Below are 72089 nucleotides of genomic sequence, written 5' to 3' on the forward strand. Positions count from 1 at the left end.
TCAGTGAAGTGAAGTGGAAGGAAGACAAGGATTTCTGGTCAGATGAGTATCGGGTAATATCAACAGCAGCAGAAAATGGTATAACAGGTGTAGGATTCGTTATGAATAGGGAGGTAGGGCAGAGGGTGTGTTACTGTGAACAGTTCAGTGACCGGGTTGTTCTAATCAGAATCGACAGCAGACCAACACCGACAACGATAGTTCAGGTATACATGCCGACGTCGCAATCTGTTTTTATGTCCCCCTTTTTATCGCCTTTATATCTATAATTTCCCCCTTTATTCGTTGTCATGTCACTCGGCTGAAGGGGGGTGGATTGCGCTACTGCCAGCCCTCTCGTGCCCCATTTGTCGCAGGTGAATGAAATCACAATAAGGGGAAAAAAAATCACTGCGGACAGTTCCCATCGACGAGAGCTAGCCGCCTCTTCCTCTGACTGCTGGCAGTCATCGTGAACGACAGAGGATCGCCGATAATTAACTTTCTGCATTCGTCACTTCCCTGTCTAGTTTCATCTCCAGGGTGTTAGGTGGAGCCAAATCCATAGTAATGTGTTTTTTTCAGAACCGCAAAAGACGCGGCTTTATAGTTATAAATTGTGACGAACAGATTTTTGATTTTTGGAAGGGAAATATTTTATTCCCACTGGCACTCTATTTCAGTTAGGAAAGACAGGCAGCGATTGCACGCTTACACCTTCAAGTCCTCCTCCGCCTTCCCCGAACTCTAAACCAGGACTGTAGCAGGAAACTCGATGAACCAAAATGAAATGGGGCTGTCCATTAATAAAACGGAAGATCGTGCGGTGATTCGTTTCCTGCATATGAAACAGAAGAACGCTTCAACAATTCACGCTGATTTTTATGAAGTGTACCGATGCAACACCATGTGAGACATTGGTTTATGTAACCAGATGCAGTGTGGTGAAACAAGTTTGAATGATGAAACGCCTATTAAATGCAATCTTAGCAGAGAAAAAAAAATGAAAATTCTTCCTGAGTAAACAATGTATGAAAGAATCGTAGTTTGAGATCACATAAAACGCGCATCATACAGGTGTCTTACTGCAAAACACGTTTGATTCGCACTTTAATTAATAATCTCAATACGAAGTATTTCTTTCTGAATCAACAGGTTTGCCGGCCGGAGTGGCCGAGCGGTTCTAGGCGCTACAGTCTGGAACCGCGCGACGGCTACGGTCGCAGGTTCGCATCCTGCCTCGGGCATGGATGTGAGTGATGTCCTTAGGTTTAAGTAGCTGTAAGTTCTAGGGGACTGATGACCTAAGAAGTGAAGTCCGATAGTGCTCAGAGCCATTTGAACCAGCCAACAGGTTTGCTTGAACATACCTGAATGACGAACGTGAAAATTAAAATTGTATGTGCGCCAATCTCTGTTCGCACAAGCAAATCAGCCTTCGTCAATGAAGATTCTGTGTAATGTATGTACGTAATAATTACCCCCGTGAGATAGCCACAGTGGCTGCTGAACAGATCGCTACGAAGCCGACTAATTCTGGTGAAAACAGCCCATCGCTTATTCCATGAGACGAGCTACTAAAACACAATGTTGCGATTAAAACGAATGAGCGCAATGCAGCAGATTCCTTTACATCAGAATATATTATTCAATAAATACACTTACATGAACTATATGTCCGTACAGATACAGCCAAGAGGAAAACATATGAACAAGTAACAAGAGAAGAATGAAAACAATTGACACATATGGCAAAGATTCTCCTTTGGTACTCATAGAGCTAAAAATTTTACCAACTTCATTACGATTCAGGTCTAAATTGCAAGCGAATCGGTTTCTCGTGATAGCAGTGCTATTTCCCATTTCATAAAATATAATTGTCTTTTCAAATTACGTTATGCAGGCTAAGGAAGGACAGAAAACTCTAACCGGCAGACCAAAGCTATGTGAATAGGAGACCGCAAGAGAGGAGCACGCCGTCATTCTCGGTGATTGGACCATCACAGGCGAAAGGAGAGCAGGCGAAAGTCAGACAAGGAGCAGTTCTCAACGTATTGAACATTTTAAGAACGATAAAGGTCCGGGACTGCTGATACCCATTTATAATATACTTTGGAACGTGGCAACAGCGGAAAAGTTCCACTTGCGACAGGCGAATCCAGATGAGCAAATTTAACCACCAAAAACTGTGGACGAGCACTGAGTGTATCGTTGTGCCCCAGAGACAAATGGCAGTGCAAGGGACAAAAACATAGTTATTCACCAGAAACGCTAAAAGCGGAGTCACAACCATCACGGACAAGGTGTGTCTCCTCGGACTGCCATGTACAGTGATAAGGAATTTGGTGCTAAGAGGCAAATCATCACAGGCGCGTACTGTCGAAATCTCGTGACATAGTTAAGGGAAGCAGTCACGGCACTGCATCGCGACAAGGTGTCCGCAGGGAACGCTGTTGCTCCGTGATAATGGCACAGGCTGCTCTGTACAGCACGCGGTCACGCCTGCTACTTCTTCGGGCCATGAAATTTCTCCTCAACTCGTAATGTCCTGACGAGCAACCAGTCGCTCCTTTCTCTTTCCTCAGATGAAGTGGCGTCAACCAGTACGCACGTCACGTATCGCACTGAGAGAGGGTATCTAGAGAGGGCTGGGCACTCTCACCAAGTACCATGACGCCGACCGATTCTTTCGACGTGACAATTAGAACTGCGGGACCACCCGGCCACAGTCCTTTCTCGCTGACCGTTGAAATTATCAACCAACTGGTAGAATTAGTCATCAAACTCGACGAGTGTATAAAATTAGAGTTAATTCTTGTTGGTAAAGGAAAGCTAGGATTTAATAGTAGCTAACACAATATCTTTTGCAGCACAGAGAAAATTACAGGGACTATATGAAATCACTATCGGAAGTGTCACAATTGTGGGCATGTCGTGTTTCAGCATCTTTTGCTCTTCTGACTGCGCCACAGTATCTCAGCCTGTACTATACGAACCATTCAGAGCGTCAGCAGCCACCCAAAAGCTCCACAACTTGAGATGACCGGTAAGAGCTGCCTGTGTGGTCAATCCCTGACTGCGAGGGGATCCGCTCCGCTGAATGCAGGACGAACCACCCCACAGGCTGCGACAAATCGTCATAGCTGATGATGAGGCCAATTGGGGCACAGGTAGTGGGGTCTCTCAGACCTGAATGAAAGGCCATCCATTCCACAGTCTGTGAGAACTAGTCACAGCTGGCTAAGGAGCCAGTCGTCCCTTAGGTTGTGAGGTGTAGCAAGAGCTGACTAGACAGCGAAGTGAACCATGGATTGTATGAGGCCAACATTCCCTATGGTTGTGAAGACTGCTAGGAGATGACTGCCAGTCCAGCCACTGCACAAGTTTCGGTGAATGGAGAAAGACGACTGTCGCGTCATCTTCACTAAGCAGTTTGAGGGAATAGTCAGGGTTGATTGCAAGAGCAAAACCCAAAGCTTTATGATGACCATTCAGAGCTTATTTTGAGCAGTTACATGTGCATTTGTTAATTAGTATCTAAGCCCATAGTCTGGGTGGCCGCGCCAACACCTTCACCTCGTTGGAGGATTATACAATCATTCTAATCTGTCTGGAGGCGATCACATGCGTCATTAGTTTGCTGTAGTTATATGCAGCATTCCCGGTTGCTGTACGCAAAGAAAGTGATCTTTGTGGATAGGAGGTAGTTCACTGTGTCTTTCGATAGCAAGAGTCAGTGGCAGACATATTAAAGACTGCACTGCAACACAGGCAAACATCTCCTTATAAGGAAACCTACAACACCGGCCTAAAGAGTGCCCTGTTGACATAGAGAAGCACTGAATAGCTGGCCACGCCCGACACATTCGTGTTGAGGGTCCGAACCGCGGGTCAGCTACACGGATACTTTTAACGAGTCTGGTCGACCGATCTCAGGCCTGTCGTTTTCCACTAACGGACGGGCTCCGCACGTCGGATCCAGGGTCTGAGATGTTCGCGAAGAGCGGTTCCCTTCTTACGTGCCGTAAATCGGCGGATTTGCGTGCTTTGTCCTCAGATACATTACTGCGATGCATGATCGACAGGCCGCGGATTTAGATAGTTGCTACAGTGTCCCGCCGAAATTGTGTTATATAACGAGACGTTTATAGGCGTTTTGCGTTACCAAACTCGTTTATATCGTCGAGAGGAAGGTCGTATCTACTATGCTAAGAAGAAAATAATGGTAAATCGACAGCAATTTGTATGTATCTACTCATATATTGCTCGAAAGAAAAATCGCACAAAGCGCGGCAAAAAATTCTTCGCCGAAGGCAACGTTCGAAACATATGGATCTGATTCAGAATCGTGGATATTCCCCTGAGAATCGTGAAGATTCAGTATGCTTGGAAGAGAGCGTTCTTAGCCAATAATAAAGAACAATCATTCTTAATATCGGTGAAATAATGAGCATAACAAAGTTACTGGTAATACAGTAATGAAAATAGTACAATTAACTTTCTAATGGCACTCAGCTCCTTTCCACTTCTTTCAAGAAGCCTACTGATTTCTAAGCGCTCTTTTCAAATTATTGAAGGTATTTGAACCTAATATCGAGTAGGGCCCCCACGAGAAAGCATAGAGGCACAGACCGGGAGAGCGGGTTCTGGAAGATCTGTCACAAATCTCAGTGGCCCGTCTCTAAAATCAACTGGCGTGCCAGCTAATGTCAGCGTGTTCCAACCCCTCGATCGGCGTGTGCTTACATTTATCACGACTCACCAACAAACGCGACTTTTTTCTACCTGAATATGCGTTAAATCTTGTACTGGAGAAAGAAAAATCTTTCATTATATACCTGCTGTTCCACAAAAATTTCCACGTACACGCATCTTAGGCTTTCTGCACCCCAGCACTGTCAGAAGGCTATCCCTGCCATCGTCTCTAGTTGTTACATAACTCGGCAGCAAGCCTAAGTCTTTGTACCATTTATGACGTCAGTCATTGCTGTAAAATTCTAGCATCCCCATTTATACACACAACGGGTAGAAAGTCAAAGAACTAGAAATTTTAACTGGATAGCAGTTGCACTGAAATTACTTACACCATCCAGAGCAGTTATCAGAGAGAAAGCATAAAAACAAGTCACGGGAAGAAGATCCACCAAATCACAAGTGGATGGTGACGTGGGTAGGATTATAGTCCAGTACTAGCAACTGGGCTCTCTTGCTGACAAAAAATTAGGAAAACGTCAAAACAACTAGTGACTGAAAGTGTCAGATACACACGCCTAATAACGCGATATTTGAGTGCTCCGAAGGCCTCAACAATTTCGACGTGCATAATTTACCAGCTGTAGTGTAGATAGGGAATATCTGTACTTCTTTTCCTGGACTCCTTGCCTTTGTAAACGTGTCTTTTAACAGGCTACCTTTAAGGTCACAATATCTTCCACTACCCATATTTTTGTCAGCGAGTTGTTTAGAAACGGGTTAATTGTTTTGCTGTGACCTCCAACGGTGTCGTATGACGTTTCCAACTTCAGTGCCATCGGTGAGGTAGGCGAAAGGAGTTCGGAACGATACGACTTATCAGGAGCAACTGCGTGCGCTTGCCTTCAGTTACGTTTCCTCCTCTTTAACTACAGTGTTTATCACGCGAAAAGTCTAGTTCCTCTTGTCGGAATGTTCTTGACCCGAATATGTGTCGCCGCCTTCCGCTCTTTTTTCACCTTACACGGGAATGTTACGTCGTAAATTTGATTCGATCCAATATCAAGCGTGTAGTTCGGTGTCTGATGGGTAGAAATTGAAGGGGAAGGTAACCTTCACTTATACACGGAGCAAGACAGTAATGGCGGCAATATTAAATGTAACCAGATTTATATATGATACGCAGAATACACCTTGAACAAAGTTTTTTCCCCTTTCTAATTTTCTTTTAATTAAATAAAAAGATACCTTTTGACGTAGTTCGCAGAGCTTGCTTCAAAGTTATTACTTCTTCTTGAAAAGTAAAGAAGATATTTTACTTGTTTTATTTACATTTCAAAATGCAATAAAAAATACGTCTTCTTTCATAAGTTAATGGAAATTCTTTGTTGTGCCAAACCAAAGAGGAGAAGAGGTTCTTTATGTTTGTGTAAGCTGAAAATATAACATAAAAAAGGTCTTTTGTGTCTTTGAATACGAAGATCAATAGCGTTTCCCAACACATCGAAGTTAAAAGGGGAGACAGTCTGCCTTACATGGCTGATGAATCCTACGTAGATGTAAGCCAATTTTCTGAGCGAAAGCAAGGGTTGTAGGGCAGGAAACGGAATCAATCATTAATAGGTAAACTGGCAGCAGACTGCATACGGATACAAAACGTTGGGAGCAATGCCCATTGAGATCAAGCGCTTCAGTCTGACACTTGTTATATCTTTGGCCTCTCCTGTGGTTTGCTGACGTGAGAAACGCCGAACTGCAACAGCGGTTCCGAATTCAACAGTGGGTCTCACTGTATGTAACTGGGTAAGTCAGTCCACAGGGCCCTGCCTAGTAACGCTCTGTGCTGATCAGACAAGCATTGAGATTGATGTCAGCTTTTCCTTGTTATTTGTGAATAAAAATTCCCTACTGGCTACTTTTATTAAGATCTCTCTACCACTTTCGTATTAGTAGAGATTCATCTTCAGGCGGTCTGTTCAATAAATCAGTTAAAATGGTTTTATAATAGATGTTTCTTGCCATAAAGCGCCATTATGTCAATGAGAGCTGAATAATCACAGGTTTTTAAATAATTATGTTGCCGCAAAGTGTGTCTCATGGATGGAAATTGAAGAAGCCAAGTACCACCGTTCACCGTCAAGATAAAAACACTGGTGGCACGTTAAAAGTGGTTGTCTATGAATGAACTGGTTGGGACCGCGCGGCACCTATAAGTGATACGAAGCCTGGTAGTAGTATTTAAATTTCTGACTCCCGTATAATTATGGGAACTAACTAAAAATACCACATTAACATGTCTTAACGTCGGCAGGTAAGTATAACAGAGCCTTGAATGTCTTACCATCTCGTAGACAGCATGGAAGTGCGTACGGCGCCAGCGTAAACTGTACTGGTGGGTCGCTATTACGAACCACGTGTGTGGTGTGGTGCTAGCGAGAGTTTCGGATCGAACTGATGCCGTTCACGACACTGCGTCTCATTTACGTACGATTACGTGCTTTATTATCATTAGGAAATTCTTTTTGAAAACACAGTTGACAACGGTTAAAAACTTTGAAATACATATTAAAACAACTCTGATAAAACGTATCTGATAACATTAATTTGTTTGAGTGACATATTGGACTGTATTTTAGAACCAGCATGCGTACAGCGTATCCATAGTGTTGCAAGTCACGTAAAAGAGTCTTTTAAAAATGACCAGGTTAGGCTAAATATTATCTACCTAGGCTCACACTAATACGTGCATACACGGTCGGTATGCTACACTAGCAGTAAGTGCGCCTCGTGAACTGTGCATAAGTGAAGCTGGCATACTATAAACAAACCGCAGCAGCCAATTGAATTCAGGATGCGTCGGTGATCTACAGCTGCTCAAGACTAAAGGAAAAGTAAAAAATTGCAGCAGTAAATTGTAATTTGCTTAGAACTATTGAGAAAGCGAGAGAAAGAGAGAGAGAGAGAGAGAGAGAGAGGGAGGGAGGGAGAGGGAGGGGGGCAAGGGAGGGAGGAGAGAGAGGATGAGACAGAGAAAGTTGCATTGGATTTATGTAGGAAAGCGAGACGTGGTGAGATGTCAGGCAAGACCGGTCATGCCAAGTTATTCATAAGTCCGAAGTCCGGACAACAGAGCGAGAGCGTGACCGAGCAGTGTCCTGTGGGGCCTTGTACTACTGGCTCAGTCGCCTCTTCAGCTGGCGAGTCGTAGCCAGCCAAACATACAGTGTTACTACGGTCCCCATTCTACAACTAACTATCAAATGCAATAAGCCCCAGATTATAACAGAGAATGTTTCTCAATTACTATGATAGGAGCCCTCCCCCCATGAACCATGGACCTTGCCGTTGGTGGGGAGGCTTGCGTGCCTTAACGATAGGTGCAACCACAACGGTGGGGTATCTGTTGAGAGGCCAGACAAAAGTGTGGTTCCTGAAGAGGGGCAGCAGCCTTTTCAGTAGTTGCAGGGGCAACACTCTGGATGATTGACTGATCTGGCCTTGTAACATTAAATCAAATAGGAGTGATGCAGGAGTAGGTTTAATAACGAATAAAAAAAATAGAAGTACGGGTAAGCTACTACAAACAGCATAGTGAACGCATTATTGTGGCCAAGATGGACACGAATCCCACGCCTACTACAGTAGTACAAGTTTATATGCCAACTAGCTCTGCAGATGACGAAGAAATTGATGAAATGTATGATGAGATAAAATAAATTATTCAGGTAGTGAAGGGAGACGAAAATTTAATAGTCATGGGTGATTGGAATTCAGAGTAGGAAAAGGGAGAGAATGAAACATAGTAGGTGAATATGGATTGGGGCTAAGAAATGAAAGAGGAAGCTGCCTGGTAGAATTTTGCTCAGAGCATAACTTAATCATAGCTAACACTTAGTTCAAGAATCATGAAAGAAGGTTGTATACATGGAAGAACCCTGGACATACTAAAAGGTATCAGATAGGTTATATAACGGTAAGACAGAGATTTAGGAACCAGGTTTTAAATTGTAAGACATTTCCAGGGGCAGATGTGGACTCAGACCACAATCCATTTGTTATGAACTATAGATTAAAACTGAAGAAACTTCAAAAAGGTGGGAATTTAAGGAGTTGGGACCTGGATAAACTGAAAGAACCAGAGGTTGTACAGAGTTTCAGGGAGAGCATAAGGGAACAATTGACAGGAATGGGGGAAAGAAATACAGTAGAAGAAGAATGGGTAGCTTTGAGGGATGAAATAGTGAAGGCAGCAGAGGATCAAGTAGGTAAAAAGACGAGGGCTAGTAGAAACCTTTGGGTAACAGAAGAAATATTGAATTTAATTGATGAAAGGAGAAAATATAAAAATGCAGTAAATGAAGCAGGCAAAAAGGAATACAAACGTCTCAAAAATGATATCGACAGGTAGTGCAAAATGGCTAAGCAAGGATGGCTAGAGGATAAATGTAAGGATGTAGAGGCTTATCTCAGTAGGGGTAAGATAGATACTGCCTACAGGAAAATTAAAGAGACCTTTGGAGAAAGGAGAACCACTTGCATGAATATCAAGAGTTCAAATGGAAACCCAGTTCTAAGCAAAGACGGGAAAGCACAAAGATGGAAGGAGTATATAGAGGGTCTATATATGGGCGATGTACTTGAGGACAATATTATGGAAATGGGAGAGGATATAGATGAAGATGAAATGGGAGATATGATACTGCGTGAAGAGTTTGACACAGCACTGAAGGACCTGAGTCGAAACAAGGCCGCGGGAGTAGACAACATTCCATTAGAACTACTGACAGCCTTGGGAGAGCCAGTCCTGACAAAACTCTACCATCTGGTGAGGAAGATGTATGAGACAGGCAAAATACCCTCAGACTTCAAGAAGAATATAATAATTCCAATCCCAAAGAAAGCAGGTGTTGACAGATGTGAAAATTACCGAACTATCACTTTAATAAGTCACAGCAGCAAAATACTAACGCGAATTCTTTACAAACGAATGGAAAAACTGGTAGAAGCGGACCTCGGGGAAGATCAGTTTGGATTCCGTAGAAATGTTGGAACACATGGGGCAATACTGACCCTACGACGTATCTTAGAAGAAAGATTAAGGAAAGGCAAACCTACGTTTCTAGCATTTGTAGACTTAGAGAAAGCTTTTGACAATGTTGATTGGAATACTCTCTTTCAAATTCTGAAGGTGGCAGGGGTAAAATACAGGGAGCGAAAGGCTATTTACAATTTGTACAGAAAGCAGTTGGCAGTTATAAGAGTCGAGGGACATGAAAGGGAAGCAGTGGTTGGGAAGGGAGTGAGACAGGGTTGTAGCCTATCCCCGATGTTATTCAAAAATGGTTCAAATGGCTCTGAGCACTATGGGACTTAACATCTACGGTCGTCAGTCCCCTAGAACTTAGAACTACTTAAACCTAACTAACCTAAGGACATCACACAACACCCAGTCCCGATGTTATTCAATCTGTATATTGAGCAAGCAATAAAGGAAACAAAAGAATAGTTTGGAGTAGGTATTAAAATCCATGGAGAAGAAATAAAACCTTTGAGGTTCGCTGATGACATTGTAATTCTGTCAGAGACAGCAAAGGACTTGGAAGAGCAGTTGAACGGAATGGACAGTATCTTGAAAGGAGGGTATAAGATGAACATCAACAAAAGCTAATCGAGGATAATGGAATGTAGTCGAATTAAGTCGGGTGATGCTGAGGGAATTAGATTAGGAAATGAGACACTTAAAGTAGTAAAGGAGTTTTGCTATTTCGGGAGCAAAATAACTGATGATGGTCGAAGTAGAGAGGATATAAAATGTAGAATGGCAATGCTAAGGAAAGTGTTTCTGAAGAAGAGAAATTTGTTAACATCGAGTATAGATTTGAGTGTCAGGAAGTGAAAGTATTTGTATGGAGTGTAGCCATATATGTATGTGAAACGTGGACGATAAATAGTTTAGACAAGAAGAGAATAGAAGCTTTCGAAATGTGGCGCTACAGAAGAATTCTGAAGATTAGATGGGTAGATCACATAACTAATGAGGAGGTATTGAATAGGATTGGGGAGAAGAGGAGCTTGTGGCACAACTTGACTAGAAGAAGGGATCGGTTGGTGGGACATGTTCTGAGACATCGAGGGATCACCAATTTAGTATTGGAGGGCAGTGTGGAGGGTAAAAATTGTAGAGTGAGACCAAGAGATGAATACACTAAGCAGATTCAGAAGGATGTAGGCTGCACTAGGTACTGGGAGATGAAGAAGCTTGCACAGGATAGAGTAGCATGGAGAGCTGCATCAAACCAGTCTCACGACTGAAGACCACAACGACAACAACATAATATGAGCTGTAGTGGGAGCCTACTAGATAAAGTTTTGACAAGAAACCAACTTCCATAAATGTAACGTTTGGATTTAAAATAAGTCTGAAAATCAGATCACCTTAAAATCTCCTACTGCACAGTAGGCACACAAACTGAGGAGAGGGTACCGCCGTCAAACCCTCTTGGTATAGCGACATCATGTACCATTTTCGTCGTCGGACATCAACAACGGCTGCGAGGAACTGGTAAGTTCGCAGTTAGAAGGATCGTTGTGGTGCCCTGCACAACCCTGTGTTCTGGACTTTGAAGAGAATGCGCTTCGTCACACAGAGAGATCATTGTCTCGTTTGTCTTGGCTGCGTGCGGGAGATTAGAAAGTGGTCCGATTTTCCAACCCTGTTAGATATCCAAGGCGTAAATTTACGGATTGGCTTTCCTTAACAAGACTTTATATCTGTGGGGTCCCATTTATAGCCCCAGTAAGCCTATATTGATATTGATGCAGGAAAAACCGAGAGTGGGGGAAGATGGGCCAGGAAATTGAGAGCTGCGATCGCTGTGTGGCGTTGGACCGCGTGAATCTCGGAGCGATGCCATGTTATGCGGTGCGGCGTAGCCATACCTTGTCCTTTTCTACGCGTGCAGCGCAGACGCGTTATTCAGTCGTCCCATTCATTGTGGACGGACTAAAGACGTTTTCAACGGAATACTCGTATCTTATGTATCAGACACTGAAGAAACGACGTCTGTGACAAAGGAGTGAAAACCTATTCTATATTTGAAAAGGCGCATTCATGAAGAAATTCACCATTTTTATTAAGAACTTAAATGTCAACCCTTGATACACAAGGAGTATGTTCCAAAATTAACTAATCCGTTTGAGTATATGGGGATGGTATGAAACATGTTCTGCAGTTGAATTTTGCTTATTTCCAATGACTTATATCTGTTGAACAATGGTTGATGGTGATATCAAAGTAAGAAAACAAATAAAAAACTGAAATTTCCTGCCAGATTAAAACTGTGTGCTGGACCGAGACTCGAACTCGGGACCTCTGCCTTTCGCGGGCAAGTGCTCTACCAACTTTATTTTTTTATTTTGTATCTGCTCGGGGCGGACGTCGCAAGACATCCGTTTCAGTTCGTCGTTGATCCATTAACACAGTTTTTTATTACAGAGGCAGCTAACCCTCTGACCGAACACGCTGAGTTACTGTGCAGGCAAAGCTACCGAATCACCATCACTCACGCCCCGTCCTCACAGCATTACTTCTGCCAGTACCTCGTCTCCTACTTTCCAAACTTGACAGAAGCTCTCCTGCGAACCTTGCAGAACTAGCACTCCTGAAAGAAAGGATCTTGCGGCGACATAGCTTAACATGGCATCCTTTCTTTCAGCTGCAGAGTGAAAAACTCATTCTGGAAATAAAAAACTGTTCGTATATTTCTCTGTCGACATAACGATACAATATTTGCTTTTATATTCTGTAAAGGTTAGTAAGATTTGAAAGATCATGTTGTGGCACTTGTGGTGTATTTAGTTTAGACAACACTTTTAACCACTTTTCCACTATCTCCATTCTAAAAAGATGGCACCAGTTTCATAACTGTTATTAACAATTTCAACCGAAGCCTGTCTTCGTCATCGCCATTTTCTTGGTCCTGGAGCAGAATTTTAATCTTCTCTCTCTCTCTCTCCCTGTCTGTCTACCTATCTATCTATTTCTCCCTCCCTCTCTCTCTCTCCCTCTCTAATTTGAGACGCATGGTTTCCGCCTTTTTGTTTATGTTCGTATCTCGTTAGAAACTGTTGAATTTATCGAACCTGTAAACCTCGTTGTTTCTGTTGCTTGCGAATTCAGCAGCATTACCGGTTCTGGCTGTCCAACTTCAGAAAGCCGAAGTTCTGGCTCATCGTTGACATCAATGGCACTCTCATGACTGGCATTGACAGGAGCGTTTTCGAGGGTATTTTCAAGGTCCTCACATTCAATTTGTCTTCTGGAGCAGCACCTGTAGAGTCTAAAGCCTCCGAAAACTTTGTCTCTGCTGCGTGCTCTAACTGAATGTGCTCATATATGTTTCAGCATGTAATCAAAATATGGCCAACATACATCGGTTAACTATCAGTTTCAGCTGCAGAACTTGCCTTGACTATCTTCCTCAGAATTTTTGGGAACATGTCCGTTATATTTTTTCGTATTTTCTTTTACGTTGCACCTGAAATAGAATTAAAATAACTTTCAAGAAGATACTTCAAAACATAATAGTACTAAAACGTCGTTACGTTTTTGTTGTTTTCTTGTTTCTTTCTTTTTTATAAGAATTTCCATTTCAGTGTAAAGCGCTTTGAAATAAAACATTATCCATGAGTTGTACGAACTTCCTCGGCGGGAGATAAAAAATAAATAAAACTACGCATGCTGTTGCTGCATCGTTGTACATAGGAGCTGAGGACAATAAAACGATTGTTAACTAGTATAATATCTGATGAGATACTGAATGAACACCTTTCATCCATCGCTCATTGTTAATTGAACAATTGGTTTACTATCGTTCCAACTGATAGCTCTCTACCACAACGGACGTGTTTTCGTTGACTCTCAATTTCAAACATTAAAATCACATAATACCAGCAACTCACTAGAGTACTACTGTGGCTACAATACCAAGCTAGTTCTCTGTCCTCAGCAGTTGTGAAACAGACGGGCTACACAAATAATAATTTTATTCTTACTACTGTTCAGCGCAGAGCATAACATCCATAAAGAAAAGAAAAAGCTGTAATTTAGAACCTACTCCTTTCCTTGAAGCTAATTAAAAATGTAAGACATTTATTAACGCTTTTCACTCTAATTAATTATCCACGGGCGTATACCTCTGTCAATTCGTTTGTGAAACCATATGGACAACATTGTTAACGAAGCACGTGTCCGAGCCATCAGAAGGTAAGATTCAACAAATAGCACATTTTTCTTGGGACAGATGGTAAGTATTGATGGAAAACACATTCGCCTAAATAAATAGTAAATCTGGTTCCATGTATTATTGCTACATATTCTTCTTTTCGACTAGACTACTACCGGCCGGTGTGGCCGTGCGGTTAAAGGCGCTTCAGTCTGGAACCGCGTGACCGCTACGGTCGCAGGTTCGAATCCTGCCTCGGGCATGGATGTGTGTGATGTCCTTAGGTTAATTAGGTTTAATTAGTTCTAAGTTCTAGGCGACTGATGACCTCAGAAGTTAAGTCGCATAGTGCTCAGAGCCATTTGACTAGACTACTAGTTTTAACTGATGCAAATTATAGGGTTGTTACGGTGAACGTGGGCTCCTTCAGCAAAGAAAACGACACAGTTGTTTTTGATGAATGTCCTTTCTGAGATGCAACGTAAAGAAGAATTTTTGCTAGACTCGAGTATCACGTGCCCATTTCTCCTAGGGAATGCAGGATTTCCTCAAAAGGAAAGTTTAAAGAGGCCTTTTCCAGAATAAACAGCAACTGTGGATGACGCTGAACATAGGTACAAGTGTCAGATATCTCGGCCAGAATGGCCGTACAACATCTAAATTTATACATCTGCTGATCCATCGTGGACGCGGCACAGCTACAGGTCCAATATTTAACAGGGAAAATTGCCAAACGGCAGTGTGATTTGAGAAATAGTTTTATTTTATTTTGACAACCAGTTTCGGCAATTCAGTACGCCATCTTCAGGTCCCATATACACTTCATGCATAAGACATTCAAATGTATTGATGTTGGCGTATTGAAGCCACCAATATCTGCATTCCGTGAATTCGTATTTCAAGTGCTTCCTTCGACGACTTCTGAGCACGTTGTTGTCATCTTCGAAATCAGCCCATGAAATACGAGTTCACGGGATCCACATATTGATGGCTCCAGTATCCAATATCGATACGTTTCAATGTCTATACATGAAGTGCATATGGGACCTGAAGACGGCATATTGAATGGTTATCAAGATAAAATAAAACAATTTCTCAGATCTCACGGCTGTTTGGTGATTTTCCTTGTTAAATCTAAATTTACAATTTATCATAAACCTATTGAGACCAATGTGGAAATTTTTTTACAATCACGAAAACTTGAAAGACGTGTGTGTGTGTGTGATAAAAAGCAAAGGCTACTCCCATGGATAGTGATAATCAAGCTTAAAAATATACAAGCTAAGCAAAATGTATAATTGTCATGCCCCACAAAAAACAATTTCGAAACGCTGCCTGACTCGTCAAGTCGAATGGTCCTAGTTACACACTTACTTTCGTAAATTCAGCAAGAGGGAAAATACATAGCACCTGCGTAGCTGACGTTTGAATAGCGCACAGTGAATATTGATTTGTAAAGGACAGTGAATTAAAATGAACTTGTCTTACTTTCCTCTTTTAGCATCCAGCGGTGTGATGGAGACGTTTCCTCCGTTTCGTAGTTGTAGTCTGAGTATATGAAGAATCAAAAGTAATTCATGAAAGTCACTTTATCAGAAGAGATAAATCTATCAGCACGATATATAAGCTACAGCAATCGCTGAAACAGTTCCCTTTCATCTACGTTTCGGACAAGGAAATGGAAACTAATAACACGGAAAGGAAAATCGTTTGTTATCAATGTCTCGTGAGATCATGATCATCTGACAGATTTCCTAGACATTCTGAATCGCTTTGAATCGTAAGGCGATTCCTCAAGATTCAACAAGACGGCGTCCAATCATCGTGGAATGCTCCAATACAGAGAATGATAATATATCATTATCATAAGCAGTTGTACTCGCGAAGGGAAACTCCCCATGGCAGCTCAGATTTAGTGATAAAATGGTCCAGTAGACGGCCCGTCAAAAGCTGAATACAGATCAAGCATGAAAACAGTGTGAAAGTTTACTGAACTGTGAAAAAAGAAGCAAAATCGAAACGGTGAACGGTCCAAGCTTAAGATGAGCAACATCGACGAATCCAAGTAGCCAAGGCGTCATGGTGTTGGACTACAGAGCGGAAGATCAGTGTCCAAAACTCCCTTGCGCCCCTTTCGCAATGGTGTGAACTTTCCGTCTAGTCACTGACGTGTCTGATCTCCTTCTGAAGCCTTGGGAGCTGTCTTACTATGTATTGGTTATAGAATATGAGTCATTTGGTAGGAGAATATCACTTTCGAAAGCAAATGTGATGAGTAGTGAGAGCAGACCGGTTGCCGCGTATATCTCTCACATAAATGAAAACGACTAATATACAGGTGTGAACTACGTCACAAGAAAGGATTTCTAATATACCGGCGTGAACTATGTTACAACAAAGGAATTCCAATATGGAACGCAAAATTCATAACATGTAGTATTTGTGTAGAACAAATAGGAGGTACGTACTTCTGGAGGTCCCCTCCTCACAACAGGCTGTTATAAACGTACGTTACGCAAATCAGAATACAGAGAACAGACACGTCAATGACGGGACGGACAGTTCACAATTTTGTGAAGAAAGATTTGAACAAGGATCTGTCGCTGCACAGTGCAACACCCTGACCACTCTACCAAGAGGCCTTGGCTATTCATATTCGCTCGATGTCACACATCTTGAGCTTGGATCGTTCACTGTTTCAATTTTCCTTCTTTTTTCACAGTTCCGTAGATCTTCTTTCTGTTTTCATGATTTATCTGTGTTCAGTTTTTGACGGGCTATCTACTGGGCCATTTGACCAATAAATGTAAAGGAGTTGGGATTGGGAGTTTCCCTTGTCAGTGCTGAGCGTGGTGACCCCACAGAACCATGCGTCTCCATCCCGTTAGGTTGCCAGCTTGTCTTAGAGTTTACTGAAGGGGTGGACAGGAGAACTTGTTTTGATCGATCCACCTGCTTGCTTGCCACTCGGGCTCTTGTCCTCGATTTTCCCTTCCATGATTATTTTGTGTAGATTTTTCTCAATCTCTCCTAGTAATATCGCCAAAGACCTGACTAATTCTTTGGTTAACAGGAGAAGAAAGCCCCCTAAAGATAGTGAGCTTCTCGATGTTGAACACATTTGTTTTTCCTTCGGTCGATTTTGCGCTCACGAGGTCCATGTTTCGCGGCCATAAAGGAAGACGAAAAACTCTAGTGTTTCAACCTTTGTGCTGTTTGTTATCGTTATCGCTCTGGCCTGCCACGTCCTTGTGAGCTTCTTGATAGACACTCGCCCTAGCCTCTTCCGTCTTCTTAGCCCATCTTCAGAGCTTCCGGTGTCGCAGATGGTTTTCTGATGATAGCTGAAAGAATGCACAACTTCAAGCCCCATTAAACTACCTGTAAATTGGATCTGTTCTTCTCGATCAGTCATCATGAGTTTGGTCTTGCTGAGATTGATGTTCCATATAACAGACTAATGTTCCTTGCTCTTATTGGTATCTCAACAAGCTCATCTTTGCTGCTGGTTCGGTGTCTTCATCAAACTGGAGGTTGTTAATAGTTCTGCAACCAGTTGCGATGCTCTTAAACCATCCACCAAGAGCATTCCTAATGACATATTCTGCATAGATGTTGTACATTTAGGGGACAGGACACAATCCTGTATGACTCCTTTTGATACATTGCAGTAATCTGACACGCCAGCAGTAGTTTTCACGGCTGTTAGGTGACTATTGTATGGGTCTCTGATCATTGCTGTCTAATATGCCAGAACTTTTTCCAGAGAACACTAACAGAAGTTTTCCCACAAAAACGAAACAGATGAAAACCGGAACACAGAACTCTCGAGATCTCTCACTTGTTTCTCGTATGTAGAGGATCTGTTTGTGGGTTCTTTTTCTTTCAGAAACAACTACCTGTTATGTGGATATGTGAGGCTGAATGTACAGCTTCAACTTGTAGAGCAAATTTTAGTTTACATGGGATGATCATATATCCAGATATACCGTCTAACCCAGCGGATTTATTATTCTTCAGATATTAAACTGCGTTCACTATTTCGCTGCGTAGGACAATAGGTTTCACATAAGTTGCTCATCTGTTTGACTGCCTGTGCTGTTGTTGATTCTAGACTGCAATTTTTCACAGTACTGTGTCCACCTCGTAACAGCGTCTTCCTTGTCTCTGATAGAGTTGCCATTCTCACCGTTTACTAGCCACGCTCGAGGATCATATTCACCTGTGATGCTGCTGAGTTTGTTAATGGTTCACGTATTTAACTCCGGTTATGATGTTGTTCTTATATAAGGTATATTTTGCAACAGATTCTAGGCAAATGGATTAAAATTCAAGAGAAACAACAGGAATATCATATTTCATCGCATGTTTCTTGTAGTAAAAACAATTTCTTACTTCAGACGGGGAAACAACTTTGGATATACAACACGGCGAAGTGATAAAATTATGTACGCCGCTATTATTCAGCTTCTAGTCAACTAATTGTGAACAAGATATAAGCGTCTATTTTACTACGAAGAAGCAGACGGCTCAGTTCCTATTTACGGAGTGATCCCAACCAAGCGGTGCCCATATAACCTCGCCACAATAACTGAGATTCACACCAAGGCACTTAAACTGAAATGGTCTCACGCAATTCTCCATTAAATGAAGAATCTGCACAACAACATGAACATCCAGTGGATGAAGACAGCCTTCTCTCCAAATGCAGCTCAACCAAAAAGCATCCAACAGAAATCGGAACAGCACGTGGATTCGAAAATGGTTAAAATGGCTCTAAGTACTATGGGACTTAACATGCGATGTCATTAGTCCCCTAGACTTAGAACTACTTAAACCCAACTAACCTGAGGACATCACACACATCCATGCCCAGGGCAGGATTCGAAACTGCGACCGTAGCAGCAGCGCGATTCCGGACTGAAGCGCCTAGAACCGCTCGGTCGCAGCGGCCGGCTACGTAAATGTAAAGTAATGGCGAATGCTGTTTCAAACAGGAAGCGCCTCATAGTGTGTCATACGTGAACAATTCACATTGGTGAAACTCGAATTAACTCACTAAAGAAGTGAAACTCCTTCACTGACCAGGAAAAAGAGGATTCTACAGTGCTTACGGCGATCAATCGAAACTGATCACAGCAAACTCGAGTGAAGTACTCCAACGATACATATCGTGGTCCACAAAATGTAACGAGAAAAAATGAACGTGGCAAATAAACGGGGAACTTTCATCTCCCATTCACTGCACGTAATTAAATTGTCTCACAATGCACAACGCTGTTGAACAGGATTGGTCAAAATTTCAGATATTCTAACTTGAAACACAAACCGTTCCCCCTTCAAGCGAAAACATCAAACCAACTGACCACATCCGCTTCGTTGTATCGCTCCTTACAAGATGCCCCAGAAGCGAGCTCTCACATAAGACAGCCTATTCAATCTCTGTGATCTGTTTGATACACTGAGGTGACGAAAGTCATGGGCACCTCAAAATATAGTGTCAGACCTACATTTTCCCTGTGTAGTGCAGCAAGGAGACGTGGCATGGGCTCAACAAGTCGCTGGAAGTCCCCTGCTGAAATACTTAGCTATGCCGCCTTTATAGAGTCCATAGTTCCAAAAGTGTTCTCTGTGTAAGAACTGCCTCTAGATTATGCCCGATAAATGTTCGATGCGGTTCACGTCGGGTGATCTGAATGGCGATAACATTCTCTTGAACTGTCGAGAATGATCTTGAACCATTCGAGAACAATTGTGGCCCGGTGTCATGGAACTTGGTAATCCTTAAAAATTCCTTCGCTATTTGGGAACATGAAGTCCATGAATGGCTACAAATGGTTCAAATGCCTCTGAGCACTATGGGACTTAACATCTGAGGTCATCAGTCCCCTAGAACTTAGAACTACTTAAACCTAACTAACCTAAGGACATCACACACGTCCATGCCCGAGACAGGATTCGAACCTTCGACCGTAGCGGTCGCGCGGTTCCATACGGAAGCGCCTAGAACCGCTAGGCAACAACGGCCGGCGAGTGGCTACAAATGACCTCCAACTAGCCGAACATAAACATTTCCAGTCAATGATCGTTTCAGTTGGACCTGACCACCCAATCCATTCAATATAAACACTGCCCACACCATTATGGAGCCACCACCATCTTGCACAGTTGCTTGTTGTCAACTTGAGTCCGTGGCCTCGTGTGGTCTGCGTCACACCCGAATAGTATCATGAGCTCATACCAACTGAAATCGGGTCACGTCTGACCGGGTCACGTTCTTCTAGTCGTCGAGGGTCCAATCTATATTGTGAAGAGTCCAGGAGAGGACCTGTAGGCGACGTCGTGGTGCTAGCAAAGGCACTCGCGTCGGTCGTTTGCTGCAGTAGCCCATTAACGCCGAATTTCACAGCACATTTCTGACGGATACGTTCGCCGTACGTCCCATATTGATTTCTGCTGTTATTTCACACAGTGCTGCTTGTCTTTTAGCACTGACAACTCTACGCAAAAGCCGCTGCTCTCGGTCATCAGGTGAAGACCATCGGCCACTGCCTTGTCCGTGGTTAGAGGTAATGGCTGACGTATGGTATTCTCAGCACATTTTTGACAGTGTGGATCTCAGAATAGTGAATTCCATAACGATTTCCGAAATGGAAATCCAGTGTGTCTAGCCCCTTTCTGCATTCAAAGCCTTTTAATTCTCTTCGGCCATAATCAAGTCGGAAACCTTTTCACATGAAACACCTGAGTACAAATGACACCTCCGTCATCGCGCTGCCCTTTTATACTTTGTGTACGCGATACTACCACCATATGTATATTTGCATTTCGCTGCAACATGGCTTTTTCCCGTCTCGGTGTATTTTCGTGCTGTCGCAGCGCCTCGCCACATTCGCAGCAGTTTGCTCAGATATGACGGCGCCTGTGTGTTTCCATAGGAACGATCCCAACATTTGCCTGTAGGGAAATCAAGGAAATCCTTAATCTCAGTGGCCCGATGGGACTTTGAACCATCGTCCTCACTAATACAAGGCCAGTGTTTAACTATTGTCACATCTCGCTCGCCAATAATCACAACAAGGAAAGCAGTACTGAGACTCTTTTGAAGCCATAGACAATGACGGCATTAGTATAACCATGATGTGGAGTGTCGAGGACAACTTATTACTGGTGTTGACAGATACGTTTACTTTTTGTCTCATTAAACGAGTACATCCAATGAAAAAGAAACGTAGTCTCGTGTATTTCGAAGAAAGGAACCATACAATCTTGTGTTTGATAGGCTGTGTGAAAAGTGCTGAAATACATATATTGTTCACAATGAACTGAATCAATACACAAATTTTATTTCACGTCTCAGATACACGTCCGGTTTTTGTAAAAAAATATAGCACAAATTCTTAACTAATTAATGTAACCAATAAGGTGAAATATGTCATATAGTACAGTGAGACGACAATATTGGCACTAATTAACTTCTGCAAAGCATTTGATACTATTCACATTGGCGTACTGCCCAAAAAATGCAACAATGAATATTTCAGATAAGGGACTGCATTGGTTTGAAAGCTATTGTCAGAATGAGAATGGTCTCTCAGGAGTTCCACAGCGGTCAGTCCTAAGGTGCTATTGTTTTCATTGAATATCAGTGACATGTCGTCGGTTGCGTCCTCCTGTACCGACGATGTCCAGTTGTATTTATGTGCCAGACCTGACGTTTAATACTGTATCGTCAAGATGAATGATGATCTGCTTTTAGTGCTCAGAAGGGCGCCAAATTTTTGATATTAAGCTGAATGTAAGTTTCAAGGAATTTTCGTATCCCATCAGAACGTAGGTAGTCAATAATTCTGTCAGGTCCTCATACACTGAAGAGCCAAAGGAACTGGTACACCTGGCCAATATCGTGTAGGGCCCCCGCGAGCACGCAGAAGTGCCGCAACACGACGCGGTACGGGCTCGACTATTGTCTGAAGTACTGCTGGAGGGAACTGACACCATGAATCCTTTAGGCGTAAGAGTACGAGGGTGTGGAGATCTCTTCTGAACAGAAAGCTTCAAGACATTCCAGATATGGTCAATAACGCTTGGTGGCCAGCGAAAGTGTTTAAACTCAGAAGAGTTTTCCTTCAGCCACGTTTTAGCAATTCTAGACGTGTGGGGTGTCGCACTGTCCTGCTGGAATTGCCCAAGTCAGTCAGAATGAACGATGGACATGAATGGATGCAGATGATCAGACAGGATGCTTATGACCGTGTCACCTGTCAGAATCGTATCCAGACGTATAAGGGCGCCATATAACTCCAACCGGACCCGCCCCGCACCATTACAGAGCCTCCACCAGCTTGAACAGACCCTTGCTAACATGCAGGGTCCATCGATTCATGAGGCTGTCTCCTTACCCGTACGTGTCCATCCGCTCGATACAATTTGAAACGAGACTCTCCGACCAGGAAACATATTTCCAGTCATCACAATCCTTTGAAGGGCCCAGGCGAGGCGTAAAGCTCTGTGTCGTGCAGTAATCAAGGGTAGACGAGTGGGCCTTCTGTTCCGGAAGCTCATATCGATGATGTTTCGTTGAATGGTTCGCACAGTGTCACTTGCTGATGGCCCAGCATTGAAATTTGCAGCAATTTTGGAAAGCTTGCACTTCTGTCAAGCTGAACCATTCTCTTCTGTCGTCGTTAGTCCCGTTCTTGGAGGATCTTTTTCCAGCCGCAGTGATGTCGAAGATTTGATTTTTTACAGTATTCCTGATATTCAGGGTACACGCGTGAAATGGTCGTACGGAAATTCATCGCTACCTCGGAGATGCAGTGTCCCATCGCTCGTGCGCCGACTATAACATCACGTTCAAACTCACTTAACTCTTGATAACCTGCCATTGTAACAGCAGTACCCGAGTTAACAATTGCGCCATACAGTTGTCTTGTACAGGCGTAGCCAACCGCAGCGCGGTATTCTTCCTGTTTACATATCTCTGTATTTGAATACGCATGTCTATACCAGTTTCTTTAGCGCTTCTGCGTACTGTTATCTATGGTATTTACTTATCCTATGCTACAGCTACGAAAGAACTTCCATCTAACTTCGAATGATTACTTAAATGAGCATAAAGTACGATCGCTATGAGCAGAAAGACTTGCGCTTACCCTCATAACCACAAAAAGCCAAAGAGTATATTTCCATGAAATGTGATATTGGAAACGTGTGCAATGAATTGTTCCCTCAAACTCGACTACTTCGGTGTATGAGAACACAGCAACTCTAGACTATTTGGAAAAGCCGCGAATGCTCGTGTGTTTTACATCTGCAATATCCATTTAGTTGTCCGTATCAGTGCTTCACACACTTAGTTAGGATATTTGCAGCCATACATGTTACAAATCCATTACATTACTCCTTCATCGGTTCCTCAGGGCATATACATCACCAGTACATTGTTAAGAGATTAAGTACCTGTTACTTCATTATAATTCCCACATAAGGTCTCCTTTATGTGTTACCTGTGTTCACACATCAAAAAGCGAATCACAAAGTCCATCTATGTTACTGCTGCCTGCCTTAGGACCAGACGGTTCTGCACTCTTCACACAATTCATTGCCTCGTTGTACTGAAGGGAAAGCTTTATAGACTTCCATTTGGGAGTCTCACCCCTTTGTGCTATGTAAACTGCACACAGGACCACTTAGTCTTCAGTAGTGAGGCAATCGCTCTCAACTTCTTCCAGTCACACTTCCTCACCTCTTCATTTCCTTATCTCTAACCCTCTATTCATTTCCCAGTCAGCCAAAGCCTTTCCTCTGCTCCTGTATTCATTTCCGTCCTCATTTTCTTGCCTCTGCCCCTCTCTTAACTTGCAAGTCATCCACACACCTGCCTCCACCACTCTCTTTAGTTCACAGTCAGCCACTCCACCGTCTCTACCCTCTCTTCATTTCCCAGCCTGCTTCTGCGGCTCTCCTAATTTTGCAGCCATCAACACCCCTGTGTCTACCCTCTATTCATTGTGTGCGATCTGTCACGTTCTTCTTTCTTTCGTTCTCCAACTCCCACTCTCACATGCTTTTCTGTCAGTGACCATAGCTTTAACCTGTCTGCCCATTAAATGTCTTTGTTGGCCTACTGTTCGTGGAGGAATTAAACTGTAGAAAATGTACTTATTTTTCGTTTCTCGATCGCTGTTTTTTATTTTTAACTTTTTACTTTATTTTTTTTTATCTCGAACTGACCAATATTGCACAGTGCCGTTCATCTTCAGAATATTTATCTTAATTACAGTGCTGGCCATAGTAACAGAATACAATCTGTTGCGCTGTCATATGCACACACTTGGTATATAACAGTGGAACTGATAGTGTTTCGAAAAATAACTGAATTTTCTATAGATAAGGACTGTGGGTAACATTCCTGTTAAAAAGTGTGTCTAGTATATACTTTTTTTTGTTTCTGCTGCAGTAAAAAGAGCTTTATACAACAATTCTATATGAGATGTAAGACATTATGTGTGTTATAGAGAATGTAACGTAGAATACTTAGTTAGATGGAGTGATGAACCTACTGTCATCAAGAGAAATAAATCACCAAATAAATAAGACAACACTGAACACAATTTTGTTCATACACCCGTTTCATCAATGCCTGTGAAGCGGGGAACTAGGAGAGACCGCGATTCGAGGAGGTCGCCAGGTACACGGAAAGACGTTAGGTTCATGTCGCCCCACTAATGTGCACTTTCTGCGACGGAAAAGAAAGAAGAAGCATAAAATAAAATTAGTCAAAGGTAAGCTGGAGTACAAGAGGAGGCAAGCCAAACTAATTACATTCAGTTTATAGCTATTTTTAAAATACAAATATGAGTAGGGGAACGTGGGGGAATTACACGCATGTGGGTAATCCCACGCAGGCTGATTTATGCAGTTTGAATGGCGCAAGCTGTTCCCAGTTGGTGCTACACCCTGCCGGCAGGAGTAACGAAGTACTATGCAGCTTACGCCAGCCATTTTCCAGTGGCATTGTTGTAGCAGTGAAGTATTGTTTATTTTCGGCGTGTCTCATGTAATTTTGGTCAGCTGTATTTTGCAAGGTAAGTGCTACTATAAGTTGCTAAAATGAAATTTTTGCGTATCAACTACTAACCCTAGATGAAACCTTTAATTTAATTGTCCCGCTATTTGAATTAGGTGCCGAGCTATGATTAGGTTAGTTATCGAACTTACGGTGGGGTAATGCCACGCAGCTGTTGAAGTGCGTGGTATTCCTCCTTGAAGGTTATATTTTCAGTACTAACGAGTTTTTTTTTTAATTTCAGATGGGTAGATATTATAAAAGAAAAACCCAGAAAGCAAAATGGACGCAAGAGGAACTTTGTAAGGCTCTTGATGCCATCAAATCTGGAAGAAAAATAAGAGAAGTATCAAGAGTTTTCGGGATTCTTGAAGCTACTCTGCGAACGAGAATGAAGGTTAAAAATACGGAGGGTCCAAAACTTGGAAGAAACCCAACTTTTTCGACAGAACAGGAAAATGAGATTAGGGATCATGTTATTACAATGGCCAAACTGTTCTATGGCATTACGTGCATCCAGCTGCGAAAGATTGCTAACAAAATTGCAAACAATTTTGATAAGTCATCTAGGTTAGCTGGAAAGGATTGGCTAGCTCTATTTTTAAAAAGAAATCCAAGTATTAGCATGAGAAAACCTGAAGCAACTAGCATAACAGAATACAGGCATTTAATGAAGAAGAGGTTAATGCATATTTTAAAAATTTAGAAAATGTCTTTGAAAAATATAAATTTAAAGAGGGGCGAGTGTTCAACGTCGATGAAACGGGCATAAATACTGTACAAAAGCCCGAGAGACTTTTGGCTCCTAAAGGTGTTAAACAAATAGGTGGGGCCACGTCTTGGGAAAGGGGGAAAAAAGGATTGTGATATGTTGTTTCAGTGCTGCTGGTTCCTACATCCCCCCTATGTTTATATTCCCCAGGAAGAGGATGTCAAATCTCTTAAGTAGAGGTGGACCATTTGGAGTAATATATGGTTGTTCTGTCAATGACTGGTCCAGTGAGTCATTATTTTTCGAATGGATCCAACATTTTCAGAACAATGTAAAATCAACTATTGATGACCCTGTGCTGCTGATTTTAGATAATCACAGCAGCCAAATTTCATTTAATTTTTTGAATTTTGTAAAAAACGTTCTATTGTCATGGTAACCATACCTCCACACACTTCTCACAAGCTTCAACCACTAGATGTTACATTCTTTTCTTCTTTGAAATCAGCCGTGAATGTGACATGTATATGAAGTCACAGGTGTATCAAATAATTACACCATATGAGTTAGCAGAACATTTTAATAAGGCATATATTAAGGTCGCTACCATGGACAAAGGGCAGTTAGGGTTTAAGGCATGTGGGTTTTGCCCTTTCAATCCAAACAAATTTCAGCATGACGACTTACAATAACGTGAGATCTTCAGAGATGTTGTCCTTGAAGATGAAGAGGTTCCGAATGCAACAAATGGAAATGAAGTGGTTGCACCTACAAACGAGCCACACATCCCCAAAAGGAGTCAAGAACAGATTCCTGGATCGTCAGCAGAAGATGTTCCACTTCTAGTAGGCCTAGAAGAGGTCACAACTTCAACTAAAAGTGCATGTGTCAAGCACGTTAGTTTATTTGACATATCTCCTGTTCCAAAACAAAAACAAGTTCTTCCTAAGACGAAACAAGCCAAGGAAAGGCCTAAGGGAAAGTCAGTGATCCTTACAGAAACTCCAGAGAAGAATAAACTGCTAACAGAGTTATCAATAAAGAAACAAAAAGAAGCCATGAAAAAGAAAGCTGAAGGAAACAAGAAAAGAAATCCTAAGGATAAAGCAGATAAGTGCAGAAATCTGCAACTTAAAAAAGTCTCGAAGAAGGAACAGACATTATATAAAAAGAAACACCACCAAGAAAGTGAAAGTAGCAGCGATGATGACCTAAATCTGGACTTGCAGAACATTTGTGATGACGATGAAATGGATGATTTTGATCCATTGGCGATTTCAGAAGATGTCTGTTTAGTTTGTGGAGAGTTTGGAAAAGATGGAGAACTATGGTCCCGATGTATTTCTTGTAGCAGATGGAGTCATGAAGAATGTAGTGGCTGGAACACTCCAAAAGCTTACAAGTGCGATCTTCGCTGTATGACAAAATGAACTCTTTTCACATCAATAAAAATGTAAAAAACGAAAATTATGAGATATGTTTGTAGAATCATATTATTTCGTTCTTAAATATACTGTTTACTATTTGTAGTAACTAATAAGCAAATAAAAATAGCAAGTATTGTACATTTTTATGGTTTGTTTGTTTTACGTGTTATTACCCAGTACTTTGCGTGTAATTACCCTCAGGGGTGGGGAATACCAGGCATTTGCACTTTTTTTTATTTTAATGTTCAAAATTAAGGTACTGTTTATAACTATTTACAGACGATTGGAATATGTGGAGAAATGTACATTCTATGGTATGTACTTATTTTCGTAGGTTTTAATGACGTAACGAGTGGTTCACATCGATTTTTCCTTAGGTGCGTGTATTTCCCCCACTCTCCCCTACCTTCAAAAACTACGTTAACATGGGTTTACTAAAATTTTTATCGTGGGCTGTTGAACAATGTAGCAGTTTTATAGTATCATCTGTTAGTATTTTTCAAGACAAGTCATCGTGACTTACTTTGTACATAAGTAAACGGTCGTGATATTGTCTCTGTTAATGCCCTGTTCTGATATCCCATTTTACCCCAAGAGATGCAAAGACTTTGCGACACATACTTGATTGCTTGCTAATGCTAGGGTAAATAGTGCTTTGTATAGTGACATCAAAGGTAAAAATAAAACATTGGAATAAAGTTTTCATTAATAACAATTGCACAAAAGCAAATTACTTTAAAAACTTATTACAGCTATCAAGCTCATTCATATTATGTACACCCAAAAGACGAAATTTTTTCAGGCTCGCTGTTCCCAAATATGTTGGTTATTTTGAGTGCATCCAAGTATTATTCATAGCGCTGATGGTTATTTCATCATTATTTCTCGTCTCGTATGTCTGTACCGGGATTAATTTAACGTGAAAGCGTGGCCTCCTTGTCAGAGTCACTGAACTCGTTATTTACGGCCAAGGTGTCGCCAGTGTTTCGTAGCGACAAATCAGTGATGGCAGCCTGCTATGCTGCTGTTGCTACTGCTGGTCCTGATATCGGCTGTAGTGCGCCCATGCAACCTGGTGTTGGTGCGTAAAATACTGCGGCGCAAATAACGCTTGAGTTACAAGTTATTCCTCGTCTAAAATACTCTTTACGGTTGGAGAAGAGGGAGGAACGAGGGAATTCAGTTTATTCATCGGCGTGGTTCATTGTTTTGTGATAGCCTTTGGCCGCTTCTCTCTATCGTTTTTGTTTCTTATTAGAGCCTCTAACACACAACGAAACAAACTGACGATTGTAAGCTGTGAATGCAGTATTCTGAGGAACATTTGTGGCGATCAGCGCTGATAACAAGAAAGCTCTCTGCACCCCCCCCCCCCCCCCCCCCTGACCATTGCCTGCCCCTTGGAGCCCTACTCCCTTCAGACCGTACGGCAGGCCGCAGGATGTCGTTGTCTCAGTCTTTTCACTGACAAGAATTTTCTACCTGTTTATTAACACAATACTGATGGAAATCTCCATTTATGGCCGGTAAAATAACAATGTAGAGGCAGACTATGACCAAATTTTAATATAACATCTATATCTACAACTACATAACCACTCTGCAAATCACGCTTTATGTCTTAGCAGATCGTTTATGGAACAACTTTCAGACTATTCCACTTCCTTTCCACTCTCTACGAGCACACGGTAAAATGAATACCTAGAGTGTTCCGTGCGAGCTATGATTGCCCTTACTTTATTACGTTGATCATGCCTCCCTATATAGGTGGGAAGGTGACAAAATATTTTCACGGGAGAAAATTGGTTTTTATTTTTGTATACACACGTCAGGTTCCGTTGGGCCAAATTGAGGAGAGACTGTCCAAGGTCATGGAACATGTCAGTTCTTGAAATTACAAGATATAAGTAATAACAGATAAAAATAAAATGTTTAGGAACACCAAAAAAGTCAATCCATAAGTTCAAGTAAACGCAATAAACAATGCAACAAGATTCAGCTTAATTTTTCAAGGAACTCCACGACAAAATAGAAGGAATAACCCGTGTGGAAACTCTTCAGTTTTGATTTGAAAGCGCGTGGATTACTGCTAAGATTTTTTTTAATTCTAGCGGCAGCTTACTGAAAGTACATTCAGCTGGCCGGGGTGGCCGAGCGGTTCTAGGCGCTACAGTCTGGAACCGTGCGACCGCTACCTTCGCATGTTCGAATCCTGCCTCGGGCATGGATGTGTGTGCTGTCCTCAGGCTAGTTAGGTTTAAGTAGTTCTAAGTTCTAGGGGACTGATGACCTTAGAAGTTAAGTCCCATAGTGCTCAGAGCCATTTTTTGAAAGTAGATGCAGCAATATACTGCACACCTTTCTGCACAAGAGTTAATGAAGTTCGATCCAAATGTAGGTTTGTTTTCCGCCGAGTATTAACTGAGTGAAAGCTGCTTATTCTTGGGAATAAGCTAATCTCGTTAACATTAAATGACAGTAAGAAATATATATATATATATATTGATAGGCCAGTGTTAAAATACCCAGACTCGTGAACAGGGGCCGGGGTTCATGAACGTATACCACTTATTGCTCGAACCGCCCGTTTCTGAGTCAAAATTTCGTTTTAGAATCGGAAGAATTACCCCAAAATATAATACCATACGACATTATCGAATGAAAATAAGCAAAGGAGTATAACTTTCGTATCGAACGATCAGTCACTTCAGATACCGTTGGAATAGTAAAAATGGCAACATTAAGTCTTTGAACAAGATCCTGAACGTGGGCTTTCCACGACGGTTTACTATCTGAACACCCAGAAATTTGAACTGTTTCACTAATCATATGCCCATTCTGTGAAATTAAAACGTCAGGTTTTGTTGAATTGTGTGTTAGAAACTGTAAAAACTGAGTCTTATTGTGATTTAGCGTTAGTTTATTTTCCACAAGCCATGAACTTAGGGCATGCACTGCAGTATTTGAAACCGAGTCAATGTTGCGCACAACGTTTTTTACTACTAAGCTAATGTTATCAGCAAAACAAAACAAAAATGTAGACTTACCCGTAATACTAGAGGGCATATCATTTATATAATATATGGTGACTGGTACTTCTTGGAAACATCTCTGTGCAACGAAGGACGCGTTAGCCTTTATGACTACCACCCCGACTCGGTTATCACATGCACTGCACTGTTTTCCCCAATAATACAGAACGGACTGACTTGCAACAAGGTCGTGCAAGCAAGTCCGGTCTCCTGCATGCCGGCCGGCCACGCACATCTGCGACTATGACTCGAGGTGATCGCCGTGTCACAATAAAACTCCTCGCCGCTCAACTGGATGTCTGTGTTGGTACTGCTGACATACACATCGACCAGTTCAGGTACTCAAAGGTATGCCTCCCACCTTCCGACATTCGTTTGTTTGGCCCAATGAAGAATGCACTCCGCGGGAAGCGGTACGTGGATGATGAGAAGGTTATTGATGCAGGAAGACGTTGGCTTCGACTTCGACCAGTAGAGTGGTACCAAGCGGGTATACAGGCCTTCCCAGTAAGGTGGCGTAATACCATAACACTGAACGTAGATTACGGTGAAAAATTGTGTTTTGTAACGAAAAGATAGAGTAAGGATGTGGAGTACTGAAATCGTAAATAAAAACACTTGCTTTCAGAATAAAATGCGTATCATTACTTACTCAACGCGTATGGTAAAATCTCTACATATTTAGTTGAATTCATAACATTTCTGTTTGTGTCATTTATTGTATAACCGAAGTTTAAAGTACTTTTTGTAATATACGTTTCGCGGACCTCAGATATTTTATTGTTAGGGTCAATTGTCAATTACCGCTCTCTACGTATTCGTTTTCTAAGTCATTTTGTAGTTTGTTCTGATGTTCTAACGATTTTACTGCACGGTAAACAAGAGCATCATGTACAGACATTCTAAGGGGTCGCTGCACATATAGTCTCTTAAATCGTTTATATGGATTAACAGAGGACCTATACTACTTCCTTCTAGAACACCGAATATCACTGCTGTTTGACTAGATGGCTTCCTGTCCGTTAGTACGTTGTGTGACCTCTCTGGAAGGAAATTGTGAATCCACTCGCACACCTTAATCGATACACAATGTGACTAGGAGCTGCTTGTGAGAAACAGTGTCAAAACCCTTATAGAAATACATAATTTTGGAATCAGCTTGAGAAACCGTGCCGACAGGCGATTATATTCTGCATACCTTTCGCAAATTACAACGTTCTATAGCACTTAATTAAACCGATTTGGCAAAATATTCTTAAAACATTTCCACGACATAAGGCAGAGAATCAGTATGGGTTCATATGTTGCCTAATGTAAAATGTTAGTCATGTAATTCGTTTATCATAAGTAAGTTAATTCACCAAAATGTTAAATCACGTCTCCATGGTACACTTCTCCTTCTAACAAGCATTGCTTACTGAAATCTTGTTTACTCATCATAAATAACACCGTCTGATGAAAACTGTGTAATGCTCTGTCTGACAAGTAAAGTGAAGTACATAGAGGGAGAACAGTAAACGCCATGCAACTTTGCAATTTGGGAGGGAATGGGTGCCATTACGATGATTACAAAATGAAGTCAAATTCAGAAACATTTTGGCGGTATGCGCCCGCTTCTTACTATGACATTGCACCCAGTGCGGGCTGCATGACTACATGATTCGGTAGGGAGGGGTGTTGTACCCTCTCCTAAGGTACGCTGGTCCATAACTGTTGCAATGGGTCATTGACATCTTGGATAATCCACTGGAACGGCATTGGCTCCAAGCTGCTCCCACACATGATGTATCAGGGACAGATCTAGTAATCTTGCCACCCACTGGAATACCTCACTGTCAGGCAGAGATTTCATAAACATATGTGACATATGTGGACGAGAATTGTCCTGTTGGAAAATGGTACCACGACACCGTCACAAAAGAGGTAACACATGACGATGCGGTATGTCCGTGTCGTGCATTTGCGCAGTTAGAGTCTCTCGATCAATGCCAGCCGTGGCTTAAGTCATAATCGATAGCTCTCCACCGAGGAGTAATACCGCTGTGTCTGGCCAAAACATTGGAAGTATCTGAACTCTGCCCAGGTCGTCATAATACACGCCTGTGATGGTCATTCAGGGTATTACAGAACCGAGAACCGTAATTCATTGCTAAACATAGTGCAATGTGTTTCACCAGCAACCCATGCTACTCGATAATTTCACCCCTCCACACTCAGCTGTTGTGGTGTTAACGGCTCGCTAACATGGAACACTAATTTCCTAGTCCAGCTGCTGATAGTCTCTGGCCAGTGGAATAGGGTGAAAAAGAATTTAGCATGGAGTCTAATATTTTCTCCTGGATTGTAGGCACTGATGTCAAAGTGTTATTGTGTGCTTCACTGTCACATCTGAATGCCCCAAAAATGTGGGTACTGCACGATTCGACTAGCTGGCCGAATACAGACCCACAATGAGGTACCCTTCACTTTCTGACATGTGCTGATAATGCTTTCGCCTATGAGCACACCACATCTCGGTGTCCTTCACAGTGGTCACTCAATATCTGTCTTTTTTTTTTTGCTTTACTGTTGTTTTATATCTTTCTACACATATGTGGACTGTCAGTGGTACAATATTCTGCTCTTAAGCCAAGAGCATTCTAAAAATTTAACAAAAATTAGAAGAAACTTTGCGACTGATTTCTCTTTTAAATTAAAAATCGAAAGATGGGCAACTAAAAAACGAAAATATATAGATTTTAAAAAGACATCTCAGAATGCTGAAATTCGTCTCAGAAAAAGCAATGAAGCACTGCACTTTCATTTAAAATCTGGGGGTCCTGTCCTGCACTGGAAGGGAAGAATTCTCGGAGGAAAGACATTAGTTCCATAGGGTTGAGAGGTGCAGGTAGAAGTCTGTTAGGTAGGAAAATATAGAGATAAAGTTATGTGTTGAGGTAACCTTTGGGAAGACAGAAGGTTGAACAGACAGAGAGTGAGGAGGAGTTTGGTGTGTGTCTAGGGTAGTGCTCATAAGGAAAATGGAATGGTGATGGAGAAGGAAAATGAGAGAGTAACCTTAATGTGGTGTGCATAGATGAGGAAGAGCGAAAGTTGGTAGGAGGGATAAATATGAGGTGGGAGTCAGACGTCATTGCCTGAGAATCGGAGTTGATGGAAATTACTGTGGGATAGGATGAGGTATGTGTAGGTATAGGGACAGTGGGATGTCTCTGAACGAGCACAGCTGAACACGAGGGTTGATGATCAGAGGGGAGACAATGAGGTTACTGGAATCTAGTTTGCAGATAGTATTTGAGGTATTTGATGTGTTCAAGGGCAGATGGAATTTTGATGAGATGGTATAAGGTTCTTATGGGGAAGATCAATGGCATTTGACAATCTGTAGGGTTTTATAGAACTTTCAGTGCAACATTTATATAGCATATGATGTCAGATCAGGGTTTTGTAGGTGTGGAGAGTAGTGGAGGAGTGTAATCCCCAAGTACAGCCAGTTAGTAGTTTTGGTAGTTTTAGTATATTGTGGGCTTTCTCTTGAATGATCACTAGGAAACTTTCGACATAAATGCCAATCGATGGTCAGTCCAAGATATTTTAGTGTATTATTTACTACACAGGATGGTCGTAAATGGTAAGTTAAATGTCATGGGGATGGGCAGTGTGGGTAGATCCTACAATTACCACCAGGATTTTGGAGAGGTTTAACTTGAGCAGCTATTGGTTACACAAGGAGGTAAACTGATTGTTGTGTATTTGCGGGGGGGGGGGGGTGAAAGGTGTTGTCGGTATATCAGGAGTGTGGGGGTAATGTGGGAAAAGCATTGTTGTGAACATTCTGAAGACTGTGGACTGGTGGAGGTGGCTTGGGTACATCAGCAGTATAAAGGAGATAAAGGAGTATTGCCACTAATGAAGTGGGATAGAAGATAACTGGAATTGTTACTGTTAATAGTGACAATGTTGTTGTTGTTGTGGTGGTCTTCAGTCCTGAGACTGGTTTGATGCAGCTCTCCATGCTACTATATCCTGTGCAAGCATCTTCATCTCCCAGTAGTTACTGAAACCTATGGGCGAATAGATACTATGGATGAAATATTATAGTTCACTGGAGATTCCAGTATCTCGTTTGAAAAGGACACCAGAGAGTCAGTCAAGGTTGTAGCCTTTCTTTAGGTCGAGGGAGATAGAAACTGCAAATTTATGGGAGTTGAGTTGGTGGAATAGGAGACAAGTGTGGTACAACAGCTGATCAGCGGAGGAGAAACTGGGAGGGAGGCCATACTGGTTAACGGAAAGGAGGTGGTGTTGCGTAGGGTGTTGATAGATGTCATGGTAGAGGGTGAATTCGATGACGTTAGTAAACAATAACGTGTTTCAGGTAGGGCAGTAGGAAGAGGTGCCGCTAGGGAGTTTGGACAATTTGAGGAAAAATAGGATTTTGGTATTTTTAATAGCTGAGGATATTAGCCTGTAGTTAGGATAGTGATACGAAGAGTTGCAAAGATGGCCAGAAAGGATAGGGGCATTCTCTGAGGTGTCGACAAGTAATACAGTCGTGGCTTGGGGGATTTTTGCGTACTTTATGGATAATTTGTTTTATGCCATATGTCGTGATTGACGTATATAATTCTGTTTGTGGTATGTTGCCCAAGTACTGGAAGCTGGGGGCCAAGGGTGAGACAGCGATGTTTATACGTTCTGAAGGATAGCTGATAGGGAACGAGAAGCTATCAAATTGGGGGTCATCAGGGATGGAGTAAATGTCAGAGAACAGTATGAAAGTGGTCTGCTTTGCTCTGGTTGTCGGATACGAGATGGTTGTTGCGGATGATGGGATAGTGAGGTATGTGGTTAGTGCCAGTCAACTGATGGAGTGGTCATGGGGAGTGCAGCATTGAGACTGGTGTCTGTCTGGTGTCAGTACCGATGTTCTTCTTCGTTAAATAAATTCTTGATGTGTCTCTGTACTTGCCGGCCCAGTGTGAGTGTATCCCACGGTACAAGCGACGGGGTTCTCGAAGAAGGTGTAGCAGTGATGGTGGGCATGGGCGGGGGGAGGGAGGGAAGTGTAGTGCGATGACAAAATATGATTATTTTAGGATTGCAGGTGGCTATTGCATCTGACAAGATCTGTTGCAGGAAAGACGTGGGATGGGGAATATAGTCACGTTGCTGGGAGGTTAGATGTGGCTTTCAGTCTCGGTTACTATGAATTCCCGGCAGGCATCCGAGTTGGGGGGTGTTACATCGGATGTTGTGCACACCCGTTATATAGCCTAGCACCCCTCACATTAACACCAGACACGAACAGTACTGACGCACTCTGGTGGCCATTCTACCTGTGACGGAGAATTGCAACCGTAATCATTTACATTTCTGAATATAGTGTGTACCTGTACAGTCTTATATCGACCTCAGGATCGGGTTTCTTCTGGTTGCATAAGTTTTTTGTCAGTGTAATACTGACTTTGTCCTTGAACTTTTAATCACAAAGTAATCACTAATGTGTCTCTCAGCACCTGTAAAAGCTTTCATCCATGAAGTAACTGTTACTTCATATAGCCTCGTACCTTCGCATCCGTGCAGCCCTCTAAACTTCAGTTTGTCCGTAAGACAGACTCCTGGTTTGGGAAATCCAGCCAGCTAGTTGTCTGGGCCCACCCGCAGGTTATCCATTTGTCAATGTCAAAATGAATGCTCATCCACTTTCACAATGCAAAAGCACTTGAACTGACACGTGCCTTCATCAACAGACTTACTATACAATAACCTCAGAAAAACTACAACAGTAAAAATATGGTGATTTTGGAGCTTGATTTATGTTTACATTTTCACTTAGACATATTTATATCTCTTTTGTGAGATTCTTATGGTTCTTGTAGAATAATTCTGATGATGAAGTTTAGCTCCTCTGAAACGCGCAATTCTATTGCTTTTGGATTCTGGAAGGCAGTTGAACGTACATTTTCATACTGATTCTAACAACCACGACTCGTATCCGTCATGGATAAAAACAAAGTTACCCAACAGTTTTCTCAACACTGAGGTTACTGGTTACAAAGAGCAGACACATCCCTACTTTCGACAGCCCTCTTCTCTCAGTTTTTTAGCATTTTTTACAAAACTACTTTCATTCGGGAAACAGATAAAGCCTGCAGATTTTCATAATATATAAAACACTTCCACTGAGTACAGGAGATGTTTACTACACCATTGAAGTGCTAAGAATTTAATGACAGTAAAAATAGTGTTAAATCGTAAAAAAGTGCCAGTCTATATCAACGGTTTTTTTTAATTGTTGTGTTCTTCGTACAGAAATCTTTTAAAGTGTACAAAAGCCATTTAACTGAAACTGTGTACACTATATTGGGTTAGGATGTGAATAATCCACTATTCAGCAGGTAACTGGTACCCGTGTCGGTGCCGCACTATTTGCTTCAAGAGAGACTACGAGTATGCAAACTGTGATTGTGACAACACATCACTTGTGCATATATAAGGCTTCACGCTGCTTTTTATTCCAGAACAGGACGCCATATATTACAGTTAACTTCGCTTAATATAACTGCATAAGAATCTGCTGTAATGTTTACATGTTTGGTTTTCTTCCAGTAGCTCTGAAGATGATCAGTGATAGTCGAAACTGAACAAACGAGATTTTAAATAATTTTTTTTAAGACTTCTTAGCTCTAGTGATTCTTACTACATTACTCATGCTGTTCTAAACGATATACATCACTGTCATCCTCTCATCTGTTTGACGTTCTTTACGAGTTCATTTCTCTATCACGCAGACACAGTGTTATCGAACGTGGATTGCAATGCAAAACACGAATTGGATATTAGAAAGATCCGACATAAGTGATAGATGTTTCCCAATATAACGTTTAGTTTCAGTCTGAAGAACGAACATTGTGGAATAATGCAAACAGACAAAATGAGTTATACATCTGAGTTCGAGCTAGACTACGACTCGAATTCGGACATGTTCGTCGCACATGGACCGGACATGTCTGCCTGACATCGCTCTGCTGTGTACATTATCCTGTTCAGCACATAAATACTGGGGACTTTCCGTTAGTGCGGTAACCAGCACAAAAACTAAGAGAGTAGGCCGTATTACCTTATCGTGCTATGTACGTAAACATACAAGCAAAAAAAGCCATCTGTACAAAAAGAAAAAAAGAATTACCGTCTTATCTCTACGTCTGACGTTAGCGTAAGGTTGGAGGAACTTACTGGAAAAGGAAGACAGATAAGAATACTACACGCTAGCGCACAGAAGTTATGGTAACTACTGCTTACGCAGGGACTGATAAGCAATAGGCTGTAACCTCAGTTACCGCCATTCTGTGCGTATGAGGACTGCAAGGCACCAAGGCTCCGATGGAATCCAGTCCAACATGTTTCCCCACTTCTATGAAGCGCTATTATGCGAAACACTGTTTTCCATTTATTTGGCCACTAAACATGTTTTCATACGTATGACGTGTATTGTATGGGTAGAAATTCGTGTGTTCCGTAACATGACTGGTTGCCAAACTAAATGCAAATATTTTATGTTCTGGAGAGTACAGATTTATAGAAGCCATACTATTTCGAACGCATGTATAAACCCAAGAGTCTCAACAGTCCTCAAGAAGATTATGTTAAGACTTGTACGTAAGGCCTGACAAATTCGTGCTAATGATATGTAATACTGATGTGTACTCGGGTTTCTAGTCTGTTGTTAATCGTGCGTGTGAATTATGAAACCACTACTGGCCATTAAAGTTGCTGCACCAAGAAGAAATGCAGATAATAAACGGGTATTCATTGGACTAATATATTATACTAGAACTGACATGATATTACATTTTCACATTTACACGCAATGTGGGTGCATAGATCCTGAGAAATCAGTACTCAGAACAACCACCTCTGGCCGTAATAACGGCCTTGATACGCCTGGGCATTGAGTCAAACAGAGCGTGGATGGCGTGTACAGGTACAGCTGCCCATGCAGCTTCAACACGATACCACAGTTCATCAAGAGTAGCGATTGCCGTATTGTGACGAGCCAGTTGCTCGGCCACCACTGACCACACGTTTTCAATTGGTGAGAGATCTGGAGAATGTGCTGTCCAGGGCAGCAGTCGAACATTTTCTGTATCCAGAAAGGCCTGCATAGGACCTGCAACATGCGGTCGTGCATTAACCTGCTAAAACGTAGAGTTTCGCAGGGATCGAATGAAGGGTAGAGCCACCGGTCGTAACACATCCCGAAATGTAACGTCCACTGTTCAAAGTGCCGTCAATGCGAAAATGAGGTGACCGAGACGTGTAACCAATGGCACCCCATACCATGACGCCGGCTGATACGCCAGTATGGCGATGACGAATACACGTTTCCAATGTGCGTTCACCACGATGTCGCCAAACACGGATGCGACCATCACGATGCTGTGAACAGAGCATGGATTCATCCGAAAAAAATGACGTTTTGCCATTCGTGCACCCAGGTTCGTCGTTGAGTACACCATCGCCGGCGCTCCTGTCTGTGATGCAGCGTCAAGGGTAACCGCAGCCATGGTTTCCGAGCTGATAGTCCATGCTGCTGCAAACGTCGTCGAACTGTTCGTGCAGATGGTTGTTGTCTTGCAAACGTCCCTATCTGTTGACTCAGGGATCGAGACGTGGCTGTACGATCCGTTACAGCCATGCGGATAAGATGCCTGTCATCTCGACTGCTAGTGATACGAGGACGTTGGGATCGAGCACGGCGTTCCGTATTATCCTCCTGAACCCACCGATTCCATATTCTGCTAACAGTCATTGGGTCTCGACCAACGCGAGCAGCAGTGTCGCGATACGATAAACCGTAATCGCGATAGGCTACAATCCGACCTTTATCAAAGTCGGAAACGTGATGGTACGCATTTCTCCTCCTTACACGAGACATCACAACAACGTTTCACCAGCAACGCCGGTCAACTGCTGTTTGTGTATAAGAAATCGGTTGGAAACTTTCCTCATGTCAGCACGTTGTAGGTGTCGCCATTGGCGCCAACCTTGTGTGAATGCTCTGAAAAGCTAATCATTTACATATCACAGCATCTTCTTCCTGTCGGTTAAATTTCGCGTCTGTAGCACGACATCTTCGTTGTGTACCAATTTTAATGGCCAGTAGTGTAGATATAATTTGCTTTCATCTAAGATTCTATATTGAAAATAAATCGCCAGTAACTTGGTGCTTAAATAGTAAATCGTTCATCAGTTCCAAAGCGGATTTAAAAATCATGGACCGTATTTAGCAGGGACGTACTGGAGGAGCTACGTCCTTCAAGCCAGCTGGCTGTAGCAAGAACAGCTGCCCTGCGGGGCTCTCGTCCGACGCCCAAATAGGTGGCTTCACATACGCAAAATATTGTGTAATTCATATTCACTAACATTAACTGAATCAGACAACTTTAACTGCCATTGAATGATGTGCAATGTTACAGGCTCCTTCTGGTTGAAGATTCGTTTGAGTGAGAAGGATTGCGTGTCATATGCTTTGAAGTAGCTAAGGGTCACCTGTGCAGTAATTAAATAACTTCACGTTCTGTACAGGCCGTAGAAACTTCGTCAGAGATGCAGTTTTTCTTGGTTTAATCGTAAGAATCACGAGGAGGGTCAGACATCTATTAAAAGTAAAAGAATAAATATAAATAAATATAAAAAATAAAAATTAAACTTAAAGAAGAGCTACGTGACACTGGGTTTTCCGTTACACAAGAGAAGCAAACGTTTGCTGACTACCCTGTAATAGGCCAGCAAGACATATAAGGAACTCACCCTCACATCATTATGAATTTCACAGTTGTTCCTTAGTACGCAGTGGTTTCCAGAGCAACTCCTTACAGTCAGTCAAGAGGGCTGCGGGCGGCTTGTCGAGAGTATCAGCTGACGTTAATTCCTTGACAATATTTACTTATCTTACGTTCCTTATCTGGGCAACAATACCTAATCTCCGTTTCCAAAAGTCTGCAGCTTTAATAGCTTCTGGCCAATAGTTGAACACCTAGTCATACCGAGAATGTTTATTACATTCGAGAAACGCTGTTGTTTGAAATGGGCCTCCCACTTATGGACAAACGTTTTATGTTGAATGCAGGCGCTTGAAGTAGGTGAACAAATAAGTCCATAGGGACTTCCCTCCTTGTCACACAAATTCAGAATGAAAAAAATGTGGGCGTCCTCCAGACATTTACAGAATCTCACCAATTTGTTGAATAAATACATGTAGATATAAAATACTTAGAAGCTTGATAAGAAGCAGGTATTGCTGATATAAGGAATTACGCGAAGAAGATAAATGCATATGCGTTGATAGCGATGTATAACTCGTTACCTTTACCAGAATGCGTGCCAATTAGTTACAGCAGTTAAAAGATGAGGTTTAGAGTTCCAAAGGGAGTTACAGCAGTTATAAGATGAGGCTTAGAGTTCCAAAGCTATGTGCTACTTTACGTCCCAGCACTATGGAAACACAACCATATCATGCAAGGAACAGAGTACGAGCGGAATGTGTGTTTACGCCGTGAGTAGTTCCGCAGTGGGGAAACTCTTGTGTGCTTCAAACGCGTTCGTACGCTATTCCGGAAACATTCACTCTGGCGTCAAGTCTGTTCGGTGTTCATTAAGGATGGGGACATAGGGTTATCAGTCCAGTAACATGTTCTGAAGCCAGTAGTGTTTGCTACATCCTTCGCTACTGTCAACGAAAAATGCACGCGAGTAGAAACATCCTTCAACACAAAACTAATCAGCAGGAGTTGGTATGTACATATGTACCCGCAACTAGTTTTCGAAGAACTGAAACTGTGTTGCAGTCTACAGGTTTCTTAACACCATCTTCAAAGGTGATAAATATCGGTTACGTATACAGATTTCAACCATGAAGGTAGATAGAGAGCAGCCTATTTTAACAAGACGTGAACCCAGTACGTTGTCCTCGATGGTGAGTGTTCATCGGAGGTAAGGGTGTCATCTGGAGTGCCCCAGGGAAGTGTCGTAGGTCCGCTATTGTTTCCTATCTACATAAATGATCTTTTGGATAGGGTGGATAGCAATGTGCGGCTGTTTGCTGATGATGCTGTGGTGTACGGGAAGGTGTCGGCGTTTAGTGACTGTAGGAGGATACAAGATGACTTGGACAGGACTTGTGATTGGTGCAAAGAATGGCAGCTAACTCTAAATATAGATTAATGTAAATTAATGCAGATGAGTAGGAAAAAGAATCCCGTAATGTTTGAATACTCCATTACTAGTGTAGCGCTTGACACAGTCACGTCGATTAAATATTTGGGCGTAACATTGCGGAGCGATATGAAGTGGGACAAACGCGTAATTGCAGTTGTGGGGAAGGCGGATAGTCGTCTTCGGTTCATTGGTAGAATTTTGGGAAGATGTGGTTCATCTGTAAAGGAGACCGCTTATGAAACACTAATACGACCTATTCTTGATTACTGCTCGAGCGTTTGGAATTCCTATCAGGTCGGATTGAGGGAGGACATAGAAGCAATTCAGAGGCGGGCTGCTAGATTTGTTACTGGTAGGTTTAATCATCACGCGAGTGTTACGGAAATGCTTCAGAAAGTCGGGTGGGAGTCTCTAGAGGAAAGGATGCGTTCTTTTCGTGAATCGCTACTGAGGAAATTTAGAGAACCAGCATTTGAGGCTGGCTGCAGTGCAATTTTACTGCCGCCAACTTACATTTCGCGGAAAGACCACACAGATAAGATACGAGACATTAGGGCTCGACCGAGCCATATAGTCATTTTTTCCTCACTCTGTTTGGGAGTGGAACAAGGAGAGAAGATGCTAGTTGTGGTACGAGGTACCCTCCGCCACGCACCGTATGATGGATTGCGGAGTATGTATGTAGATGTAGATGTAGATCTCCAACGAACTAGGCACTCACTGGAAAACAACAGAAAACCAGAACTTCCAAAACAATCATAACTTCCTTCAATCTCCTTGTCCAGTTTGGAGGATGCCAGTTTACAGGTGAGACAGAAGTTGAGACTTCTGTTAGATAAAAGGAAGAAGCACCTCCAACAAGCGACTGACAACATGGACAGAGAGATACTGCGACTGAGAAGGCAGGTGGCTTCCATCAACCCGTCAGACATAAAAGGCGACGGGGTTGCAACTATTGCCATAGGGTAGGCCCCATTTTATATCTACATCTACATCTATACTCCGCTAGCCACCAAGCGGTGTGTGGCGGAGAGCATAATTCGCGCCAAAGTCATATTTCACTCCCCCTGTTCCACTCGCGGATCGCACGAGGGAAAAACGACTGTCTGAACGCCTCAGTACGAGCTCTAATTTCCCTTATCTTTGAATTGTGATCATTGCGCGATGTGAAAGTTGGTGGTAATATATATGCTCTACATCCTCGGTGAAGATCGTATTTCAGAATTTAGTGAGCAGCCCCTTCGGTTTAGCGCGCCGTCTATCTGCAAGTGAGTCCCATTTCAAACTTTCTATGAGATTCGTAACGCTCCCGCGATGGCTAAATGTACCAGTCACGAATCTTGCCTCTCTTCTTTGGACCTTCTCAATCTCTTGAATCAGACCCAACTGGTTGGTTGGTTGGTTGGTTTGGGGAAGGAGACCAGACAGCGAGGTCATCAGTCTCATCGGATTAGGGAAGGAAGTCGGCCGTGCCCTGTGAAAGGAACCATCCCGGAATTTGCCTGGAGCGATTTAGGGAAAGCACGGAAAACCTAAATCAGGATGGCCGGACGCGGGATTGAACCGTCGTCCTCCCGAATGCGAGTCCAGTGTCTAACCACTGCGCCACCTCGCTCGGTCAACTGGTAAGGGTCCCTTACAGACGAACAATAAGACTGTAGGAACTAACGTATTCTAAGCTATTTGCTTTGTTGAAGGACTGCATCGCTTTAGGATTGTACCAATAAATCGCAGTCTAGGGTTTGCCTTACCCTTTAGTTGTATAATCTCATCATTCCATTTGAGATCATTTCGAATAGTCAAACCCAGATACTTGTCGGATGTTACTGCCTCCAAACACTGAGCATTTATTTTGTACTCGGACATTGATGGGGATTTTCGCTTTGTTATACGCAGTTTGTTACACTTATTAATATTGAAAGATAACTGCCAGTCATTACACCATGCATTTATTTTCTGCAAATCCTCATTGATTTATTCATAACTTTCGTGTGATACTACTTTCCTGTGGACTACAGCATCATCGCTGTCAATACCATCAACCAGATCGTTTATGTAAATCGTAAAAAGCAGCGGATCTATTACGCTGCCCTGGGGTACACCTGAAGTTACACTTGTTTCTGTTGATGTCACCTCTTTCAGGACGACATACTGCTCCCTGCCTGTCAGAAAACTTTCTATCCAACTGCATATATCATAGGACTGACCGTGGGCGCGCACTTTTTGGAGCAAGCCACAGTGCGGAATTGAATAGAACACCTTCCGAAAGTAAAAAAAAAAAAAATGGTTCAAATGGCTCTGAGCACTATGCGACTTAACATCTGAGGTCATCAGTCGCCTAGAACTTAGAACTAATTAAACCCCACTAACCTAAGGACATCCCACACACATCCATGCCCGAGGCAGGATTCGAACCTGCGACAGTAGCGGTCGCTCGTTTTCAGACTGTAGCGCCCAGAACCGCACGGCCACTCCGGCCGGCCTTCAGAAAGTCGAGAAATATGGCATGAAAAGGGGAGCCGGTATCTAGAGCCTGTTCTATATCATGCACAAAGAGGGCCAGCTGTGTCTCGCATGACCGCTGTTTCCTAAAACCGTGCTGATTCCTGCACGTAAGCTTCTCAGAGTCTGAAAAGGTTATTATGTCCGAACTCAAAATATGTTCCATGATTCTACAACAATACGATGTCAGTGGAATTGGCCGGTAATTATGTGCTTTCGATTTTCTACCCTTTTTGTAGACTGCTATGATCTGGGACTTCTTCCAGTCGCGTGGAGCTTTCCGCTATTCCAATGATCTCTGATAGATGATGGATAAGAATGGTGCTATATTTGTAATATAGTCAACATATAATCTTACGGGATACCGTCTGGGCCAGATGCTTTTCTGGCATCTAAGAATCTTAACTGTTTTACAATCCCAGATACCAGTACACTAAACACTAAGTCAGCCATCCTTGCGTTTGTTCGATAGTTGAAAGGGGAAACGGTGCTGCAGTCCTATACCGTAAAGATGGCTGTATCCATGTGTTACGCATAAACGGAATGGATGGCCTCAATGGGCCAGGAATTTACTAGCAGCTGCTGTAACAAAGCAATATATAGTCGTCCCACGTTCACTTTTCCTACCCCCTCATAAACTAGCAGACGCAAAGTGTGTGCCTAGCTTCGTCACACACTTGATTATCAGTCTACACTAAAGCGACCTGATACAAGAAATTAAAGATTTTCATAATGGAGACCGTGCACAATTTATTTTATTAGATGTAATCACATGTATACCAATGTATCAGTTATTGGAACAAATAAAATTATGGTGCATATTTCACATATAAATGGTAAAATATTCTCAACTGAAGTAGAAGATTAATATCACACGGAGGGCCAACATTGGCCGCTGAAGTAGAAATCTTTGTTTCTGTTGCAAGTCTATTTCCTCTGTGCTGTGCATAAAACAATACATATATTTTTGAATCACATATAAAAGCATGTAGATATAAACATATATCCAACACCATACAAAATCTTTTATAAAAAGCATAGAAAATTCTCATAATCATATTCAGATATACTGACGGCATTTATTGCCATAAGGCGCTCTTGGCGTTTGAATCTGAAGAGTGATTACTCCACTTTACTGCCATTGAGACTTAGTCTATAATATAACATAGCAGTTTGCTGTTATGAAAATTTTCTCACCTAAACATAAATAGAAACACAGAGAAACTGTATACAGTCCTCCCAAACACGTTTCGCTCTCACTTGGTGATCTGATGCAGTGGCATGATATATAGACGTAATTGCCTGGCCACTGGATTGATGTGTCTAGCAATTCGTAATTGGCACCAGAAGTGATGCGGAACACTCCCAAAAGTGAGTGCTTTTCATTGACTTCTGCTCGTTGAGCAGCGTACATCTGGACGACTTTTAACTACAAAATAGTTCCATATCTTCAAGGACATCGAGATATCTTCCTTTTCTACAGCTTTTCATTGTGATATCAGATGGAACCTCACTTCAAGTCTTCTTCCAGTTTGCCCGACGCAAATAGCATAACATGCAGAACACGCAACTTTTTTTTACCCATGTATTGTTTTATGCATTGGTTGTTACTGCGTTTCTCTTGTTTTTGGGCAACTATGTTATAAATGTCCATCACATTCTGCGCTGGGTAACTATTGTTTCTGGCTACACATTGTATCACTTTTAGTTCTTTATCATCATTTTCTTAGAAAGTGGTAACCTAAATAATGATTTAAAGTAGAGCGGAAAGAATGCTTTCTTGTGTTGGTTCCGATGCTGCGCACCATAATCAAGGATTATGATAGTACGTTTTCTATACACATCAAACACTCTTTAGCCTTTCTCTTTGGTAACTGTTACACACAATAAATTAATGGAACACCTTCCCCCTTCTCCACGGAAAACACAATATTCTGTGAAGTGTACTCAATTTGCTTACAATCTTGTCAATCTGAGTTTGATCGACATATATCACTAAAAGAGTATCGTCAACATACCTGTACTATTTTTTCAGCTACTGTTGGAAAATCGTGAATATACTCTATCGCTAAATAGTTGATGAAAATATAAGCTAATAATCACTAAATGGTGTTTCCCATACTCAATGCTGTACATTAAAAGTAAAGTAATTGTATTTCACACAAAACAATAAGAGATCTACAATTTTGTCCTCTACATATTTGTTCATTAAAAGTAATAGAATTGTATTTCAGACAAAACGATAATAAATATACAAATTCACTAACTTCATTACTGAACTGACTACTTTGATCCTAACACTGGCAGGAATAATGTCAATAGTTTCCTGAATAAGAATCTGTTATAGATAAATCTTTTGTCTCCACAACTGACGGAATACTATTTTTTAATGATAAATGTTGCCTGAACTTACACTAGTTTTTTTTATATTTCAACATTTTCTAGAAAATTTGTGTAGGAGCTCCCCTCTAAGGTCCTATCTGCTTATGTTCCTTATGGATCTGCAATCTTAATTTTGGACCCCTCAGGTTCATAACTTTGAGAATCTGTATGACATATGAAGACATAATTTCTGAATACAACTTTAACTAATCAATTTAATTTTTTGAAAATTTAATTGGTGGCATCCCTAGCTACTGCTGTAACATTATTTTCTTGAAGAAACCGTATGATCTTATCAGTGCACATTTTCCTCATAACTACAATAATTATATTACCTTTATCTGCCTTGTAATGATTAAATCTGCCTCTATAAACTTCCTATTTATTTCTTTAATCATATTATATCCTTTGTTCAACTAAATTTTCCGTTTCATCATTCACTTGTAATTATTCCATCAACTGCTATTGTCATTTTATTCTGTTCTAACTTGGATAATGTACTAGTATCCATTCAAAATTTAACAGGTGCTAAGGTATTTTTTACTGTTTTCTTGTATACCCCTATATTCACATTATATTTAAACTGCATTTGAATAGCCTCTCTTCATCCTGGTTAAAATCACTATCAGTAAGATTTAAAACTATTGAACAAAATTCATAACATGCTTTCTCACCCATTACAGGTACATTATCTTGTCCTATAAAATTACCCATTTCTTTGTTATGCTTATGCCTATGTCACTGTACTGTTTTTAATCAGAATGAAGAGAGGCTGCTACAAAAACAGCTTATACAAAATTTGAATAGAACGATAGATAAGAAAGCAGTAAGGAATACCTTAAGACCAGTTAAATTTCTAATGAACACAAGTAAGGGGTCCAAGGTAGAACACAATAAAATGGCGATAGCAGTTAACAGACTACTTATAACTGAAATGAGGAAAGCGAATATCCAAGCCAATAAGGGGGGGGGGGGGGGTAACACGATTAAAGAAATAAATAGAAAGTTTGTGGTGGGAGATTTAATCATCATGAGAGCGCATTAATCTTATACGATTACTGTAGTTACGAACGAAATGTATATTGACAAGGCCTTACAATTTTCTCAAGAAAATGATAGAGTGGCTAGAGAACCCAGTAATCAAAATTCCTAGAAAACTAAATGTAAAGTTTAGGTCATAATCAGAAATTGTATACCTAAGTCAGATGTAACTTCTAGAAATCATGAATCCAAGGGCTCGAAAATTAAGACAGCAAATTAAGGTCCATAAGGAACATAAACCGATAAGATGGAAGAGGGGAATAGTTATGTGAAACTGCTTGGAAATGTTTAAATATCCTAAAATAACAGTATAAGTTCAGGCAACTATTTTCAATAGAAAATAGTATTTAGATGAAGAGAAAGATGTACCTATGACAGGTACAATGATATTTGTGTCGTTAAATATTGTTAACATACATAAAAATATTCCAATTGAGGAAATTATTGAGGCTGTTTCCGATAGTTTAAGAAATCAAAATAATTTGTCTTGCAAAGAAACCGGTGAATTTATAAACATTTTATCGTTTTGTGTAAAATACAGTTACTTTACTTTTAATGAACAGATAAATGTACAAGAGGACTGAATGTGGTAAGCTCCATTTTGGGATTATTAGTGGATCTTGTCCTCACATTTTAGAGACAAAGTTTATTTATGATTTTAAACATTAGCCAAAACAATAGTTTTCTATTACAGGAATGTGGACGATACTCTTTTACTGTTAAATGAAGATCAAATAGAGACAGATGAAACTATAAGCAAATTCAGTATTTGTAACTTCATCGTATTACGACATTGCCAGCAGAATAATAAGTGAAATTTTAGAAACAGGATATTAATGAGACATTTCCTGCCGAAAATAGTTTCGGTTATTCTGTAATTAATAAATTCATACATATGATCAGCTGCAGGGATCAGGTATTTACAGATTGGCGTGTTCTGCATGTTATGCTATTTGTGTTGGGTAAACTGGAAGAAGTCTTGAAGTGAGGTTCCACGAGAATATCACATCTGACATCCCAATTGAAAATGTAGCTCAGCTACAGAAAAGGAAGATATGTCGATGTCCTTGAGGAGATGGATGTATTTTGTAGTGAAAAGTAATAAAAAGCACGACGAGCGGACTTCAATGAAGAATACTCCCTCTTGGGAGTGTTCCGCATCGCTTTTGGTGCCAGCTACGAATAACTAGACGCTTCAGTCCAGCGGCCAGGCAATATCGTCTATATATCATGCCACTGCAGCGGAACACCACGTGAAAGCGAAACTTGTTTGGGAGGACTGTATACAGTTACTCTTTGTTTGTTTTTATGTTTAGATAAGATAAACTTCATAACAAATGGCTCTGAGCACTATGGGGCTTAACTGCTGTGGTCATCAGTCCCCTAGAACTTAGCACTACTTAAACCTAACCAACCTAAGGACATCACACATATCCATGCCTGAGGCAGGATTCGAACCTGCGACCGTAGCGGTCACGCGGTTCCAGACTGAAGCACCTAGAACCGCTCGGCCACTCCAGCTGGCAAAAACTTCATAACAGCGAACTGCAGTGTTATACTGTAGACTAAGTCTCAGTGGTAGTAAAGCGGAGTAATCACTCTTCAGATTCAGTTGCACAAAGCGTTATGGCAATAAATGACATCAGTCTATCTAAATATGATTATGAGAATTGTCTATGCTGTTTTTAAAAGATTTTATACGCTGTTGTATATATTTTTATACCTACATGTTTTTTTATAAATTTCATTCAAAAATGTATAAGTGTCAACAATAGTGCCAGAGGTTGTGAGTACAGTCGCTCTGCCTAAATATCAGTAATGTCAAATTGGTAATTTGGTTTCCTAAAAGTTTTTACATGGTGTTGCGTACTTTTATACCTACATTGTGTTTTAAACATTTCGAGTTGTATGATTACAGAAGTTAATGTCGCAGGGCGTAATGCTACATCATGTTCTTTAGGATGTGGTTCCTAAAGCAAGCGCCAGAAGGGCTGAACACTATCAGTTTATGGTTTTGCGATTTAGAACCTACGGACTTTTACATCTAAGCTTCTTGATGTATGTGTGGATTAGATACCATATTTGTGTCCCAGTGGAGGTTCGAGTCCTCCCTCAGGCATGGGTGCGTGCGTTTGTCCTTAGGATAATTTAGATTAAGTAGTGTGTAAGCTTCGGGACTGATGACCTTAGTAGTTAAGTCCCATAAGATTTCTCATACATTTTAACATTTGAATTTGAACCATATTTCGTTATGTCTTTTGTTTTCATTAATAAAAGGTTTTGTCACAGTGATCAAATGGGGGCCCTGTTGCTTCCGGCTTTGGCAACGAATATAGCTGTAAGTTGTAAGCAGCCTGCTGAGCTGCAGGGAGGCACGTTGAAAGAAACTGTGAATTAAGAATTAAGAAAACTGGAATTAGAGCTATAATTGCAAGAACATAGCTTAGCACTGGGAAATTACTAATACTTTACTTCACCATCTTGAGAACAATGGTTTTAAACAACTGTCCAGAATGGACTAGTAAATTCTCTACTACTGCAGACACATCAATGATATATTAATTTTATTTTAAAGAACACAAAATGAAATAAACTTCTTCCACTCGTAATGCAATAACTTTCCTTAAAAATATCGCATTTATAATCACACATAAACGGCATAATGAAATAAACTCTCTAGATCCTGAAATCACAGGAAATAGACGAATGCACAAATTCAGTGTCAATTAAAAACAGACAATACCAGAATGGGTAGCGCACAGTGGCTCTTGTCATCAAAATCAGAAACATATTTCTGAACCTGTATTGAGAGAATAATATGGTATCCGTTGAGCAAAGAAAGCAGGACATCTGAATTTAGGACCTTAAGGAGAGTAGCAAAAAACAGTGTTAACAGCCTGCCTAATTCGACTGAATTTGTACCAGGAAACTACACACTAATGAAAAGAAAGGAAAAGAGACCATTAATACAACAAAGACAAATTATACATAATGTAACTGGGTAACCTCTTTTGATGCTAGTCAGTTGTCACGATGAGCATTACTGCAAAGGGCATTTGATTCTAAAGCATTATTTCAGGGCGAAAAACACTAAATAAATTACTTTGTCTCTCTTAACAACTTGTGGGCAGGGTGGGTTCTTCCTTGGCCTGAGTATGAGGTAGAATGAAACAGCATTTTACATAAGATAACTTTTATTGAAAGATTTGTACAATGGTTTTCTTACTGGATTATTCTGGCTGGGAGAGCAGCAGCTGTGTCGCTTGCGAAGCCTCTGCTGCATGAGCGGTGGCGTCTGATTACGCCTGGCGGTGGGTATCTCGTGTCGCTGTTTCGCCCAGTTGACTGGAGACGCGCATCGTGAGATGGCCCGTTTAATTATTGAGAACGAAGTCATGAATCGGATGGTGATACCTTTGATGTGGCGTCCCAGTGTTTCTCTTCTCTATGCGGCCGCGTGTGACAATGTTGTGCATCGGCCAGCGGAGCGGCGCGGCGGAGGAAGGCCAGTGTCCTGGACTCGAACAACGGACTCCAGCTTGCCAGTCTTTGGCTGTCAGATCTTCATCAACAGCTCACAGGTGACTGCTGATGTGAGGCCGTCCTTCCCGTCCCCACGAGTCACCCGGGTACGTAAAAATCAGTCTGCCAGGAAGTTTCACCTTCTAACTTCTGTCTTCTGGCGGCGAGGCTGCTGCTTGCTATTCCATTACAGTGGGGACTTGGTGCTTCTGTGTACAATGTAATCTCTTCCTGCATGACGGTCTTCAGCACCGAAACTGAACTGAAAACTACTCTGTCGGGCCCACTGCGTCTCGCATATTTATTTACTTCAGTTCGCTGGAGGTGAACGACTTCACGGTCATTGCCTCTTCCGTCACGTTGAAAAGCTTCTCGAAGAATCTTCTTAACGTCGGTCATTGGCTCTTGGAATGTAGGCGAGGGCCTTTGATCACATGTGACAAATGAGAAACACAGGAACCGGTTGGGCGATGCCCTGACGGCTGAATTGACAGCATCCGCTTTTGTGTGGAGGGCGATGGCATCTCCTGAACGTGCTGAATTCACGGTCATTGCCTCTTCTGCTCTGCCCGCTGTTTGCCAGTGTGTAACTCTTCTAAACTAAACTAAGTTGTCCATCTATTTTCTAATCCTACTTCACTTCACATTGATTTCACTAATTTATTTACCTATCTTAAGTACCACACAACATAATTCATTACCATGTCACACAGGGAAAAATTTCAAATAAAATCAGACTTGAACTTCATAATGAATCCTAAAAACAACGGTCAGAATGCACAACACACTTTGATCACATATTTCTTGTAACATACAAGAACCGTATTAATTTGCTCCTTCCGGTGTTTGTAAGTAAAACTGCAATAATGTGAGAAAATTTTCTTAGAAGAACTTGGACAAAATTTTGAAACAAAATTTAAGGAACGTCTTAATATGTTTGGCAGTGACATATCATCATCTAATGTACACACTTAAAGAACAGGATCACATGGTCAACGACATAACAAAATAAAAATCAGTCCTACATACTGCTGTATAAGGCAGCCTACTAAATACTTAATTTGGAGGAAATAGAAATTTTCTCACATGTAATGGAACATCCAGCCATTATTTTAAGTGAAAAGATCTATCTGCAAATAAAAAAATTCGTCAAAACGTTAAGTAGTGTTCCTTAAGATGCAATACAATTTATTGTTCTGTTAATGGAGATAACACAAAGTAGAAGTGATATTCTGTGGTATATAACAAATAATGAACTTTGCTTGTACAGCAATTGCCACTGACAACTACACATTCCCATAAAAATTTCTTGTCCTGAGTATATATTTATGCATAGATAAATGGTATAGCACTATTATTACATGATTATTATCAAACACTGTCTTTGGAATACACTAAAATGCAGTACATATAAAGCAAGTCACTTTTCAGTGATATGGAAAATCGCATACTCATAAAACACAGTGTACTATCGATGAAATATCACAACAAATATTTGTCTTCAGTAAGAGAAGATGTACCGATGATAGGTGAGCGCCTTACACTAGTCTGATGAAGTAAACTACCATCAAAATGCGGCTTACATCACATACATAATTATTAACACGATATTTGTTGAGATTTCTCAGTAGACAGGAATTTCTAACAGGAAAAATGGAACAGAATCGTCATTTCGCTGTTTGAGTATGACTCCAGCAATGAAATTTGCAACTCGCTTTCAGCGACATTGTTAGATTTGGATAACGTTTGTATAGAGTGTGTCCAGGCAGAACCAATTAACAGGTACCAAATTGTTAACAGATTATCTGATCTTGATGCACAGCTAATGACAATAAATAATGTAGTATTTTATATGTCTGACGCACCTTCACACAGACAAGTCAACTTGCAATAGTTTAATAATTATTTAAAGGAGGTAGTATGCAATGATGTATATGTAGGAAGAAATGCTAACTGTAAATTCAATATATCCCATAGTCAATTTGAGTCAATTTTTGAAAGTAACTTTCCTGACCACTTACCCAGAAAGTCCTCTGAGATAATGTAAGCCATGGGTAACGAAAGTAATCTTGTAAGACGAAGAAGGCAGATATACAGAAAAGAATAAGTCAAAATATTACATTACCTGCCATCTGTATCAGAAAAATGCTGTAATATTCTTAGGAAACTCATAAAAATGTTAAGAAATTCAGACAACCTAACACAAATTAATGAAACTTATAATAAGGTTAAAAATAGATGTAATAAAATAAAATGAGATGAAGGATAACTGTCAGTTTACAAGGTATCATAACAATTAAACAAAATGAAAATGTTTTTATTGACAAATCGCAATTTGTGACTGTTTTTAAAAACGAGTTTCTAAATGTGGCAGCAAGAATGAGATAAATGATTCAGTTGAAGGAGCAATGGCATATATTAAAAATTTCCACGAAACATTAAGCGACTAGAAAAGCACCAAAGCCCTTCATTAAAATTAACAAAATTCTAAAAATCGAAATCTCATATGGTGGTGAAGGAATTTGAAACAGAATTTTGAAAAGCTGCATTAGCTTGATAAGTAATCTTCTTGGTGATGTCTGTAATGAGCTCCTTGCACAGTGATTTTTTCAAGCAGGTTAAAATATGTAACTAGTGAACCTCTTCATAATAAATGTGACAAGAAGGACTTACATAATTATCATCCAGTTTCCATAATAACACTTTTTCCATAACATTCTAATAACCAATGTACTTAAGAGTATACCTAGTTTCTGCTTGAGCTGATATATCCAGATATGGAAGTAGTCACCAGAGTAAAGGAGCAGTTCCTGCTGAGCGAGGGAAAAATAGCACCCATTACGTTCGTCTACAAGTTGATGGTGAACTGGAGCAGAATACATGCTTCAGAGGTTTAAGAATAACGCCAATAAGACAAAACACGAGATTTGTAGTAGTAATGGTGAATGAGGCATTTGTATAGGTTTGGAGAATTCTAGGATACTGCACTGCCCGCGTTCAATACGATAATGCTTAGAAGTGCTCTGGCACTTGGAATCCTTACTAAGTTGACCTTACAACAGATAACAAGATCGAGCTGTAGCACGCTGGAAGGATCATCGATATAGTCCACATGAGCGTATAACAGAGATTCCCGAACATCTTAAATGTGATTCTGCAGAAGGAAGGTGACGTCATTCTCACAGAATTCTCTTGCTAAAATTCAGAGAACTGGCGGGGTGACGGAACGGTTGTCGGCGTCATATGAAAATAACTGTTGTAGAGGTTCGATTAGCATATGTATGGGGGCATAGATAATTATATTAGTGACTTAGTTACATGTTCCAAGATCATTTAAACGAATCTGTTACGTAAATGCTGTGCAACGACGCAGGATATGTATACATGACCAGTGCTGTCGTTAGTGAACATATAAACATATTTTCAGGCCTATTCCAGCAACTAAACATGAAAATTATTATCATTCAGTAGGCTACGTGATTTTAAACAGAATTTCGTTCATGGTGTAGTAGGCGTTCGCTAGCAGAAATGATAGTAGGTTAGATTCAAAATTTGGTTTACTAACTGTCGAACATCTTATGTTATTGGCCAAACGATCAAAACCTTTTAGTGCTGTGAACTGAACTCTTTTCTGAGCTACTGCAGCTTTCATAATGAGTAATACAGATAATTTTTCCCTCTAGTGTTACAGATTTGGACATCATTATTCTTCTCAAAAATGTAATGGACTGTTTATGACGAATTTCACTGGTGAACATGTGTTTTTTGATGGTGTAGTTAAAACGGCTAACTCTTCGAAGAAGTACGTACATGAAGACTGTAGTTAAACACTGTGTGTTATTCTTGCTGTTGACCTAGACTCATGAAATTTGACAGAATCGATGTTTCACTGTAAAAGTTATAAAAAAAAATCAGATATTGTTAGTTGGTAAATGTATCACACAAAAGACTTTTATGTCATTTTTTATCGATATGTTTGTCCATCCGTGTTTTCCTGAGGAATTGCAATAACAAATGTAAAACTACACAAAAAATTTAAACTTAAAATTCTAAATTCAAAGACTGTCGAAAGTCCTGAAATTCCCTGGACTGATACTTTGCCAGTATCTTCATCGATAACAGGCAAAAGCCGTCGAGATTCTCGATACCCAGTATGATACATAATCCTCAGAGGGTGTGTCGTACTCACACTTGGCCAATTTTTTTAAATAAATGTGGATAATAGTAGGGGGGCTATGAGAGTTCCAATGTTATGATTTATTACCTGTCATCATTATCTCACCCTTATTAATGATTTATAAACCGCCTTCCCCTCCCCCATTACCATTATAGTTACTGCTGATCTAATTAGGATAATGTATTACGGCCCTGTCTCCTGGTCCCTATCTGCCAAAACTTCACCCCTTCCCGTCTTCCTTATTCAAAGACAGTTATCCATCCCAATTCCAGATAGCATCGTCTATGAATTGTCGCATAAGTGTGTCAGTCTGACCTCATCCAATGTAAAAATGGTGGGAAATCCTGAAAGATACCATACGTGTGGCATGGCCCATTTATTTAAACATTTAGAAACATTTTACCGCGATGTGTTACGTACCACACTTTTTATGAGCATCTGCGATCCAGTACTTAATTATCAAAAAGTTGCACTGTAAGTTTATTTAAACATTTAAGAACATTCGCTCTTACAGCATTGTTATGCAGATGTCACAGCGGTGTGAGTGCATTTTCTAGATTGCCGAGTGCGCACACCCACCAGTCCCAAGCATCTGCTGGGGCTGCCAGTCAACCTTTATGTTGGGGCCAAACCTCCGCCAAAAGCTCCTATTTCCCCCCTTGACCATAGCCTTCACTCACTTGGTATGCAGATGCCAAATATTTCACGTGGTTCTCGCGAAAACATGCATCTCATAATTCAGTTTTACGATTCGTCTTTAAAGCTGAGTCCCAGCTCTCATTTGGTGCGTTTCTAGGTCATACAGGGGGAATGTGTAGGTACAGTTAGTATTTGTCACACATCTCACGCTATCAGTCGGGGCTATTTATGAGACAGCGGACCAATTGCTGCCAGTTGCGTGCCATGCTGCGTACGTCACCACACTCTTCTGCCTTCTTCTGTTACATAAAACTTGCACATGTGCAGAATGGGTTTTACGTCTACAGTTTATTTACACATGGCACGGTCTTAGCAGTTTCAGCACGAGCTTAGGTTTTACAAATAGCTATCATTCACAATCAATCTTGCCTCATTTTTATGCACAACTGTAGGCAGACCTTCAGCTGTAATAATATTAATACTGCATCCATCGTCCAACACCGACAGATAGCAAATGGGGTCATATCCGTAACACAGATTTCTTCTGTTCCATTAACAATACGTCATGTCATCAGTCATGAATTGTACAGTAACTTCCCTCGTTTAAGTCGGTAATAATGGTTCAAATGGCTCTGAGCACTATGCGACTCAACTTCGGAGGTCATCAGACGCCTAGAACTTAGAACTAATTAAACCTAACTAACCTAAGGACATCACACACATCCATGCTCGAGGCAGGATTCGAACCTGCGACCGTAGCGGTCGCTCGGCTCCAGACTGTAGCGCCTAGAACCGCACGGCCACTCCGGCCGGCTAAGTCGGTAATAAATATGTATTTCACACTATCACATTGACCAAGAAGAAAGAGAAACTAATTCCCACAAAACCATGTCACGTAATTTCTGAGAACCTGTATTTGAAGACAGCATGGAGTGCATCGCTGCCGGCCGGTGTGGCCGTGCGGTTCTAGGCGCTTCAGTTTGGAACCGCGTGACCACTACGGTCGCAGGTTCGAATCCTGCCTCGGGCATGGATGTGTGTGATGTCCTTAGGTTAGTTAGGTTTAATTAGTTCTAAGTTCTAGAGGACTGATGACCTCAGAAGTTAAGTCCCATAGTGCTCAGAGCCATTTGAGTGCATCGCTACCAACCAGTCGAAACGCACATCATATTTAAAAAGAGAGTCATGACGTAGTAAAAAAGAGAAGATATTTTATACAGTAAACACTCACTGCTTACACTCATTTCGAAATATGGAGTAGTGTCTTTCTCGTTGATAAACTGTAGGTCAGAGCGTCTAGCATGCAGCCAAGGTCTGATTAAACCGTAATACGATAACTTACTGAGAAGAAGCACTCCAGAAACTAGAGTATCATGGTTCAACGATTACCTCCAGGGTACAGAGAACAAGCTGCAAAAAAGCAAACGTATGGCAAATGGTAAGTGTTCCATTTTTCTTTTAAGCTACTTTTCCATCTGCTCATGTAACTTAAAATCCAGCTTACCATGTTTCACAAGACTGAGACGTACGCATGGGTCTGGTACTGCAGCCACATCAATGGTTTGGCCTTAGATTTTGCATCATCTCGGGCTTTCAGCCGTCGTTTAGTCGTTCTTAATTTATTACTCTCCCATGATGTGTCTGTCTTCAGTTTTCCGCCTGTTCTTGTTCTCCTGTTCACTGTGATGAACCGTTGCTGACGATCCCTTACCGATCGGTCCACCTTCAGCGGGTTCTTTGGTCGTTCCCGCCTTTCTATCGAATGTCCGCCTGCCTACCTGAGTGGTAACATGTTCACTTGTAATCCAGCAGGCCTGAGTTCGATTCCCCCAACGGGCTGGAGAATTTCTCCGCTCGTGGACTGTGTGTAGTGTAGTCCTCGTCATCATTGCATCATCACCGACGTGCAAGTCGTCCAGTGTGGCATCACGTGAAATTAGACTTGCAACCCAGCGGGCGAGCTTCCTGGGATGGGCCTCCTGACTAACAATGCCATAACATCATTTCATCTCATTTCTGCCTAGTCTCAGTCACTATTACGGGATTTGTCACTGTCTGTTCGGCACTCAGGACAGCCTGGATGCTATTTTTGGTAGTTTCTGACCTCCGCGTATGTAAATATGAGTCTGGTTTCAAATCTCTGCATTATTAATAGTGTTCTGTGCTTTTTCAGAGTTGCGTTTCGAGAAACTGTAGTGTAATATTCTCGGTGGCTCTCCTAGAATCAATAATCCAGTAATAACACAACAGTACCTCCCAAAAATATAAAAAGCTGTCTTAGCCTCAAGCTGTCGCTGACTATGATTGTTGCCACCACAATGATTATACAAACCGCTAAACCCTCATATGAAATTAACAGCCAAGCGACATTTCCTGTCACACTTCCATAAACACTTTTCACAAAAGAACGCCAGCAGGCAACCGATAAAAAAATGTAGACTAAACAATCAAAGAGCATATGTATATACTTCGAGAACTATAAATTCTTGAACGTACATATACAGGGTGGTCCATTGATAGTGACCGGGCCAAATATCTCACGAAATAAGTCACAAGCGAAAAAAAAAATACAAAGGACGAAACTTGTCTAGCTTGAAGGGGGAAACTAGATGGCGCAATGGTTGGCCCGCTAGATGGCGCTGCCATAGGTCAAATGGATATCAACTGCCTTTTTTTAAATAGGAACCCAATTTTTTTATTAAATATTCATGCATTACGTAAAGAAATATGAATGTTTTAGTTGGACCACTTTTTTCGCTTTGTGATAGATGGCGCTGTAATAGTCACAAACGTATAAGTACGTGGCATCACGCAACATTCCGCCAATGCGGACGGTATTTGCTTCGTGATACATTACCCGTGTTAAAATGGACGATTTACCAATTGCGGAAAAGGTCGATATCGTTTTGATGTATGACTATTGTGATCAAAATGCCCAACGGGCGTGTGCTATGTGTGCTGCTATGAATCCTGGACGACATCATCCAAGTGTCCGGACCGTTCGCTGGATAGTTACGTTATTTAACGAAACAGGAAGTGTTCAGTCACACGTGAAACGTCAACCACGACCTGCAACAAATTATGATGCCCAAGTTACTGTTTTAGCTGCTGTCGCTGCTAATCCGCACATCAGTAGCAGACAAATTGTGCGAGAATCGGGAATCTCAAAAACGTCTGTGTTGAGAATGCTACATAAACATCAACTGAACCCGTACCATATTTCTGTACACCAGGAATTGCATGGCGACGACTTTGAACGTCGTGTACAGTTCTGCCACTGGGGACAAGGGAAATTACGGGATGATGACAGATTTTTTGCACGCGTTCTATTTAGCTACTAAGCGTCAATCACCAGCAGCGGTAACGTAATACGGCATAATATGCACTATTGGGCAATGGAAAATCCACGATGGCTGCGACAAGTGGAACATCAGCGACCTTGGCGGGTTAATGTATGGTGCGGCGTTATTGGAGGAAGAATAATTGGCCCCAATTTTATCGACGTCAATATAAATGGTGCAATTTATACTGATTTCCCACGTAATGTTCTACCGATCTTACTACAAGATGTTTCACTGCATGACAGAATGGCGATGTACTTCCAACATGATGGATGTGCGGCACATAGCTCGCGTGCAGTTGGAGCGGTATTGAATAGCATATTTCATGACAGGTGGATTGGTCGTCGAAGCACTATACCACGGCCCGCACGTTCACCGGATCTGACATCCCCGGATTTCTTTCTGTGGGGAATGGTGAAGAATATTTGCTATCGTAATACACCGACAACGCCTGATAGCATGCGACAGCGCATTGTCCATGCATGTGCGAACATTACGGAAGGCAAACTACTCGCTGTTGAGAGGAATGTCGTAACACATATTGCCAAATGCATTTAGCTTGACATATTGAGAATTCCCTTCTGTGTAGACACGCCAGAGGTAAACAGACAGCAGGTCTCCAACAATAAGCGCCACCTCACTGAAGCCTTCTCTACACCGTTCACTTCGACATAGCGCGTCTAGGGGATGCTGCGAGGTCAGATGCCAGTTACAGCGCAGTACTAAGGCGGTACAGTCGTACCCTTGCAACTAAATAATGGTCCACTCTTCCTAGTGTCACAACTGGTCGGCCCCGTCCCTTTCTCTGGGACACAGCTTTGGTCTCTATAAACTGTCGCCTCATCCGTGAAATAACAGAATGATTCACGTTAAGCCATCGAGCCACATCAATTTGTGACTCTCCTGCTTCCATTCTTCCTATGACTCTCCACAGCAGATAGAACGTAGGTCTCTTCTCTGTGCCTTACTGCGCTGTCTGTGACCGTGTACACAGCGATTGTGTATGTGGGACTTCTCTGCAAACACTATCCCACTTGACAGGTGCCCTTACGTCATTGCCGGTGTGGCTGGTCGTTGACCAGAATGCCATCTTCTGTGTAGACGCGATCATATGTTCAGAGTTTGTATGATTACATCGTGAATTATCATGGGGTGGGGAAATAGCTGTTTTTTGCTCTAATTTTATACAGCAGAGTATTTTAAGTCTCAGGTGATAACTTTTTCCTGTGGGTTAAAAAGAATCCATCGGCGATGTCGGGACACGATTACAGCGGGTTCCAGCCTAAATGAACCATTATCACACATTAGATGTCGATTTGGTCCTGTTGCTGTCATTGCATCAGGCACTCTTATCGCAATGTTAATATAGGACCTGAGAAACTTTATCGAGGCTACATCGCCAAAATTTGGGGACAATGTCTGCAAATCTACTAGAGGCATATAATGTTTATAGCGTTATGGTAACATACTTGACTTACATATACTATGTAACGACTTTGTAATTGCGTGGAACTAGAACGCAGCACCCAATAGCGTTCTATATTTGGTAGCTGTAGGCAGAAGTGATGACATGATCACGTGACCAGAATATTGCGGATCTTTAGTGTGTATAACAAATTACAAGCTTCAGTCAGCCTATTTTGTGGTAGCAGAAAGCGTCAGATTGTCTCGCTACAAAGTGCTTAACATCCCTATCTTATTATCGAAGAAGACAAAGCGAATAGACAAATGGTTTGGTTAGTGGTCATTATTGAGGAAGATGGACAACCTCATTACTGACAAACACCGAGATGGCATGCTCCTTATCAAGAAAAATTTAAATGTGCTTACACTAATTACAGAACTTTTGTGGCAAACTTGTGGTGGTTACAGCCTGTGATCAAGAAGAATTAGAGAACAGAAGCTCTGAAATGGAAAAGCAGGGATGATGAACCTAACAATTCTCCGAGTTCGTCTCTGTGAAAGAATATGTTAAGGCAAAGCTAGAATTTATCAAACACGGTAACAATAATAAGACAGCAAGAAGTATAGCAAAAAAACTTGGTAACTATGCACTAGAGAACATTCTGAGGAAGCATAGCAGTCCTATGACCATACCATATATAGTGCAATTTTATGGAGCTAAAATGGGTGTTCTCATGGACCTAGTGCCTAGAACATTGATAAAGCTTTGTGTAGATGACTGTTACCTTACGGCACTGGATGTAATGCAAGATTTGGTTTTGATTTTTAACAGAATGGTGATTGTGACTACTTAACAACAAATCATAATTCTGTTATACAAGAATGCTATGAAGGAAAGAGCAATGTGACAATAAAGAAGAATAGGCAGCTGGGATAGGCTGTTTAAGATGGAAGAGCTCCAATTGCAGTATAAAAATTGATAAGAAATACATACGTCAAATCACAAGCCCAAATGAGAACAAAGATATAATATTGCACCCTGACATGTGTCTCTGATAAACTTTTATGTCTTCTGCATTAACGAACTTGGCATATCCACACTATAAGATCAATTACAATTATAGAATGGACGGCGTTATTGACTCTGTGGAAAACTGTTTACGTATATTCAATCCCAACACGCGACACTGAGAATATACTCTACCAAAGATTGTGCCAATCACTTCCATGTACTAATATCATCAACTAGCTTAAGAAATAGCTGTTGTGTTGTATTTAACAGTGTTCTGCAATTTTTGTACTGGGGCAATAAGAATACACTGGCATATAAGTAAAAATTACAGACACTCAAAAATGAGAAAAGATTATACGCTATGTTCTGTTTGCCCATGGATTTAATTATTTACCTGTAAGATATGTTGAGATTATTAACACAGACTCCAAAGAAGACAATATAAGTATCAGGTAGGAGAAATATATTTTTCTCGATCTAGGACATGGTTCTCCACAATACAATCACATATAGGTACTGCCAAATTACAATCCCACGAATGATGTTGTTCCACAGGTCTTAAGAAAAGCAACCAATGTATTAAACAGACTTAAACCATTCCCTATTAAAAATTACTCCCTCAAGTGCACTTAGTGTATTGCTTGGACGAAGCAAACTGGAAATGGAAGAGATCGAGCTAGGAAAAAAAATAAAGAAAATAAAAGGAAAGCATTTGGCTAAATTATTTTCGCAGACGAAGAATAGGAACTGGAGCTAGAAAAAGAGCATGCCATTGCACATGTGCGGGTAAAGCTTACCGATTACTTTAAACATGGCATATGGAAAAATCTGGGTACCACTGGGAAATACAAGATATCTGGATTTACTGTAAATAGCAATGTAAGCTTGTCATACATTGGAGCATACAGAAAATTACAGAACTGAGGTCATTACTTATATAAGGATATACTAATATATATTTATACATCACCATTCCGATCTGGTTCTACTTACGCAGGGGGGTTAATATTGTAACTGAACGTGGTGGACTGGATGCTGTGCATCTGCCTACAGAAAAGCTGTTTGTAGAGTTTAAAATTGACAGGACAACTAACTTCAATGGTAGTTAATTTGCAAAGGCTGAATACTTAAAAGTTCTTCGCAGAAATTTCACAAGAATGTAGGATAGGAGTATTACTAACATACCGCCAAGGAGACATGCAATACTTTTAAAATAGAGTAGTGCTGAAAACAAAAGGCAAAATTAAAGTCACTGAATGCACTTGGCTAGAACAACTACAAGAAGGAACAGATCTACCCGTCAAGGGGATAAGGCAGGTAGTTGATACATTTTGGAATTATAGAACAAACTTCCTCTGTATTTATCGAGGTACTCGACTGTAAAAGAATTACAAGGTTCTAGTCTAGATTAAAATTACAAGTTAAAAATTGAGTTGGACGCTATCAAAACTATGCCAGACATCATAAAGAAGGAATTGTTTCCTGTGAATAAATGCATACGCAAAAATTAAAAAAGATTGTGTACAAGAATACTTATTTTCTTATTAATTACCCTGACATGTGTTATTTCAGTATCCTATGCTGATTCGGATCCCGCCACTCTGAGAGAGTATATACAAAGTGTCCACAGAAGTACTTCTTCCTCTTGCTCTTCTTCTTCTTCTTCCAAATGTTTACCCAAAGAACTTCAGCCACTACAATACTAGTTAGCTAACCCGTCCTATATTTACACTAAAACACACTGTTGTGGTGGAGGTGGAGTGCGTTACAATGTTAGTTAACTCAGAGTAGCTAAATGTGCTGGTTTTAGCTACATTAATAACAGTTTTAAGCTAGCTGATTCTTACAAAATTTTGCTACCACGAAAGGCTAATCAACTATCGTTATCAAGGCATGCTAAATGCTCTGAAGATATTTGATATTAATACTTCCAGTCATATAATCGAGCTGTCGCTCTCGTTATATCTCCCATATTTAGAAGGCTGCGGGTGCTGTCCCTTAGTTCCTCGCAGTTAAAAAGACGATGTACACGAGTAACATATGTTACCATAACACTAAATACAATATCTCCATATGCTACTAGTAGATTTATCGCAGTTGTCTCCCGTTTATCGGCGAGTTAGACTCGTTAAATTCCGTTAGGTCCTGTATTATTAACATCAGCACAATGGTGCAAAGAAGCGCTAAGAGCAACTGGACATGTAGTCAAAATAAACTTCAGCGATTTCTTTACTCCACCTATTCCATATTCGTCTTGAACAAGGTGAGAACAAAAGTGACTGTGCCGTACTGGCTCTTACCATATGACCACCACGAGAAATATGCAATGGTGGCAGCACTATGCTCACATAGTCTTCTTCGAATTCAGGTGCTAGGAATTCAAAGTGTAACGAGAGCTAAGATTTATTTCTTCCATTGAAACTCGTTTGAGATCCCTTCTACAGTGTTCGCATGATTTGCAGCATAATATTGGATTGAATACATTTGCGGTTTATACTAGAACACGGAGGTGATAAAAGTCATGGGACAGCGATATGCACATACGCACTTGGTGGTAGTACTGCGTACACTATGAATAAAATGGCAGTGCTTTAGATATATTACTTCATTACTTTCCCATAATAGTTCTGATGATAACCGTCACAGTCTAAAATTAAAATTTTCCTTTCATTCTGCATGTACATCGGAGGGCTCGCCAGCAATTATGTTTGTAGCGTTGGAAATGTTATGGTAACTAGAAGAACATTGGAAGTGCGATTGTTACAAGTTTTTCTTTTCATTGCTTTCCTTAATGGCAGATTCAGTATCATTTTGCTCCATGTACCACACTTCTGTGTACTGTAGATAATCAGTTATTAACAAAATATGGAAACTGACTTTTACATCACATCAGAATAAACGAAGTAGAAGTGAAATTATAACCAGCTTAGTATACATTATTTATAGTCGACTACTAAAGAAATTTTAATAATTTGGAAAATTTTGCCTCATCAGTGAGTGCGCTAGAGCTTACATTTTTGAGACGCTGGGTAATAAGCACATACGCTTGCTGCAAAGTGTAGTGGTGCTTTACTTTTCCCATTTTACTGCAGGGTATAGGACAGTGTGAGCAACTTCAGACTGTGCCTCTGTTTTGTGGCTCCACTTCAGGAGTGGCAACTACCTGCTGCTAGTGAGTGGTTCTGCAGGCAGCACCTGACCTGGAATGTGACCTGGCTCTGCCTTTGTCTGTAGTCTGTCAGCTGCCTGCCCTTGCATGTTTCGTGTGGCCAGCCCAGTTGTGTGCACCTGCTTAATGGCATTCAACACGTATGGTGTTCCAGTGACATCTGCTTACATTCCTGTCACACCAGAAAATTTCAGTAGGAGTAATATCCACACCTGCTTACACCTGCTACAAACATTATGCTTGCCTTTTATGTGCAAATTATATGTATGAAGTGGATGACAAAACGACAACTGGTCTGTTCTCTTTGGAATAACTGTTATCTTACACCTCACGAACACTGGTCTAGCCAATATCTGCATGTCCTGGCACACCCAGTGACACGTTATGCAGTTTATACGTGTGTATAATGGGCTAAACACATGAATACGTTGGAAGTATATATTTGTTAAACGTCCAACAAATAATTGCTCGTTATCATGTTTAACATGTTTCTAAAAGAGTTATGTAAATGTGGTAAGATTTTTAAAGCCAGTTATACTTTTTAACACAGTTGCTGAAGCAAATTGTTGTTGTTGCTGTTGTGGTCTTCAGTCTAGAGACTGGTCTGATGCAGCACTCCATGCTAATATACCCTGTTCAATCTTCTTGATCTCCAAGTAACTACTCCACACTACATCCTTCTGAATCTGTTTAGTGTATTGATGCGTTGGTCTCCCTCTACGATTTTTAACCTTAACGCTTCTGTCCAGTACTAAATCAGTAATCCCTTGATGCCTCAGAAAGTGTTCTACCCACCGATCCCTAGCCAAATTGTGCCACAAATTCCTCTTCTTCCCATTTCTATACAGTACCTCCTTATTAGTTACGTGATCTACGCATCTAATCGTCCTCATTCTTCTGTAACACCATGTTTCGAAATCTTCTATTCTCTTCTTGTCTTAGAGCCCATGCTTTACTTACATACATGGCTGCACTCCATACAAATACTTTCAGAAAACACTTCCTGACACTTAAATCTATACTCGATGTTAACAAATCACTCTTCTTCAGAGACGCTTTCCTTGCCATTGCCAGAATGCATTTCATATCCTGTCTACTTCGACCATGGTCAGTTATTTTGATCCCAAAATAGCAAAATTCATTTACTACTTTAAGTTTCTCATTTCCTAAAGTAATTCCCTCAGCATTCACTATATGGCAGAGTTTTGTCAGGGCTGGGTCTCTCATGGCTATCAGAAGTTCTAATGAAATTTTGTCTAATCCTGGGGTCTTGTTTCCACTTAGGTCTTTCAGTGCTCTGTCAAATTCTTCACGCAGTATCGTATCTCCCATCTCATCTTCATCTACGTCCTCTTCCATTTCCATAATACCGATCTCAAGTTCATTACCTTTGTATCGACCCTGTATGCACTCCTTCTAGCTTTCTGCCTTACCTTCTTAGAACTGGTTTTCCATCTGAGCTCTTTATATGCATACAACTGGTTCTCTTTTCTCCAAAACTCCCTTTAATTTTCCTGTACTCAGTATCTATCTTACCCCTGGTGATATATGCCTCTAGATCCTTACATTTGTCCGGTAGCCATCCGTGCTTAGCCATTTAGCACTTCCTGTCAATCTCATTTTTGACACGTTTGTATTCCTTTTTGCCTACTTGATTTACTGCATTTTTATATTTCCTCCTTTCATCAATTAAATTCAATATTTCTTCTGTTACCCAAGCATTTCTACCAGCTCTCGTCTTCTTACCTACTTGATCCTCTGCTGCTTTCACTATTTCATCTCTCAGAGCTACCCATCCTTGTTCCACTGTATTTCTTCCCCCCCGTTCTTGTCAATCGTTCCGTAATGCTCCGTCTGAAACTCTCTACAACCTCTAGTTCTTTCAGTTTATTCAGGTCCCATCTCCTTAAATTTCCACTCATTTGAAGTTCCTTCAGTTTTAATCTACAGTTCATAACTAATAGATTGTGGTCAGAGTCCACATCTGCACCTGGAAATGTCTTACAATTTGGAACCTGGTTCCTAAATCTCTGTCTTACCATTATATAATCTATTTGAAACCTTCCAGAGTCTACAGGCCTCTTCCACGTATACAACCTTCTTTCATGATTCGTAAACCAAGCTAGTTAAACAACTTAAAATAAAGCTGGGAAAGTAGACCTACGCGAAAGCTCAGTGTATGTCGCTACATATCATCAAAGTGTGTAGTACATAATACAGGTTGAATGCGCTTCTAGTAAATTTTCATGTACAATGCAATAATTCTGTCGTGGAGCTAGACTTCTTGTTGTATACGACAGAGGAAATGCAGCAACTGTTTTTAATTTATTAATATAAAACTACATGACTTGCAAAGAAATGCTCCCCGCTGGTAGCACAAATCAAGACACACACAATCTAATTCGAAAACACCTAGACTCATTAGTGAATAGTTATGATTCTAATTCCTACATCCATAACCATAGGCACAGCCAGCATTTCATTTCCAGGGGATTCAACAAAGGTCATCATTGTAAACTGTACTTGTAATAGTACCCCCTATGGCAATATATAGATGGTTTAATTATATATAAAATATATACTATGGTCTGTCATTCAGTTAGTAAATTATAATGTTTATCATCAAGCATAAATCAGTCAATATATTCTTTTGACGATGGTGTCTACATAAAGAAGTGTTTCTGTATGGCGGTGACGTTCTTTAGAGATGGCAGTGAACATTTGTGTATACATATCGACAGTCCAAGTCTTTCCAATATGAGTTTCAATTTTAAACAATAACGAGTTAGTGTGTGGAGGTAACAGCAACCAGTGGCCGCCAGAAAGAGAGGAGAAATACATGAAAAAGAATTTCCGTTTTCCACAGTTCTGATAACGTACGCGTAATTTTCAGTTCGTTGGCCCATCGATTGTATGGTTTGGTTGAAATAAGGAAATCAGTTTATTGCTTAATGTCTCGTTGACAGGTAAGGTCGCTGGAAACGGAGTATTGCTCCTGTTTTCATTTACTGGAGTTGAAGGAAGCGGCGTGGCCACTTTAAGGTACCATTCTTGCATTCGGCTAGAATGAACTGCGAAGCCACAGAAAACCTAAATCGGTATGGCGGCTCTGTGGTTCAACTCGGATATCCCGACTGCGAGTGTAGTACATTAGGCACTATGCCACAGTGTAAATAGCAGACGAAAACCGCAAGGTTTCCTGAAAGCACGCAACAGGACCGTTATGTTCAGACGTACTACTTATTAATAGAAATGAATAATGAATTAAATTAAGCATATCTTAAAAATGTTCGATCGCAAAAGTAGACTGTGTTAGGCTACTACACGAAGCTTAACGACTTTCTCCGACACAAAGGCTTACTGATATCAACTATAACTTTTAGAAGTTATCTTGGCATTTTCGCCCCCTTTTCCTGATGGGTACTTCTCGGTAAAGTCGGAAATCGTCGTGCCGTTTGTGTTCTGCTTGAAGTCCTTGTCAACATTACCAATCAATGAATATTTGCGTTACATAACTGAATTAATTAAAAAGTTCAGACATTTTATCTTAAAATGAACTGTAATTTCTGTGTGGCCGGCCGGAGTGGCCGTGCGGTTCTAGGCGCTACAGTCTGGAGCCGAGCAACCGCTACGGTCGCAGGTTCGAATCCTGCCTCGGGCATGGATGTGTGTGGTGTCCTTAGGTTAGTTAGGTTTACTTTGTTCTAAGTTCTAGGCGACTGATGACCTCAGAAGTTAAGTCGCATAGTGCTCAGAGCCATTTGTAATTTCTGCGAGAAAGACGCATCTCATGTAAAACGATATGAAAAAAAACAGATTTTATGTTGGTTGCGACATTATGAAGATATTTTAAAAATCTGTAATGGAAATAAAACGGAATAATGACTGTGGTACTCTAGTAAAATTTGGATAGGGGCACATCGAAAATCGTCTTTTTCTTGAAGGTGGATAGGTCGGTAGTTGAGCGAAAAGGATTTTTCAAATTTGATGTAATAATATTCACAGTAAGACTGCACGATCAAATGGTGATGACGTATCTGTCTTGGTGAATTTCATTGGCTTTCATTTGGAAGCGAATGAAGATGGATGGCAGTTCGCACTCTAAGGCATTTTGAAGAATTATAATGGATACTTCCCAAAAAGGAAGACGAAACAAAAACGGCTGTTCTCAATGTTCTATGAAAATTTCTTATTCGTTTGAAGAGTAAATATGTATAAGTAAAGAATGACAGATTTCGGAACACAAGTTATTCCTTCTCTTATGTGAAACTTGGTAAGAGACCAGAGGCAAAGGTCATAAACATGAACGCATCTCTATTGATGAAGCTGCTACTGTAATCCTGGAGGGCAGCAGATTACAAGTTTATAAAGTGGAGACGTATCTCCGTTGAAGCATGGTTGTTGGCAAAGTCGGAAATGACATCCAGAATCAATGAAATTACTTCTTAGAATAATCATTCGTCCGAAAAGGACTCAAACGCCTTTCAAATCATGTTATTTCAGCTGCAAGACGGAGATCCTTCGGTACTTATACATATGTAGATATCAAGAAAATATTCAACAAATGGACTGGCCTCTCCATTCTTCCGACTTAGATCTCATTGAGCACGTGTGGTACGCGTTGGGGAGACGTATTATAGAAAGTTCACATGTATCAACAACCATCCAACTGATTTCTACCGCCGTGGTGGAAGTACTGGAAGCTTTGCCACAAGAACTCTTTTCCAATCTCGTGGACAGAATGGAGGCACGTTGCACATGCCATCTTTGGTGATCACTCACCCTATTAAGAACCACGTCACGTCTTTTGTAATGTCCAGAGGACAGTCATAAAACGCGGTGTCTTCTGTGTAATTATTTGGCTTGGAATAGAAGTGTCATTTCTTTTCGTCTCACTGTGTATGTCTTCAGTTACTGTCTGTAGTGCACTGTCGTAGATCTTCCTATGTATGGTCCAAGCTTTATCGAGCTATGTTAGCAGTCACAAATCATGCGAATGTTACTTTCGTCCTTAAGTTTTAAACATCTTGATGCATGAGATTTCTGTTAAGCTGATAAATTGTGATATTTATTTGAGAACTAGGTTTATTTGTCACCTTCTTAGTCTCTTTGTAAATACACTTTGATGTCCTGGAACTTTTCTCTTGCACAAGTATGCTTCAAACTGGTCACTTCTCATATTTTGCACGTATCATGTGAATATAAAAAAACAGGCGTAAAAAACAGAGTATATCCTATTGTATATACTAGCCATTCCTCTCCCCTACATAACTTAAAACAAGCAATTAAAATAATACTAACCAAAATAATAACAATAATTTTCGGAGCTTCCAGAAAGCGTGATCATCGTAGTAGTTCTAAGCTGCTGTCGTGTGATCAAATGTCTTCTCACTGTGCCCAGCCACAGAAACTGTGACAATTATGGTAGCTCTCATGCAGGACAGCACTACCTGGACGTTACAGGACTCCAAACAAACCACTTTTCTTTGAGTCTCAGTACAGATATCGGTGCCCGTACTGTAGCCAAAGCTGGCTTATCGCTGCCATGTTCCACTCCTACTCTATGCCACACTGGCAACACCTGCAGTCTGAAAAAACGGTAATTTTGAAATAAATATTACACCGCAATCGATTTTTAGACCAAGTCTCCCTTTTTTTAGCTTTGTGAAAATTTCAAGAGGGGTCTGACCCCTGAATAGACCCCTCTGGCTACACCCACGGCCATAACTGATTTCTAATTCAGGAGGCATGTTGTAGCAACGCTTCACTTGCAGTTTCTTTGTTATATTGTTTCATTTACTTTTATCATGTTACTTCTGCTAGAGATATGAATACATCAAACCAAAAATACGAACTAATTATACACTACTGGCCATAAAAATTGCTATACCACGAAGATGACGAGCTACAGACGCGAAATTTAACCGACAGGATGACGATGCTGTGATATGCAAATGATTATCTTTACAGAGCATTCACACAAGGTTGGTGCCGGTGGCGACACCTACAACGTGCTGAAATGAGGAAAGTTACCAGCCGATTTCTCATACACAAACAATAGTTGACCGGCGTTGCCTGGTGAAACGTTGTTGTGATGTCTCGTGTAAGGAGGAGAATTCCGTACCATCTCGTTTCCGACTTTGATAAAGGTCGGATTGTAGCCTATCGCGATTGCGGTTTATAGTATAGCAACATTGCTGCTCGCGTTGGTCGAGATCCAATGACTGTTAACAGAATATGGAATCTGTGGGTTCAGTAGGGTGATACGAAACGCCGTGCTGGATCCCAACGGCCTCGTATCACTATCAGTCGAGATGACAGGCATCTTATCCGCATGGCTGTAACAGATCGTGCAGCCATGTCTCGATCCCTGAGTCAACGGATGGGGACGTTTGCAAGACAACAACCAGCTGCACGAACAGTTACACTACGTTTGCAGCAGCATGGACTATCAGCTCGGAGACCATAGCTGTGGTTACCCTTGACGCTGCATCACAGACAGGAGCGCCTGCGATGGTGTACTCAACGACGAACCTGGGTGCGCGAATGGCAAAACGTCATTTTTTCGGATGAATCCAGGTTCCGTTTACAGCATCATGATAGTCGCATTCGTGTTTGGCGACATCGCGGTGAACGTACATTGGAAGCGTGTATTCGTCATCGCCATACTGGCGTATCGCCGGGCGTGATGGTATGGGGTGCCATTGATTACACGTCTCGGTCACCTCTTGTTCGCATTGTCGGCACTCTGAACAGTGGACGATACATTTCAGATGTGTTACGACCCGTGGCTCTACCCTTTATTCGATCCCTGCGAAACCCAACATTTCAGCAGGATAATGCACGATCGCATGTTGCAGGTCCTGTACGGGCCTTTCTGTATGCAAAAAACGTTCGACCGCTGCCCTGGCCAGCACATTCTCCAGATCTCTCACCAATTGGAAACGTCTGGTAAATGGTGGCCGAGCAACTGGCTCGTCGCAATACGGCAATCGCTACTCTTGATGAACTGTGGTATCGTGTTGAAGTTGTATGGGCAGCTGTAACTGTACGCGCCATCGAAGCTCTGTTTGACTCAATGCCCAGAGGTATCATGGTCGTAATTACGGCCAGAGGTGGTTGTTCTGGGTACTGATTTCAGGATCTATGCACCCAAATTGCGTTAAAATGTAATCACATGTCAGTTCTAGTATAATATATTTGTCCCATGAATACCCGTTTAACATCTGCATTTTTGTTGGTTTAATGGCCAGTAGTGTAGATGCATCCTAAAGACTATTGTTACTGTTCAGTGTCAATGATACTTTTTTCTGAGAGAGTCAGTTTGTGGCACCAAGGTTTATTTCACAAACCGAGTGTCAACTGATGTTGTGGTATAACAGCGTCGACAGTGTATGGACACTCTGGTAATTAATATATATGTAAGTATACTTAAGTAGACAGTCTTGTGACGTACTTTTAAATACCTTCTCTAAAACCTAACTTGGGCAATTAGTTTGACTACCCACACGTAACTGAAATATTTTAGACCCTGTAGCTA

Source organism: Schistocerca nitens, chromosome 8, assembly GCF_023898315.1.
Source record: "Schistocerca nitens isolate TAMUIC-IGC-003100 chromosome 8, iqSchNite1.1, whole genome shotgun sequence".
NCBI classification, from domain to species: domain Eukaryota; kingdom Metazoa; phylum Arthropoda; class Insecta; order Orthoptera; family Acrididae; genus Schistocerca; species Schistocerca nitens.